We start from the raw sequence: 65,000 nt of genomic DNA on the forward strand, positions 1-65,000 counted from the left end.
TGAGGAAAAACCTTTTCACCCAGAGAGTTGTGAATCTGTGGATTCACCGGATATATCCAAGAGAGTTAGATAGAGCTCTAGGGGCTCGTGGAACCAAGGGATATGGGGAGAAGGCAGGAACAGGGCACTGATTGTGGATGATCAGCCATGACCACATTGAATGGCGGTCCTGGCTCGAAGGGCCGAATGGCCTCCTCCTGCACCTATTGTCTATTTATCAATGTATCCCATCTTGTCCCCCTCCCCTCAACCTCTCCTCTTCTGCCTGCCCTCCTTTCCCTCCCCTCCTCCCTCCTCCCTTCCCGCCCCTCACCCCCCCCTCCTCATTTCCCCTTCACTTCTCCTCCCCAAACACCTCCCTCCCCCATAACCCGCCCTTCCCCTTTTTACTCCCGCTTCCCTGTCCAGGTTGGGACCAGGCCGCGTCTCCATGGAGACGGGCCCCGCCGTTGCCTCCCCTCCCCTCTCCCCCTCCTCCGGTCGCCATGGTTACTCACCCCCTCTCCCCCCTTCCTGCTCCAGCGCTGGCCCGCCCGCGCGCCCAACCACACGTCACTGGCCGGCGCCGCTATTCCGCCCCGTCGCCCCGGACACAAGATCGTTATTCACCCGCACCGACACGTGACACCAGACCCCATTCCCCGCCCCCGACACGTGACACCAGATCCCATCCCCGCCACGTGACACCAGATCGCTGTTCACCCGCCCCGATAAGTGACACCAGACCCCTTTCCCCCGACACGTGACAGCAGACCCCATTCACTAGCCCCGACACGTGACACCAGATCTCCATTCAACCCGCCCCGACACGTGACAGCAGATCGCCAATCAACCCCCCCCCGGTACGTCACACCAAATCTCCATTCAACCCGCCCCCGACAGTTGTCTCCGTCCACACCCCTTTCCCCCCCCGGCACGTGACAACAGGCTCATCCGACCACCCACCCACGGCACGTGACAGCAGATTGACGTAACTCAGGGCGCTCCCATTGTCCTGCCCTCCGCACGTGACAAGGGCCCCCGTTCTCCCAGTCTCATCCCGGCTTTAAAGATTGGCAACTCTTTGAAGCTTTGGTCATGGGGATGAACATAAGTTGCAGAAGTGAAGTTCCAGGAAGTTATCCACAGTGCCATTCAACAAAACAGTTGTGTTTATTTCTAAATCATTCTGTTCAGTAAAAAGGGATAGACAAACAGCCGTGTTTAAACGTGCTAATTCATTACAAATTGTCCTGGGAGCCCTTGACTTGGTCACCAAACCTACGCCTGGACTGACAGTGGGAGCTTCACATGTTTCAGTGTCCCATCTGCAAAGACCACAGCACTCACTGTGTCCAACTCATTGGTGAGGCTGCACTCGAGAATATTATGTTCAAAAGGACACAAAGTGCTGGAATAACTCGGCGGGTCACAAGTGATAGGAGCAGAATTGGGACATTTAGATTTAGAGATACAGCGCAGAAACAGGCCCTTCGGCCCACCGGCTCCGCGCCGCCCAGTGATCCCCGCAAATTAACACTATTCTTACACCCACTAGGGACAACTTTTACATTTTCCCAGCCAATTAACCTACAAACCCGCACGTCTTTGGAGTGTGGGAGGAAACCGAAGATCTCGGAGAAACCCCACGCAGGGCACTGGGAGAACGTACAAACTCCGTACAGATAGATTAGGCGAGTGGGCAAATGCATGGCAGATGCAATATAATGTGGATAAATGTGAGGTTATCCACTTTGGCGGCAAGAACAGGAAAGCAGAGTATTACCTGAATGGTGACCGATTGGGAGAAGGGGAGATGCAACGTGACCTGGGTGTCATGGTGCACCAGTCATTAAAAGCAAGCATGCAGGTGTAGCAGGCAGTGAAGAAAGCGAATGGTATGTTGGCATTCATAGCAAGAGGATTTGAGTTTAGGAGCAGGGAGGTTCTGCTGCAGTTGTACAGGGCATTGGTGAGACCGCACCTGGAGTATTGTGTGCAGTTTTGGTCTCCTAACCTGAGGAAAGACGTTCTTGCCTTAGAGGGAGTACAGAGAAGGTTCAACAGATTAATCCCTGGGATGGCGGGACTTGCATATGAGGAAAGACTGGATAGATTGGGCTTGTACTCGCTGGAATTTAGAAGACTGAGGGGGGATCTTATAGAAACATATAAAATTCTTAAGGGGTTGGAGAGGCTAGATGCGGGAAGATTGTTCCCGATGTTGGGGGAGTCCAGAACCAGGGGTCACAGCTTAAGGATAAGGGGGAAGTCTTTTAGGACCGAGATGAGAAAACATTTCTTCACACAGAGAGTGGTGAGTCTGTGGAATTCTCTGCCACAGAAGGTAGTTGAGGCTAGTTCATTGGCTATATTTAAGAGGGAGTTAGATGTAGCCCTTTTTGCTAAAGGGATCAGGAGGTATGGAGAGAAGGTAGGTACAGGCTACTGAGCTGGATGATCAGCCATGATCATATTGAATGGTGGTGCAGGCTCGAAGCGCCGAATGGCCTACTCCTGCACCTATTTTCTATGTTTCTATGTTTCTAGTACAGCACCCGTAGTCAGGATCAAACCTGAGTCTCCGGCGCTGCATTCGCTGTAAGGCAGCAACTCTACCGCTGCGCCACCATTCGGCCCATTGTCTACTCCGCCATTCAATCATGGCTGATCTCTCTCTCCCTCCTAACCCCATTCTCCTGCCTTCTCCCCATAACCTCTGATATCCAAATTAATCTATCTATTTCTGCCGTAAAAACATCCACAGCCATGTGTGGCAAAGAATTCCACAGACTCACTACCCTCTGGCAAAATGGAAATCCTCCTCATCTCCTTCCCAAAAGAACATTCTTTAATTCTGAGGCTATGACAATAGACAATAGGTGCAGGAGTAGGCCATTCAGCCCTTCGAGCCAGCACCACCATTCAATGCGATCATGGCTGATCACTCTCAATCAGTACCCCGTTCCTGCCTTCTCCCCATACCCCCTCACTCCGCTATCCTTAAGAGCTCTATCCAGCTCTCTCTTGAAAGCATCCAACGAACTGGCCTCCACAACCTTCTAAGGCAGAGAATTCCATACCTTCACCACCCTCTGACTGAAAAAGTTCTTCCTCATCTCCGTTCTAAATGGCCTACCCCTTATTCTTAAACTGTGGCCCCTTGTTCTGGACTCCCCCAACATTGGGAACATGTTTCCTGCCTCTAATGTGTCCAATCCCCTAATTATCTTATATGTTTCAATAAGATCCCCCCTCATCCTTCTAAATTACAGTGTATACAAGCCTAATTGCTCCAGCCTTTCAACATACGACAGTCCCGCCATTCCGGGAATTAACCTAGTGAACCTACGCTGCACGCCCTCAATAGCAACAATATCCTTCCTCAAATTTGGAGACCAAAACTGCACACAGTACTCCAGGTGCGGTCTCACCAGGGCCCGGTACAACTGTAGAAGGACCTCTTTGCTCCTATACTCAACTCCTCTTGTTATGAAGGCCAACATTCCATTGGCTTTCTTCACTGCCTGCTGTACCTGCATGCTTCCTTTCAGTGACTGATGCACTAGGACACCCAGATCTCGTTGAACATCCCCTCTTCCTAACTTAACAACATTCAGATAATAATCTGCCTTTCTATTCTTACTTCCAAAGTGAATAACCTCACACTTATCTACATTAAACTGCATCTGCTATGTATCCGCCCACTCACACAACCTGTCCAAGTCACCCTGCAGCCTTATTGCATCTTCCTCACAATTCACACTACCCCCCACCTTAGTATCATCTGCAAATTTGCTAATGGTACTTTTAATCCCTTCATCTAAGTCATTAATGTATATCGTAAATAGCTGGGGTCCCAGCACCGAACCTTGCGGTACCCCACTGGTCACTGCCTGCCATTCCGAAAGGGACCCACTTATCCCCACTCTTTGCTTTCTGTCTGTCAACCAATTTTCTATCCATGTCAGTACCCTACCCCCAATACCATGTGCTCTAATTTTGCCCACTAATCTCCTATGTGGGACCTTGTCGAAGGCTTTCTGAAAGTCGAGGTACACCACATCCACCGACTCTCCCCTGCCAATTTTCCTAGTTACATCCTAAAAAAATTCCAGTAGATTTGTCAAGCATGATTTCCCCTTCGTAAATCCATGCTGACTCGGAATGATCCTGTTACTGCTATCCAAATGCTCAGCAATTTCGTCTTTTATAATTGACTCCAGCATCTTCCCCACCACTGATGTCAGACTAACTGGTCTATAATTACCCGTTTTCTCTCTCCCTCCTTTCTTAAAAAGTGGGATAGCATTTGCTATCCTCCAATCCACAGGAACTGATCCTGAATCTATAGAACATTGAAAAATGATCTCCAATGCTTCCACTATTTCTAGAGCCACCTCCTTAAGTACCCTGGGATGCAGACCATCAGGCCCTGGGGATTTATCAGCCATCAGTCTACCCAAAACCATTTCCTGCCTAATGTGGATTTCCTTCAGTTCCTAAATCACCCTAGGTTCTCCGGCCCCTAGAACATTTGGGAGATTGTGTGTATCTTCCTCAGTGAAGACAGATCCAAAGTAACGGTTTAACTCGTCTGCCATTTCTTTGTTCCCCATAATAAATTCCCCTGCTTCTGTCTTCAAGGGACCCACATTTGCCTTGACTATTTTTTTCCTCTTCACGTACCTAAAAAAACTTTTTCTATCTGACCTCTAGACCTAGACTCTCCCACTGGTGGAAACATCATCTCCACTCTATCCAAGCCTTTCATTATTTAGTATGTTTTGATGAGGTCCCCCCGCATTCTTCTAAACTCCAGCGAGCACAGGCCCAGTGCAGTCAAACGCTCATCAGGCAGCATCTCTGGAGAACATGGATAGGCGACGTTTCAGACTCAATCTGAAATGTCACCTATTGAGGTTCTCCGGTGATGCTGCCTACTCAATTATTCCAATATTCCTTACACCAAGTCAAGCCTGATGCACCAATTAAGTCATACAGTGTGGAAACGGGCCCAACAGCCCAACTTGCCCATCTCAACCAACATGCCCCGTCTACACTAGTCCTACCTGCCCCACATTTGGCCCACGACCCTCTAAACCTTTCCTATCCATGTTCCTGTCCAAGTATCTTTTCAATTTTAGAAATACAGCGTCAGGGTTCAATCCTGACTACGGGTGCTGTCTGCACAGTTTGTACATTCTCCGTGTGACCACATGGGTTTCCTCCAGGTGCTCTGGTATCCATCCACATTTCAAAGACGTGCAGATTGGTAGGTTAATTGGTTCCGTTACGAATTCTAAAACGTCCCCTGAGTGTGTATGATAGTGTTGATGGTAATGGTCATAGTGTTGATGGTTTGCCACGGACTAGGTGGGCTGAAGGGCCTGTTTCCGAGCTGCACCTCTGAAATGAACTAAACTATACGAAACTAAGTTCATCCAATGGTGCGGATGTCACTGGAGTTCAACAATTCATCTGAACGTCAGCATCTAATTCCCCCAGCACCCCACAGGGATGGTCACCCTTGGTAAACGTGAATTTTCGTGAACAATCTGTGACCCATAGCACTGTGGCCATAGTGCTATATTTAAACTCCACAGCGCTGTGCCCATAGTATACTGCCCAACCTGCTGAATGCCGACAATGTTTTCTGTTTTTTGTTGGCAGTTTATGCTCAGTCACACATTCCAATCACCCAATCAACTGGATAAAGTTAAAAAAAACACAGATCCTGAAAATCCAAATGGAAACACCATTCGTCGTCTGTATTAGACCTGAAATGTAAAGTCTGTTTCACCTTGCCTGACCTGCTGAGTATTTGTGGCAATTTCTGCTTTTATTCCACATTTTAAGTCATGCACGTGGTTTGGGCCGCAGGTGTGGTAACAGGTGACAAAAGTCACTTATTAAATCAGATTCCCGCTGTTTCTGCAATTGTCAAAGTTAATTCTCAAAGTTACAGCTGGTCTGTGGTCGCACCGCGTGGCGTTGCTGCCATCTATTGGAGGGACCAAGAAGTGACGCAGTTAATGCGTTGAAATGAACGGATCGACAGCTCTGATTCCACTTGCTGTTTATTTCTCTCTTCCCACATTTACATTCCCCCTGGTTTTATTTCCGCGCTCACTGGGGTTTTTACGACGTGGAATTTGGGGATTAAATGGAACCAATGTCCTAGGGGGAGTGTTTGCTAGTGCTGTCGGGGAGGATTTAAACTAATGTGGCAGGGGGATGGGAGCAGGAGCAGAGAGCCAGAGGGGTGTAAAATGAGGGTAGAAGCAACAGGTAGAAAGGTGAAAAGTAAAAGTGCCAGGCAGACAAATCCAGGGCAAAAATCAAAAAGGGCCACTTTTCAACATAATTGTACAAGGGGTAAGAGAGTTGTAAAAACAAGCCTGAAGGCTTTGTGTCTCAATGCAAGGAGTATACGTAATAAGGTGGATGAATTAAATGTGGAGATAGTTATTAATGATTATGATATAGTTGGGATTACGGAGACATGGCTCCAGGGTGACCAAGGCTGGGAGCTCAACATCCAGGGATATTCTATATTCAGGCGGGATAGACAGAAAGGAAAAGGAGGTGGGGTAGCGTTACTGGTTAGAGAGGAGATTAAAGCAGTGGAAAGGAAGGACATTAGCTTGGAGGAAGTGGAATCGATATGGGTCGAGCTACGAAACACTAAGGGGCAGAAAACGCTAGTGGGAGTTGTGTACAGGCCACCTAACAGCAGTAGTGAGGTTGGGGATGGTATCAAGCAGGAAATTAGAAATGCGTGCACTAAAGGTGCAGCAGTTATAATGGGTGACTTCACTCTACATATAGATTGGGTGAACCAAACTGGCAGGGGTGCTGAGGAAGAGGATTTCTTGGAATGTTTGAGAGATGGTTTTCTAAACCAACATGTCGAGGAACCAACGAGAGAACAGGCCATTCTAGACTGGGTATTGAGTAATGAGGAAGGGTTAGTTAGCAGTCTTGTTGTGCGAGGCCCCTTGGGCAAAAGTGATCATAATGTGGTAGAGTTCTTCATTAGGATGGAGAGTGACAAAGTCAATACAGAAACAAGTGTTCTGAACTTAAAGAAAGGTAACTTTGAGGGTATGAGGCATGAAGATAGACTGGCGATTGATACTGAAAGGTTTGACGGTGGACATGCAATTGAAGGCATTTAAAGGTCGCATGGATGAACTACAACAAGTGTTCATCCCAGTTTGGCAAAAGAACAAACCAGGAAAGGTAGTGCATCCGTGGCTAACAAGGGAAATCAAGGATAGTATTAAAACAAAAGATGAAGCATACAGATTAGCCAGAAAAAGTAGCATACCAGAGGACTGGGAGAAATTCAGAGTCCAGCAGAGGACAAAGGGCTTAATTAGGAAAGGGAAAATAGATTATGAGGGAAAACTGGCAAGGAACATAAAAACTGACTGCAAAAGCTTTTATAGATATGTCAAGAGAAAAAGACTAGTTAAGACAAATGTAGGTCCCTTGCAGTCGGAAGCAGGTGATTGATCATAGGGAACAAGGAGATGGCAGACCAATTGAACAAATACTTTGGTTCTGTCTTCACTAAGGAAGACATAAACCGTCTGCCGGAAATAGCGGGGGACCGGGGGTCTAATGAGATGGAGGAACTGAGGGAAATCCAGGTTAGTCGGGAAGTGGTGTTAGGTAAATTAAGTGGATTAAAGACAGATAAATCCCCAGGGCCAGATAGCCTGCATCCCAGAGTGCTTAAAGAAGTAGCCTCAGAAATAGTGGGTGCATTAGTGATAATTTTTCAAAACTCTTTAGATTCTGGAGTAGTTCCTGAGGATTGGAGGGTAGCTAATGTAACCCCACTTTTTAAAAAGGGAGGGAGAGAGAAAACGGGGAATTATAGACCAGTTAGCCTAACATCGGTAGTGGGGAAAATGCTAGAGTCAGTTATTAAAGATGTGATAGCATCACATTTGGAAAGTGGTGAAATCATCGGACAAAGTCTGCATGGATTTACCAAAGGCAAATCATGTCTGATGAATCTTATAGAATTTTTCGAGGATGTAACTAGTAGAGTGGATAAGGGAGAACCAGTCGATGTGTTATATCTGGACTTTCAGAAGGCCTTCGACAAGGTCCCACATAGGAGATTGGTGTACAAACTTAAAGCACACGGTATTGAGGGTTCAGTGTTGAGGTGGATAGAAAATTGGTTGGCGGACAGGAAGCAAAGAATAGGAATAAACGGGTCCTTTTCGGAATGCCAGGCAGTGACTAGTGGGGTAACGCGAGGCTCAGTGCTGGGACCCCAGTTATTTACAGTGTAAATTAATGATTTGGACGAGGGAATTGAATGCAACATCTCTAAGTTTGCAGATGACACGAAGCTGGGTGGCAGTGTTAGCTGCGAGGAGGATGCTAGGAGGCTGCAGAGTGACTTGGATAGATTAGGCGAGTGGGCAAATGCATAGCAGATGCAATATAATGTGGATAAATGTGAGGTTATCCACTTTGGCGGCAAGAACAGGAAAGCAGAGTATTACCTGAATGGTGACCGATTGGGAGAAGGGGAAATGCAACGTGACCTGGGTGTCATGGTGCACCAGTCATTGAAAGCAAGCATGCAGGTGCAGCAGGCAGTGAAGAAAGCGAATGGTATGTTGGCATTCATAGCAAGAGGATTTGAGTTTAGGAGCAGGGAGGTTCTGCTGCAGTTGTACAGGGCCTTGGTGAGACCGCACCTGGAGTATTGTGTGCAGTTTTGGTCTCCTAACCTGAGGAAAGACGTTCTTGCCTTAGAGGGAGTACAGAGAAGGTTCACCAGATTGATCCCTGGGATGGCGGGACTTTCATATGAGGAAAGACTGGATAGACTGGGCTTGTACTCGCTGGAATTTAGAAGACTGAGGGGGGATCTTATAGAAACATATAAAATTCTTAAGGGGTTGGAGAGGCTGGATGCCGGAAGATTGTTCCCGATGTTGGGGGAGTCCAGAACCAGGGGTCACAGCTTAAGGATAAGGGGGAAGTCTTTTAGGACCGAGATGAGAAAACATTTCTTCACACAGAGAGTGGTGAGTCTGTGGAATTCTCTGCCACAGAAGGTAGTTGAGGCCAGTTCATTGGCTATATTTAAGAGGGAGTTAGATGTGGCCCTTTTTGCTAAAGGAATCAGGGGGTATGGAGAGAAGGCAGGTACAGGCTACTGAGCTGGATGATCAGCCATGATCATATTGAATGGCAGTGCAGGCTCGAAGGGCCGAATGGCCTACTCCTGCACCTATTTTCTATGTTTCTATGATTTTTCTGCCTGGAGGTCTCTGACTGGTGGTGTGTATCACAGATCGGTGCTGCAACCTTTGCCGTTTATTTTATATTTTCGTGGCTTGGGTGTGAATGTAGGAGGTGTATTTAGTACGTTTGTGGAGAATGGGAAATGTTATGGGTTGCGAGAAAGTCTGTCAAAGTTTGCAACAAGATCTAGGCTGGATCATCGAAACATTATTTTCATGCGGGGATATCAATTCTGGAGAACACAGTTTTCTTCACACAAAGAGTTGTTAAGAGGTATCAGTTTTACCTCGCTTGATGATATCAGATGTTTCTCTCAATGCCATGTTGTAGAAAGAGGTGAGATCAAACGTTTCAATTGGCAACGCGTCATCTACCACCAACATTGGTTTGGCTTCATCACTAAACCTGCAAATATTTAACAGCTGGTTATAAACTGAGCATTTGAGCTGTTCTTTTAATACATATGTTGTTTCAGTCAAAAGCATGTCCTACCTCGTCTTGCGACCAGCTACCTCCTGAAATAAATAAAACACAAATGTCAATAGACTGAGATGGATCGTGATTATCCCGACAGCGGGTGTTTCGCCAAATTGCTAAAAAAAAAACACTGATAATTCCCATTTCCAAACTCTTTGCCTGTGCCACACAGACAAGAAGTGGATATTCTGGTAGAGACATCGAACATGGGGGAAAGCATTAGGAATGTTGACGAAAATAGGCGAGATCATGCAACTTACGAGTAAGACTGGGCAGGTCGTGGGATTTTACCTGGAGAAGATGTCACAGAAAATTGGATGGAATATTTTAGGATCAGCGTCGGATTTAAATGGGTGGGGGATGGAAAAATTATCACTACTTGTGGGGGGAGCAAAAATCAAAGCTGAAATTTAAAATGACCTTTTGATAAATTCCATAAGAAATGCAGTAAAGAGAACGTGGAACTCACAGGACGGCCTGAAGACAATATTGCAGATAAAGGTAAGTTGAAGTGGGATGAATACATGAGGATTCCTGGAATTTGGGGCATTGTTGTCAGATGTGGTGAGTAGTTGGAACAGACGGAACATTGACCCGGTTCTGAATTACTGGTAAATGCGGCGTTTATTTCAGAAATTATAACCCACCATTTTGTGACTGTGCATTTTCACTTCGCCTCACCTTCAGAAATATCACGCCGTCCTTGTGATCTATCTGTTCCTGTAACTGTGAGAGTTCCTCCTGAATGGACTTTAAATTCACTTGAATCTCTTGAAGATTTTTCTCCATTGTTTTTACAATCGTCTTCTCTTCCTCCTGGATCTCTCCCAGTAAGCACTGCTCTTTCTCAGTGAGAATCTGGTGCAGTTCAGCAAACTGGGATGTGATCTGTGACTGAAGTTTGTGTGACTCTTCCTGTCAGATGAAAGTTCAAAATCAATATATTGTGTTCCCTCATGACATGGAATGTGCCATTTGGCTAGTCAATGTCAAGTCCTGCAGTGCAGACCAACATGTCCATGCCGGGCTCTGTACGTATCTACACTAATTCCATTTACATCTATTTAATCCATTGCTATCATTACCTTGGCAATTCAAGAGCTCGGCTTAATAAGTCTGAAATAGTTGGTGAAAGTAATGTACAAGCACATCATTCCCATTTCCCCAGTACAATTCCCTGCAACCTGTTCAATTTCATGTGTCCATTAACCCTCATTGGACAGAACCAGGTCACCAGGACTAGCAGACAGCAGCACCACTTAGAATGACAGACTTCACAGGTTCATACAGCAAGGGGTGTTAGATACCGACCAAGACGCCCCATCTGCGCTATTTCCACCAGTCCGCATTTGGCCCAGATAGTTCTAAAACTTTTCTCTCCAGGAATTTATTCAAAGACGTTTAAACTGTTGTTATGGTACCTGACTCAACTACCTCCTCTGGCAGCTTGTTCCATATACCCACTAACAAAGTTGCTCTTAATGTCCGTATTAACCCTGTTCCCTCTCACCTTAAACCAATGCCCTCGCACTCTCGACCCCCTACTCAGGGTAAAGGACTGAGTATTCACCTGAAAATTTCGTTTCATGATATTATACACCTGCAATAGATCATTATTCAGACTCCTGCACTCCACTTGGTAAAGTCCTTGTCTGCCCAACCTCTCCCAATAGCTCGGGCCCTCGACCACTGAGCTCTATACAGGTGCCCACTTATTACACGCAACACAGGGATTGAATCTACACAAAAATTTTAAATCAATAAGACAAAGCCTCACCTGAACTCCAGAAATGCTCTCTTCCTGGAGCTGTTCCATGTCCTCGATGTCTGATTTCTTTTCTGTGAGAGATTCGAAAGATGATTCCACCTGATCCTGGAGTTGGGTTTCAGATCAGAGAATGAACATGTCAGACAATAAAGAATAGATTACGAAGGGGAAATCATGCTTGACAAATCTACTGGAATTTTTTGAGGATGTAACTAGGAAAATTGACAAGGGAGAGTCAGTGGATGTGGTGTACCTCGACTTTCAGAAAGCCTTCGACAAGGTCCCACATAGGAGATTAGTGGGCAAAATTAGGGCACATGGTATTGGGGGTAGGGTACTGACATGGATAGAAAATTGGTTGACAGACAGAAAGCAAAGAGTGGGGATAAATGGGTCCCTTTCGGAATGGCAGGCAGTGACCAGTGGGGTACCGCAAGGTTCGGTGCTGGGACCCCAGCTATTTACGATATACATTAATGACTTAGACGAAGGGATTAAAAGTACCATTAGCAAATTTGCAGATGATACTAAGTTGGGGGGTAGTGTGAATTGTGAGGAAGATGCAATAAGGCTGCAGGGTGACTTGGACAGGTTGTGTGAGTGGGCGGATACATGGCAGATGCAGTTTAATGTAGATAAGTGTGAGGTTATTCACTTTGGAAGTAAGAATAGAAAGGCAGATTATTATCTGAATGGTGTCAAGTTAGGAGGAGGGGGAGTTCAACGAGATCTGGGTGTCCTAGTGCATCAGTCAATGAAAGGAAGCATGCAGGTTCAGCAGGCAGTGAAGAAAGCCAATGGAATGTTGGCCTTCGTAACAAGAGGAGTTGAGTATAGGAGCAAAGAGGTCCTTCTACAGTTGTACCGGGCCCTGGTGAGACCGCACCTGGAGTACTGTGTGCAGTTTTGGTCTCCAAATTTGAGGAAGGATATTCTTGCTATGGAGGGCGTGCAGCGTAGGTTCACTAGGTTAATTCCCGGAATGGCGGGACTGTCGTATGTTGAAAGGCTGGAGCGATTGGGCTTGTATACACTGGAATTTAGAAGGATGAGGGGGGATCTTATTGAAACATATAAGATAATTAGGGGATTGGACACATTAGAGGCAGATAACATGTTCCCAATGTTGGGGGAGTCCAGAACAAGGGGCCACAGTTTGAGAATAAGGGGTAGGCCATTTAGAACGGAGATGAGGAAGAACTTTTTCAGTCAGAGGGTGGTGAAGGTGTGGAATTCTCTGCCTCAGAAGGCAGTGGAGGCCAGTTCGTTGGATGCTTTCAAGAGAGAGCTGGATAGAGCTCTTAAGGATAGCGGAGTGAGGGGGTATGGGGAGAAGGCAGGAACGGGGTACTGATTGAGAGTGATCAGCCATGATCGCATTGAATGGCGGTGCTGGCTCGAAGGGCTGAATGGCCTACTCCTGCACCTATTGTCTATTGTCTATTGTGATCAAAATCTATTTGCTTTTACCTTGTAGAATTCAACAGCTTCATCTACCGGCATGAAGCTGTGAGACTTGTGTTCCCGCCCAGCTGCACAAATCACACAGATCAGCTTCTTGTCAGTTTCACAAAACAGCTTCAGTTCTTCCTGATGTTTCTCGCAGTGAAGTTTACTTTCAACCTCTGTCCGATTCAGGCTCAGTGTTCGAGCTTTCTCAGCCAGTCTCGCCAAGGCCCGACTCACCCTGAGGGTGCGGTCTGTAAACACCTCTCTACATTCCGGGCAGGAGTTTCTCTCCTCCCTGTCCCAACTCTGTGTGATACAGGAGCGGCAGAAGTTGTGCCCACACTCCAGTGACACCGGATCGGTGAAGAAATCCAGGCAGATGGGACAAACTGCCTCCTCGGTCCAACTCTCGACCTGGTCTTTCGCAGCCATTTTAGCTCCGCCTCTTCCTGCTTCAAAATCCTTTCACTGACGTGGAGCTGCTGACCAACCCCTGCAGTAGCGCGAGTGTCCATTGCCTTCCCGGGCAATGAATGTTATTTGACAATGGACAATAGGTGCAGGAGGAGGCCACTCTGCCCTTCGAGCCAGCACCGCCATACACCGTGATCATGGCTGATCATCCACAACCAGTACCCCGTTCCTGCCTTCTCCCCATAACTCCTGACTCCGCTATCATGAAGAGCTCTATCTAGCTCTCTCTTGAAAGCATCCAGGGAATTTACCTCCATTGCCTTCTGAGGCAGAGAATTCCACACCTTCACAACTCTCTGAGTGAAAAAGTGTTTCCTCATCTCCGTTCTAAGTGGCCTACCCCTTATCCTTAAACTGTGGCCCCTGGTTCTGGACTCCCCCAACATTGGGAACATTTTTCCTGCATCTGACCTGTTCAGTCCTTTTATAATTTTATATGTCTCTATAAGATCCCCTCTCATCCTTCTAAACTCCAATGAATACAAGCCTAGACTTTTCAATCTTTCCTCATATGACAGTCCCGTTATCACAGGGATCAATCTCGTGAACCTACGCTGCACTGCCTCAATTACAAGTCTGTCCTTCCTCAAATTAGGAGTCCAAAACTGTACACAATACTCCAGATGTGGAGTAAGGCCCCATACAACTGCAGAAGAACCTCTTTAAACCTATACTGAAATCCCCTTGTTATGTAGGCCAACATACCATTAGCTTTCTTCATTGCCTGCTGTACCTGCACGCCAACTCTCAGCGACTGGTGTACAAGGACACCCAAGTCTCGCCGCACTCCCCCCTTACCTAACATGACACTATTGAGGTAATAATCTGCCTCCTTGTTTTTGCCGCTAAAGTAGATAATCTCACATTTATCTACATTACACTGCATCTGCCATGCATCTGCCCACTCACTCAAACTATCCAAGTCACCCTGGAACCTCCTAACATCCCCTTCTCAGTTAACACTACCACCCAGCTTTGTGTCATCCGCAAATTTGCTAGTGTTACTTCTAATTCCTTCATCCAAATGATCCATAAATATTGTAAATAGTTGCGGCCCCAGCACCGAGCCTTGCAGCACTCCACTGCCTATCATTCTGTAAAGGACCGGTTTATTCCTACTCTTTGCTTCCTGTCGGCCAACCAATTCTCTATCCATGCCAATAACCTACCTCCAATACCATGTGCTCTAATTTTGCTCACCAACCTCCATATCAAAGGCTTTCTGAAAGTCTAGATACACTACATCAACTGGCTCTCCTTCGTCTATTGACATCTTATCTTCACATCCTCAAAATATTCCAGAAGATTCGTCAAGCAGCATTTCCCCTTCATAAATCCATGCTGACTTGGAACAATCCTTTAGCCGTTATCCAAATGCGCCGTTATTATCTCTTTAATAATTGACTCCAGCATCTTCCCCACCACCGATGTCAGGCCAACTGGTCTATAATCCCCCCCGCTGTTTCTTTCGCTCCTTTCTTGAAAAGTGGGATAACATCAACAACCAGAGATAGCTTTAATGTGAGAGGGCAAGATTCAACAGGAACCCAAGAGGCAACCTTTACGCACAGAGGGTAGATGATATATGGAACACGCTGGCAGGGGAAGCAATTGGGGACGTTGCTACAATATCGTTTAAAGGGCATTTGTGCAGGTACAGGGATGGGAAAGGTTTAGAGCGAAATGGGCCAGACGCGAGCTGCTGGGACGAGTGTAGATGGGGCATATTGGTCGACACGAGCAAGTTGGGCGAAAGACCTGCGTCCGTGCAGTTGGACTCGATTATAAATGGTCGGGGCCCAGTGCTAACGAGGCCTCGGGTGTAACTGAGAAGGCGTTGGGCAGTGGAACCCGCCGCCCGCATCTCCGTTCCCAGCCCGGGATCAGGATGGACGGAGACCTCTCTCCGGTCTTATTTTAATCCACAACAGTACACCCGTCTCTCGTGCGCCAGTCTTCAGATTAATCTATATTTGGAGACGCGACGCATCGCTTGATAAATTGTGTTGTAGGATCCATTAACCTTTGTGCCAGAGTATTTAGGTTTGTCCGCTCACGAGTGACAGTGGGGGGCGGTGAACATTCCGCATCGAAAGCCTCGGATGGAATTTGTCGAATTTTCAACACCAGTGCAGGTCATTTTCCATCATATTCCCCTTGTTGGAGTCACAGAGTCATGGAGTGATGCAGCGTGGAAACAGGCCCTTCGGCCCAACTTCACTCGCCACCTGGCCACCTGGTTGTGCCTCTGTTGAAATCGGTGTCGTCTTGGCTCCTCCCACTGACCACCACAGATGGGAAGATCATTGGCCCCCATTGATCCGGATCCGAAATTGGACCCCTCTGTCAAATCTCCCGACAGCCCCTATCTATGTTCCCCGGAGAAGCAAACACTCTTCTCCGGTCTTATCCTGAACCTGAACCCCGTCATCTAAAAAACCTTTCCAGCAAATATTTCCTGCAACTTCCCGAAGCCTCCCGATTCATTCCTTGTGTTTGGTGAAGGGAAATAGACCAGATTCTCCAGTCGGAGTCCTAACCTGTGCTTCTCCTGCCCAGGGCAGCGTTCACCGAGATTTGTGGAGCTTTGGAGATCCGCTCATCAAACACTCTTCTCCTCAGACGGCCAAACTTTGTGCAGGCGCGTAGTAGGAGCTGGTGGATTTCACCATCGATGTCTGCTTTCGTCTGGGAAGATGGGCGCCGAAGGTCTCCATCATGACGACCATTTTATGGGACAAATGCACCTGCGGCGCCAACAGAGGTGATTCCCCTGCAGTCAACCACAGGGCAAGTGGTTCACGGGTCCCCCTCAACCACCACCTCCCTCTCACTGAAAACCTGCCACTGTTGAAGGTGTAGGGAATGCAGTCGCCAATTTGTAGAAAGGACAACTCAAAAACACAGTGCAAAAGATTAAGGGGTGGTACCGGTAGAGTTGCTGCCTCACAGCGCCAGAGATCTGGGTTCCATCAGGACTACGGGTGCTGTCTGTACAGAGTTTGTACGTTCTCCCCGTGAGCTGTGTGTTCTGTGGTTTCCTCTCACACTCCAAAGAGGTATAGATTTGTAGGTCAATTGGCTTGGTATAAGTGCAAATTGTCCCTGGTGTGTGTAGGGTAGTGTTAATGTGCGGGGATCGCTGGTCGGTGCGGACTCGGTGGGCCGAGGGGCCTGTTTCCGCGCTCTATCTCCAATCTAAACTAAAGCAAACAGAACTGCTGTCTCCCCATTCAGTAGATTTCAAAAGAATTCAAAAGCAAGCTGCACAGTTCAAGTAATTTTGAGTTTATTTCAATTACAGTATTAGAAGCAACAATGCACATCATTCAAATAAACACGATCTTTCAATTAGCTTGTCGTGTGTGTCAATGGTTGTGTACATTTTCCAAATCACTGAAGTAACATGAACTGTATCTATTACATTGAACTAGTCACTGAACGGAGTTAATAATACCGTAACGACTTTTGATCAGAAGGGTCCAATGCCATTACATTTTTAAAATATTTTCACAAAAGTAATTTCTGTTCCGTTGCCGGATGCGGTGAACTCGTTAAAATGAACGGATCGACAGCTCTGATTCCACTTGCTGTTTATTTCTCTCTTCCCACATTTACATTCCCCCTGGTTTTATTTCCGCGCTCACTGGGTTTTTTACGACCCGGAATTTGGGGATTAAATGGGAGCCGTTCAGCGCCGACCTGTTGTCCACCGGGTTTCTGCCCCACAGCCCCTGAGCCCCGCTCCCGACGCCGGTCCCGGGACCCGACCCTTTTACACACCCGGAGAGGAACCGGAGCAGATCCTCAGCCAGTTTCCACCCCAATAAGGCTCGAAGAAAGGATAAAGTTTCTCCGTGAATTTATTCCCAGTGAAGGTGTGGAGATGGGACTTGGTGTCCGCGTCGTAAAATGAAACTGTCCCGGACTCGTAACTGAGATAAACTCCCACCCTCCCGGGGATGGGACGGGCGGGGAGACGGGATGGAGGGGAGGTGAATGCATCAAACTCGTCACCCCGCCACCTGATGCTCCAGACTCCAGTCTCCGGGGTCAGTGTGACCGGTCCCTTCCTCTCCACAGACTCTGCGGCGACTCCCAGACTCCAGCCCCGACTCCCCGCCACCTCCACCTCCCAGTAATGTCTCCCCGATGTGAATCCCTCCGATCCCAGCACACACGCACTGTCTGTAAACCTCTTCCCGGTGTCAGGGAGACTCCTCCGGGTCCGGGTCCGTCTCACCCTCTTCCGATCCTCAGACACCTCGAGCCCCGGACCCGCTGTTTCCACATCCAGGGTGACGGAGACTGGGGGGAGAAACAGAGAATCAGAGAGTCCCCGGGGGTCGGGGGGAGACTCGGGCAGCGCGGCCCCGGGACCGGGGGAGAGGCCGCTCGGCCTCAGGCACAGGCGGGCGGACAACTGAAACCCTGCCCGGGGTTTCACCCCGACCACAGCGGGTGGACAACAGACATCTCTCCCGGAGTTTTTATCCGGGGATGGAGAGGGGAATTTCGTGAGGTGGGGGAGGGTGGACGGGGAGGACGAGTGCGGAGAGTGAGGAGGATTGTGAGATTGCGGTGGGGATGGAGGAATGGAGTGGGTTATTCAGATGTGGAGGCAGATCGGAGCAGGTTGATATTGAGGTTAGCAGTAATTTGAGGTTGTTAAAGAGGAGGTAGAGGTGAGTGGTGGGGTCGTCATGATCACAGTGAAAGGGGGCAGACACGAGGGGCCAGATGGCCTGCTCCTGTGTTTTATGAGTGGAGGGTGAGACAGAGGGAAGGGTGGGTTTGTTAGTCAATTGGAATGGGTGCAAAAGGTTTGACAACAACTTCATCAGGTCTGAAGGGCTGGGTTATCAGGTGAAGTTGGACCATCATCAGGTCGTAATGTCATCCGTGAAAGTATTAGAATTTGGCCAGTCGGCCCTTCAATTCTACTCCACCATTCAATCATGGCTGATCTATCTCTCCCTCCTAACCCCATTCTCCTGTATTCTCCCCATAACCTCTGACATCTAGACTAATCAAGAATCCAGCTATTGCTGCCTTAAAAATATCCACCGACTTGGCCTCCACAGCCTTCTGTGGCAATGAATTCCACAAATTCACCACCCTCTGATTAAAAGCATTTCCCGTCATCTCCTTCCTAACGGAACATCCTTTAATTCTGAGGCTCTGACCTTTCGTCCCTTCCTGCCCAAACCACCCCATCCCCAGGCACATTCCCCTGCAACCGCAGGAGATGCAACACTTGTCCCTTCACCTCCCCCCCTCAACTCCATCCAATTTATCCCAAAGAGGAGGAAAGATTCCAAGGGGAGTAAGAGACACCCGTGGCTGACAAGGGAAGTCAAGGACAGCATAAAAATAAAAGAGCAGAAGTACAACAAAGCAAAGAAGAGTGGGAAGCCAGAGGATTGGGACTCTTAAAGAGCAACAGAAGATGACTAAGAAGGCAATACGTGGAGAAAAGATGAGGTACGAGGGTAAACTAGCCAATAATATAAAGGAGGATAGTAAAAGCTTTTTTAGGTATGTAAAGAGGAAAAAAATAGTCAAGGCAAATGTGGGTCCCTTGAAGACAGAAGCGGGAGAATTTATTATGGGAAACAAGGAAATGGCAGACAATTTGAACCGGTACTTTGGATCTGTCTTCACTAAGGAAGGTACAAGCAATCTCCCAGATGTTCTAGTGGGCAGAGATCCAAGGGTGATGGAGGAACTGAAGGAAATCCACATTAGGCAGGAAATGGTGTTGGGTAGACTGATGGGACTAAAGGCTGATAAATCCCCAGGGCCTGATGGTCTGCATCCCAGAGAACTTAAGGAGGTGGCGCTAGAAATTGTGGACGCATTGGTGATCATTTTCCAATGTGCGAGAGATTCAGGATCAGTTCCTGTGGATTGGAGGGTAGCTAATGTTGTCCCACTTTTTAAGAAAGGAGGGAGAGAGAAAATGGGAAATTATAGACCAGTTAGTCTTACATCAGTGGTGGGGAAGATGCTGGAGTCAATTATAAAAGACGAAATTGCGGAGCATTTGGATGGTAGTAACAGGATTATTCCGAGTCAGCATGGATTTACAAAGGGGAATCATGCTTGACTAATCTTCTGGAATTCTTTGAGGATGTAACCAGGAAAATTGACAGGGGAGAGCTGGTGGATGTGGTTTACCTTGACTTTCAGAAAGCCTTTGACAAGGTTCCACATAGGAGATTAGTGGGCAAAATTAGAGCACATGGTATTGGAGGTAGGGTACTGACGTGGATAGAAAATTGGTTGACAGGCAGAAAGCAAAGAGTGGGGATAAATGCATCCCTTTCAGAATGGCAGGAGGTAACTTGTGGAGTACCGCAAGGCTCGGTGCTGGGACCGCAGCTATTTACAATATACATTAATGACTTGGATGAAGGGATTAAAAGTACCATTAGCAAATTTGCAGATGATACAAAGCTGGGTGGTAGTGTGAACTGTGAGGAAGATGCTATGAGGTTGCAGGGTGACTTGGACAGGTTGTGTGAAATGGCAGATGCATGGCAGATGCAGTTTAATGTGGATAAGTGTGAGGTTACCCACTTTGGTTGTAAGAATAGGAAGGCAGAGTATTATCTGAATGGAGTCAAGTTAGGAACAGGGGACGTACAACGAGATCTGGGTGTCCAAGTGCATCAGTCACTGAAAGGAAGCATGCAGGTACAGCAGGCAGTGAAGAAAGCCAATGGAATGTTGGCCTTCATAACAAGAGGAGTTGAGTATAGGAGCAAAGAGGTCCTTCTGCAGTTGTACAGGGCCCTAGTGAGACCGCACCTGGAATACTGTGTGCAGCTTTGGTCTCCAAATTTGAGGAAGGATATTCTTGCTATTGAGGGCAAGCAGCGTAGGTTTACTAGGTTAATTCCCGGAATGGCGGGACTTTCATATGTTGAAAGACTGGAGCGACTAGGCATGTATACACTGGAATTTAGAAGGATGAGAGGAGATCTTATCGAAACGTATAAGATTATTAGGGGGTTGAAAACGGGGAATTATAGACCAGTTAGTCTGACATCAGTGGTGGGGAAGATGCTGGAGTCAATTATAAAAGACGAAATTGCTGAGCATTTGGATAGCAGTAACGGGATCATTCCGAGTCAGCATGGATTTACGAAGGGGAAATCATGCTTGATAAATCTACTGGAATTTTTTGAGGATGTAACTAGGAAAATTGACAAGGGAGAGTCAGTGGATGTGGTGTACCTCGACTTTCAGAAAGCCTTCGACAAGGTCCCACATAGGAGATTAGTGGGCAAAATTAGGGCACATGGTATTGGGGGTAGGGTACTGACATGGATAGAAAATTGGTTGACAGACAGAAAGCAAAGAGTGGGGATAAATGGGTCCCTTTCGGAATGGCAGGCAGTGACCAGTGGGGTACCGCAAGGTTCGGTGCTGGGACCCCAGCTATTTACGATATACATTAATGACTTCGACGAAGGGATTAAAAGTACCATTAGCAAATTTGCAGATGATACTAAGTTGGGGGGTAGTGTGAATTGTGAGGAAGATGCAATAAGGCTGCAGGGTGACTTGGACAGGTTGTGTGAGTGGGCGGATACATGGCAGATGCAGTTTAATGTAGATAAGTGTGAGGTTATTCACTTTGGAAGTAAGAATAGAAAGGCAGATTATTATCTGAATGGTGTCAAGTTAGGAGGAGGGGGAGTTCAACGAGATCTGGGTGTCCTAGTGCATCAGTCAATGAAAGGAAGCATGCAGGTACAGCAGGCAGTGAAGAAAGCCAATGGAATGTTGGCCTTCGTAACAAGAGGAGTTGAGTATAGGAGCAAAGAGGTCCTTCTACAGTTGTACCGGGCCCTGGTGAGACCGCACCTGGAGTACTGTGTGCAGTTTTGGTCTCCAAATTTGAGGAAGGATATTCTTGCTATGGAGGGCGTGCAGCGTAGGTTCACTAGGTTAATTCCCGGAATGGCGGGACTGTCGTATGTTGAAAGGCTGGAGCGATTGGGCTTGTATACACTGGAATTTAGAAGGATGAGGGGGGATCTTATTGAAACATATAAGATAATTAGGGGATTGGACACATTAGAGGCAGATAACATGTTCCCAATGTTAGGGGAGTCCAGAACAAGGGGCCACAGTTTGAGAATAAGGGGTAGGCCATTTAGAACGGAGATGAGGAAGAACTTTTTCAGTCAGAGGGTGGTGAAGGTGTGGAATTCTCTGCCTCAGAAGGCAGTGGAGGCCAGTTCGTTGGATGCTTTCAAGAGAGAGCTGGATAGAGCTCTTAAGGATAGCGGAGTGAGGGGGTATGGGGAGAAGGCAGGAACGGGGTACTGATTGAGTGATCAGCCATGATCGCATTGAATGGCGGTGCTGGCTCGAAGGGCTGAATGGCCTACTCCTGCACCTATTGTCTATTGTCTATTGACACGTTAGAGGCAGGAAACATGTTCCCAATGTTGGGGGAGTCCAGAACACAGTTTAAGAATAAGCCATTTAGAACTGAGATGAGGAAAAACTTTTTCAGTCAGAGAGTTGTGAATCTGTGGAATTCTCTGCCTCAGAAGGCAGTGGAGGCCAATTCTCTGAATGTATTCAAGAGAGAGCTGGATAGAGCTGTTAAGGATAGCGGAGTCAGGGGGTATGGGGAGAAGGCAGGAACGGGGTACTGATTGAGAATGATCAGCCATGATCACATTGAATGGTGGCTCGAAGGGCCGAATGGCCTCCTCCTGCACCTATTGTCTATTGTCTATAGATAGTTCCTCTGTCCCTCTCTTCCCCTCCCCCTTCCCAGTTCTCCCTCTGTCTTCCTGTCTCCACCTACATCCTTCCTTTGTCCTTCCCGAAACGTCACCCTTTCCTTCTCTCCTGAGATGCTGCCTGACCTACAGAGTTACTCCAGCATTTTTGTAAATAAATATCTATTCCTAGACTCACTCACTAATGGAAACATCCTCTCCACGTCCATTCTGTCCAAACCTTTCACTATTCTGTATTTTTCAATGAGATCCCCCCTCATTCCTCTGAGCAACAGCGAGTACAGACAGGCCCAATGCCGACAAACGCTCATCATAGATTAATCTACTCATTCCTGAAAGAGACTATTCAGACTGGGACATTTTTTCTTGGGAGCCTGTCAGAGTGACATTATAGATGTGTATAAGATGCACAGACAAGGTGATTAGTCACAATACTTTACCCAAGGTCAGAGAGTCTAAACCTCGAGTGCATCAGTTTAAGGTGAGAGTGGAAACAATAAAAAGGACCTGAGGAGCAGGTTTTTCAGTCAGTGGGTAGTGTAGATGTGGAACGATCTGACAGAGGAAGTGGGCGAGGCAGGTACAATTACAACAGTTCACAGAGAATTGGGTAGATACGTGGATAAAAAAGACTTGGAAGGATACGAGCCAGCCTCAGGCAAGTGGGGCTAGCTTGGTTGGGCAACTTGGTTGACATGGTCGAGTCGAGTCAAAGGGCCTGTTGCTGTGCTACAAAGCTCTCTGACTCGGTGACACTTCCCAGCAGATGAGCAGGTGGGAGATCAAATTTCTCTTCAGTTCAAAATAACATTAATCTTTGCATCATATCATTACTTAAAGATAGACCAATCAAAGGTAGACACAAAATGCTGGAGTAACTCAGCAGAACAGGGAGCAGCTCTGGAGAGAAGGAATGGGTGACGTTTCGGGTCCAGACCTGAAACATCACCTATTCCTTCTCGACAGAGATGCTGCCTGTCCCGCTGAGTCACTCCAGCATTTTGTGTCTACTTTCCATTTAAACCTGCAACTGCAGTTCTTTCGTACACATCTTACTTCAAGATGTCAGAAACAAGAACAATGGAAAAGGTATAAGCTTTACCTTGCTTGAAGTCATCAGATGTTTCTTTAAATGTTGTGTTGAATGAAACAGGGCAATGAAACTTGTCAATCGGCAAGGCCTCCTCTACCACCGACAGTGGTTTGGCTTCATCACGAACCCTGCGAATATTTAACAGCTGGTTACCAACTGAGCATTAGAAATGTTTTGAGTTGTTCCACCAAAATGTACAATATTTCCATCAAGAGCATGTCCTACCTTCGCTTGCGACCAGCTTCCTCCTGAAAGAAATAAAACACAAATCTCAATTGACTGAGATAGACCGTCCTCATCCCGACAGCGGGAATTTCTTCACATTTCTACAACCCTCCGATAATTCCCATTTCCCAACTCTTATCGCCGCTGTCATGCAGATAGAAAGTGGACATTACCGTCGAGACGTAGAACGATGGGGAAAAGCACAAGGAATGTTCATGAGAATGATGCCATGACTGAGAGGATGGAGCTCAATGCAAAGACTAGGCAGGTCGTGGGATTTTATCTGAAGAATGATGAGATAGGATTTAAGTTTATCGGTGGATTTAAATGGGTGAGGATGAAATAATAGCTCTAATCGATGGGAGAGCAAAAATCAAAGCTGAAATGTAACGTCGACTTCAACAAATACCGAAAGGAATGCAATCATAGAAACATAGAAAATAGGTGCAGGAGAAGGCCATTCGGCCCTTCGAGCCTGCACAGCCATTCAATATGATCATGGCTGATCATCCAGCTCAGTAACCTGTACCTGCCTTCTCTCCATACCCCTGACCCCTTTAGCCACAAGGGCACATCTAACTCCCTCTTAAATATAGCCAATGAACTGGCCTCAACTACTTTCTGTGGCAGAGAATTCCACAGACTCACCACTCTCTGTGTGAAGAAATGTTTTCTCATCTCGGTCCTAAAAGACTTCCCCCTTATCCTTAAGCTGTGACCCCTGGTTCTGGACTTCCCGAACATCGGGAACAATCTTCCCGCATCTAGCCTCTCCAACACCTTTAGAATTTTATATGTTTCAATAAGATCCCCCCTCAGTCTTCTAAATTCCAGCGAGTATAAGCCTAGTCTATCCAGTCTTTCTTAATATGAATGTCCTGCCATCCCAGGGATCAATCTGGTGAACCTTCTCTGTACCCCCTCTAATGCTAGAATGTCTTTCCTCAGATTACGAGACCAAAACTGCACACAATACTCCAGGTGCAGTCTCACCAAGGCCCTGTACAACTGCAGCAGAACCTCCCTGCTCCTATATACTCAAATCCTCTTGCTATGAATGCTAACATACCATTCACTTTCTTCACTGTCTGCTGCACCTGCACGCTTGCTTTCAATGACTGGTGCACCATGACACCCAGGTCACGTTGCATCTCCCCTTTTCCTAATTGGCCACCATTCAGGTAATACTCTGCTTTCCTGTTCTTGCCGCCAAAGTGGATAACCTCACATTTATGAGAACATGGACCTCACTTGCATTGGAGGGAATGAAGACAACAGCAGAGATACATTTAAGGGCGAGCGGGATAAACACGTGAGCACTCCTGGAATTAGGGGTATTGTTACCGGGTGTGGTGAGTAGATGGGAAGGATGTTGAGTGGAGCAGAAATCATGACTGGATAGGATGGGCCGAATGGACTGGCCTATGATGTAGAATGTGATGTCATTCTATGGTGAACAAAGGTGGGTAAAACAAACAGAGCAAATTCCCCCAAGGTGACCGCCCACTGCTGATGAGAACCAGATATAGATGATCAATCTGCTGTGTGCGCCACGTTCTAGATTTCAATGTTAATCCCCACAATGTGGTCATGGCTAATCTAGCCCAGGAACGAACTCCTCCGCTTTGTCCCATTTCCTTTCATTTCAGTTCCCTGAATTTTCAAAAATGTTTCTTCCTCTGGTATAAATACGTCTAACAGGTTAAACCTCTCAGAGTCTGTGGGTTGGCACTCTGTTCATTCGTGGCCCTTGGGATCAGATATAGGATCATCCGTCGTAGTTCTGAACCCCACAGAATACAAACACCTCTCTACATTCTGGCCAGGCAGTCCTGAGATCCCATAGATTATGCGGGAGGCCAATTAGTTTGGGAACAACAGCTGGAACAGATGAAACATTTACCCAGTTCAGAATTACTGGTATATGCAGCATGTATTTCTGAAATATCCCCCTCCATTTTGTGACTGCACTTTCACTTCGCCAGACTGTGGTGTAACCCCTCACCTTCAGAAACACCACACTGTCCTTTTGATCCATCTGCTGCTGCAACTTAGAGAGTTCCTCCTGAATAGATTTTAAATTCTCTTCGATCTCTCCAAGATTTTTCTTCATTCTATTCAGAATCCTCTTCTCTTCCTCCCGGATATCTGCCTGTACGCGCTGCTCTTTCTCAGTGAGAATCTGGTGCAGTTCAGCAAACTGGGATGCGATCTTGGACTGAAGGTTGTGTGACTGTTCCTGTCAAATGAAAGGTGAAAATCAATATGTAATGTCACTGATTGTGTTTCCCTCAGAGGTTGACAGTGACATTTGTCCTGTGCATTTTTTTACTTGCTTTGGCAATTCAATAGTTTGTCTAAATGCTTCTGAAATCTCGTGAGGGTGATCTGATAACCCATCAATCCTCTACCCCTAATGCAATTCCCAGCTGCCTATTCCTTTTCAAGTGCCCATTAATTCCCATTTATCCATCCACCACCCCCTAGTAGGGTGCCGCAAGGCTCATTGCTGGGACCGCAGTTATTTACAATATATATTAACGATTTAGACAAGGGAATTAAATGTAACATCTCCAAGTTTGCGGATGACACAAAACTGGGCGGCAGTGTGAGCTGCGAGGAGGATGCTGTGAGGCTGCAGGGTGAGTTGGACAGGTTGGGTGAGGGGGCAGATGCATGGCAGATGCAGTAAAATGGGAATAAATGTGACATTATCCACTTTGGTGGCAAGAACAAAAAGACAGATTATTATCTGAATGGTGTCAGATTAGGAAAAGGGGAGGTGCAATGATACCTGGGTGTCCTTGTACACCAGTCAATGAAAGTAAGCATGCACGTACAGCAGGCAGTGAAGAAAACTAATGGCATCTTGGCCTTCATTGTGAGAGGATTGGAGTTTAGGAGCAAGGAGGTCCGACTGCAGTTGTGCAGGGTCCTGTTGAGACCACACCTGGAAAATTGTGTGCTGTTTTGATCTCCTAATTTAAGGAAAGACATTCTTGCTATTGTGGGAGTGCAGTGTAGGTTCATCAGGTTAATTACCTGGATGGTGGGACTGACATATGATGAAAGAATGTATCACAAATGCTGGAGTAACTCAGCAGGTCAGGCAGCATCTAGGAGAGAGGGAATGGGTGACATTTTTGGTCGAGACCCTGTTCAGACTGATTCTGAAAGGGTCGACTGGGCTCGTATTCACTGGAATTTAGAAAGATGAGATAGGATCTTATGGAAACATGTAAAATTCTTTAGGGATTGGAGAGGCTACATGCAGGAAAAATGTTCCCGATGTTGGGGGAGTCCAGAACCAAGGGTTATAGTTTAAGAATAAAGGGTAGGCCATTATCATATTGTAGCATACCAGAGGACTGGGAGTCCAGCAGAAGAGGACAAAGGGCTTAATTAGGAAAGGGAAAATAGATTATGAGGGAAAACTGGCAAGGAACATAAAAACAGACTGCAAAAGCTTTTATAGATATGTCAAGAGAAAAAGATTAGTTAAGGCAAATGTAGGTCCCTTGCAGTCGGAAACAGGTGAATTGATCATAGGGAACAAGGAGATGGCAGACCAATTGAACAAATACTTTGGTTCTGTCTTCACTAAGGAAGACATAAACCGTCTGTCGGAAATAGCGGGGGACCGGGGGTCTAATGAGATGGAGGAACTGAGGGAAATCCAGGTTAGTCGGGAAGTGGTGTTAGGTACATTAAATGGATTAAAGTCAGATAAATCCCCAGGGCCAGATAGGCTGCATCCCAGAGTGCTTAAGGAAGTAGCCTCAGAAATAGTGGATGCATTAGTGATAATTTTTCAAAACTCTTTAGATTCTGGAGTAGTTCCTGAGGACTGGAGGGTAGCTAATGTAACCCCACTTTTTAAAAAGGGAGAGAGAAAACGGGGAATTATAGACCAGTTAGCCTAACATCGGTAGTGGGGAAAATGCTAGAGTCAGTTATTAAAGATGTGATAGCATTACATTTGGAAAGTGGTGAAATCATCGGACAAAGTCAGCATGGATTTACCAAAGGCAAATCATGTCTGACGAATCTTATAGAATTTTTCGAGGATGTAACTAGTAGAGTGGATAAGGGAGAACCAGTCGATGTGTTATATCTGGACTTTCAGAAGGCCTTCGACAAGGTCCCACATAGGAGATTGGTGTACAAACTTAAAGCACACGGTATTGAGGGTTCAGTGTTGAGGTGGATAGAAAATTGGTTGGCGGACAGGAAGCAAAGAGTAGGAATAAACGGGTCCTTTTCGGAATGGCAGGCAGTGACTAGTGGGGTACCGCAAGGCTCAGTGCTAGGACCCCAGTTATTTACAGTGTATATTAATGATTTGGACGAGGGAATTGAATGCAACATCTCTAAGTTTGCGGATGACACGAAGCTGGGTGGCAGTGTTAGCTGCGAGGAGGATGCTAGGAGGCTGCAGAGTGACTTGGATAGATTAGGCGAGTGGGCAAATGCATGGCAGATGCAATATAATGTGGATAAATGTGAGGTTATCCACTTTGGCCGCTAGAACAGGAAAGCAGAGTATTACCTGAATGGTGACCGATTGGGAGAAGGGGAGATGCAACGTGACCTGGGTGTCATGGTGCACCAGTCATTGAAAGCAAGCATGCAGGTGCAGCAGGCAGTGAAGAAAGCGAATGGTATGTTGGCATTCATAGCAAGAGGATTTGAGTTTAGGAGCAGGGAGGTCCTGCTGCAGTTGTACAGGGCCTTGGTGAGACCGCACCTGGAGTATTGTGTGCAGTTTTGGTCACCTAACCTGAGGAAAGACGTTCTTGCCTTAGAGGGAGTACAGAGAAGGTTCACCAAATTGATCCCTGGGATGGCGGGACTTACATATGAGGAAAGACTGGATAGACGGCTTGTACTCGCTGGAATTTAGAAGACTGAGGGGGGATCTTATAGAAACATATAAAATTCTTAAGGGGTTGGAGAGGCTAGATGCGGGAAGATTGTTCCCGATGTTGGGGGAGTCCAGAACCAGGGGTCACAGCTTAAGGATAAGGGGGAAATCTTTTAGGACCGAGATGAGAAAACATTTCTTCACACAGAGAGTGGTGAGTCTGTGGAATTCTCCGCCACAGAAGGTAGTTGAGGCCAGTTCATTGGCTATATTTAAGAGGGAGTTAGATGTGGCCCTTTTTGCTAAAGGGATCAGGGGGTATGGAGAGAAGGCAGGTACAGGCTACTGAGCTGAATGATCAGCCATGATCGTATTGAATGGCGGTGCAGGCTCGAAGGGCCGAATTGCCTATTCCTGCACCTATTTTCTCTGTTTCTATGAATGACGGTGCAGGCTCGAAGGGCCGAACGGCCTACTCCTGCGCCTATTTTTTATGCAGCACCCGAGGTCAGGATCGAACCCGCTCACCAGAACTAGGAGACAGCAGCACTACTTGGTTCACTGCGCTGCCCTGTTATTACACGCGTCACAGGGATCAAACCTGCGCAAGATCAGGAAATCGAAACTTAAAAGCCTCACCAGAACTCCAGAAATCTTCTCTTTCTGTTGCTGCTCCATTTGCTGCATCTCTGATTTATCTTTTGTGAGAGACTGGATGGAAGCTTTAACCTGACCCTGCGATTGTGTTTGAAAATCGGAGAATAAAAGCGTTAGACAATAAAGACGGAATTAAACAATGATGCGATCAAAATCGGTTTGCTTTTACCTTGTAGTTTTCAACAGCTTCTTTAACCGGCATGAAGCTGTGAGACTTGTGTTCCCGCCCAGCTGCACAAACCACACAGATCAGCTTCTTGTCAGTTTCACAAAACAGCTTCAGTTCTTCCTGATGTTCCTCGCAGTGAAGTTTACTTTCCTTCTCTGTCCGATTCAGGCTCAGTGTTCGAGCTTTCTCAGCCAGTCTCGCCAAGGCCCGACTCACCCCGAGGGTGCGGTCTGTAAACACCTCTCTACATTCCGGGCAGGAGTTTCTCTCCTCCCTGTCCCAACTCTGTGTGATACAGGAGCGGCAGAAGTTGTGCCCACACTCCAGTGACACCGGATCGGTGAAGAAATCCAGGCAGATGGGACAAACTACCTCCTCGGACCAACTCTCGACCTGTTCTTTCGAAGCCATTTTTTAACTCTGCCACTTCCTGGTTCAAAACGCATGTCCACTGCGCACGCCGCCGTCTAGAGGAATTAATGTAAATCTGACGCAAATGTTCAACGTGAAGATGCAGAAACAAGGAACTGCAGATGCAGGGTTACAAAAAAAAGTACAAAGTGCTGGAGTAAGTCTGAGGGTCAAGCAGCACATCTGGAGAACATGGACAGCTGATGTTTCGGGTCGGGACCCTGCTTCAGACTGATTGTTGGGGGTGGGAGATGGAATAACGAAGGGAGGAATGGGGCAGGACAAAGCCTGGCTGGCAATAGGTTGACACAGTTGAGGGGGGAGAGGGAGTTGATAGTCAGACGGTTGGACAAAGGCCAGAGATGAAAAGACAGAAGGTGTGTGACAAAATGATTGAGGACTTGCGAATTGTGTCCTGATCTTCAAACAGTCTTCTCCTCAGACGGCCAAATGTTGTGCAGGTGCACTGAAGGCGCTGGTGAGTTTCACCATCAATGTCTGCCTTCCCTTGGGAAGAGGAGCGCCGGCCAGAGCACCCGAGGGTCACCATCGTTACGACCATTTTAAAGGAAGGAGACAAATCCACCCGCGGAAACTATGGAGGGTTCCCCCGCTCTCTACCACAGGGAGGGGTCAGTTACACATTAAACTGTTCTGAATATAGACGGAAGCGGAGAGTAGCGCTTGGGACTGTGTAAAGCAGGATAAAATGCTGGAAACAACTGCAGAGTGGATTCACGAAGATGGTGCCAGGATTTGAGGGTCAGAGCGAAAGGGAGAGGTTGGGCAGGGAAGGATTTATTAATTGGAGCGCAGGAGGCTGAAGTGCTTAAGATCAAGCGGCGAATAGACCGGGTGAATGCACAGTCTGTTACCCGGAGCAGTGGAATCGAGAACTAGAGGACACAGGTTTGTGGTGAGAGGTGCAAGATTTAATGGGAACCTGAGGAACATTTTCACACAGAAGGTCGTGGGTGTCTGGAACAAGCTGCCAGAGGGGGTAAGTGAGGCTGGACAACAACGTGCGGCGGGTTTAGGACCCGGGGGGGGGCGGAGCTGTGGAGCCGCCGCCGCGACTGCTGCTGCTGAACCTGCGGCCAATGAAAGGGGCGGGGCACGGCTGGGGGGAGGCGGAGCTCAGCCCCGTCAATCACAGCCCTGACCACAAAGTGGATGTCATTTGCAATCAGCTGCGGGTAAATTTCATTCCCTTAAACTCAACACATCAGTGTTTCTCATCGTGAATTGTTCATTACATTAGGCTGCACAATAACATTACTTCTACAGCAAACACTGTTATTTTATTTAACAGTCTCATGTGCAAACTTGAATTCAACTCAATGATTCAATTATACTCTATTGTCACATGTTATGTGACCTCCCCCACTCATACGCCGCTTCATCTGGGGGTCGAGGATGGACCGGGTGCGACGGGCCATAATGCACAAGTTGGCAGACAATGGGGGTAAAAGCTTGCCCAACGTCGCATTCACCCTGATGGACGCCTTCGTGTGTGGCTGCATCAGGCGGAGCGTAGAGCCAAGGCATGTGGGCACCAAGTATCACTGCCTGCTGACGTTCTACCTGTCCCCAGTGTTGCGAAGGATGGGCCTGGCGCAGATGCCACGCACTGTGACAGTCAGCTGGACCATTGACGCAACATGTGATTCGTGGTAAGGTTCTTCCAGACCAACACGTTTGACCACAAGTCCATCGGACAGTGGTCAGCACGGAACGTCCTGCAGGCACTGCAGGGAAATGACTCCATGGATCCTGTGGCGTGGTTCCTAGAGCAGACTGCCAAAATTGTCTGGCAAAATGTCTCATCACCAGAACTCACCAACAAGCACCAAGATCTGGCTTGGCTGGCGGTGAGGGGAGCCCTCCCACTCAGATCCTTCCTGCACCGTCAGAACCTCACTACCAGCGCACACTGCCCTCGGGACGGCTGCTACGGAGAGGAGACGGTCGCACACCTCTTCACAGAGTGTGGATTTTCCAAGAGAGTCTGGAGAGGTTTGCAGGGGTCCCTGTCACGATTTATTCCGAGCAGCTCCGTCACAGAGGACTCTGTGATCTACGGACTGTTCCCAGGGACGCATTCAGAGACTGACATCGAGTGCTGTTGGAAGGTCATCAACTGGGTGAAAGACGCTCTTTGGTCTGCCCGAGCTTTGTTGACCTCCCAGCGGAGCGAGCTGTCCGTCTGGTAATGTTGCCGACTGGCCCACTGCAGACTGCAGGAGTACGTGCTGAGGGACGCATTGAAGCTTGGTGCAGCCAACACCAAGGCTCTGTGGGGGAGGGCCACAGACTAGGGTCCTTCTGCTGCTGGACACGGGGGGGAGGGGGGGCAGGGTGTGGTGAAGACGCCCCTCCAAATAAGGGAAGGGATTCCACGCCATTGAGCCACATGAGTGGCAAGGGTAGGGGGTAATTTTGTGTAAGTGGTGTATTGAATATCTGCATTGAATGTGTGTATAGCCTCTGAGAATGTCGGATGGAGTTTTGGAAGGAACATCTTTTGTATATACTTATTTCTTGAATAAAATATTTTTTGATAATAAAAAAATAAATAAAAGGGAAGGGCAATTGTTTCACTCTTTATATTTTCACAAAAGTATTTCTGTTCCGTTGACGGACGCAGTTAACTCGTTGAAATGAACGGATCGACAGCTCTGATTTCACTTGCTGTTTATTTCTCTCTTCCCACATTTACATTCCCCCTGGTTTTATTTCCGCGCTCACTGGGGTTTTTTACCACGTGGAATTTGGGGATTAAACGGGAGCCGTTCAGCGCCGACCTGTTGTCCACCGGGTTTCTGCCCCACAGCCCGAGCCCCGTTCCTGACGACGGTCCCGGGACCCGACCCTTTTACACACCCGGAACGGAACCGGAGCAGATTCTCAGCCAGTTTCCATCCCAAAAGGCCCGAAGAAAGGATAACGTTTCTCCGTGAATTTATTCCCAGTGAAGGTGTGGAGATGGGACTTGGTGTCCGCGTCGTAAAATGAAACTGTCCCGGACTCTGAATGGACAGCAAATTGGCTCCATGGAAGGAAGCTGAGGGTGATGGTGAAAGGTTGCTTCTCAGACTGGAGGCCTGTGACCAGTGGTGTGCCTCAGGGCTCAGGGTGACATTACTGTTTGTCATCTACATCAATGATTCGTATGAGAACATACAGGGCACGATTAGCTAGTTAGCTGATGATACAAAAGTGGGTGGTTTTGCAGATTGTGAAGATGGTTGTGAAAGATTGCGGCAGGATCTGGATCGATTGGCCAGGTGGGCGGAGGAATGGTTGATGGTATTTAATACAGAGAAGTGTGAGGTATTGCATTTTGGAACGTCTAACAAGGGCAGGACCTGCACACTGAATGGTAGGCTTCTGGAGAGTGTTGGAGAGCAGTGGGAACTGGGAGTGCAGGTGCATAGTTCCTTGAAGGTCAAGTCCCAGGTAGATAAGTTCAAGTAGGTTTTGGCACATTGGCCTTCATCAATCAGAGTATAGAAGTTGTGAGGTCATGTTGCAGTTGTATAAGACGTTGGTGAGACCGCATTTAGAATATTGTGTTCAGTTCTGGGCACCATGTTCTAGGAAAGAAATTGTCAAGCTTGAAAGGATTCAGAGAAGATTTACGAGGATGTTGCCAGGACTCGAGGGTGTGAGCAAAAGGGAGAGGTTAAGTCGGCTTGGTCTCTATTCCTTGAAGCACAGGAGGATGAGGGGTGATCTTATAGAGGTGTACAAAATCATGAGAGGAATAGATCGGGAAGATGCACAGTCTCTTGCCCAGAGTAGGAGAATCGAGGACCAGAGGGCATAGGTTCAAGTTGAAGGGGAAAAGATTTAATAGGAATCTGAGGCGTAACCTTTTCACACAAAAGGATGGCGGGTGTATGGACAAGCTGCCAGATGTGGTAGTTGAGGCTGGGACTATCCCAATATTTAAGAAACAGTTAGACAGGTACATGGATAGGACAGGTTTCGAGGGATATGGACCAAGCGCAGGCAGGTGAGACTAGTGTAGCTGGGACAGGTTGGCCGGTGTGGACAAGTTGGGCCGAAGGGCCAGTTTCCACACTGTGTCACTCTATGACTCCATGACTCGTAACTGAGACAAACTGCCACCCTCCCGGGGATGGGACGGGCGGGGAGACGGGATGGAGGGTAGGCGAGTGCATCAGACCCGTTACCCAGCCCCCGCTAGATACTCCAGACTCCAGTCTCCGGGGTCGGTGCGACCTGTCTCTTCCTCTCCACATACTCTGCGCGACTCCCAGACTCCAGCCCCGACTCCCCGCCACCTCCACCTCCCAGTAATGTCTCCCTGATGTGAATCCCTCTGATCCCAGCACACACGCACTGCCTGTAAACCTCTTCCCGGTGTCAGGGAGACTCCTCCGGGTCTCGGTCCATCTCACCCTCTTCCGATCCTGAGACACCTCGAGCCCCGGACCTGCTGTTCCCACATCCAGGGTGACGGAGACTGGGGGGAGAAGCAGAGAATCGGAGAGTCCCCGGGGATCGGGGGGAGACTCGGGCAGCGCGGCCCCGGGACCGGGGGAGATCATGTCTCCCGGAGTCTTTATCCGGGACGGGGAGGGGAATTTCGGGAGGTTTCGGGAGGGGGGAGGGAGAGGGCGGGGAGGACGAGTGCAGAGAGTGAATCTTATAACCCATCAATCCTCTTCCCCCAATACAATTCCCTGCTGCCTTTTCCTTCTCACGTGCCCTTTAATTCCCATTCATCCGCCTACCACCCACTTTCACAGGGATAAATTACAGTCGCCGATTGACCATAGAACCAGTGTGTATTGTGGACGTGGAAGGAATCCGACGCGGTCACAGGGAGAAGGCGTGAACCACACGGGCAGCGCCCGAGGTCAGGATGGAACCCGCTCACCAGAACTAGGAGACAGCAGCACTACTTGTGTCACTGCGCTGCCCTGTTGCTTCTGCTTTGTTGCTGCTCCATTTGCTCTGATTTTTGTTTTAGGTGAGATTTCGAAGGAAGATTTCTCCTGCTCCTGGGAACGGCAGCCAGCATCATCAGAGTCCCGCGCCACCCTGTGTGGGATAGTGCTAATGTACAGGTATCGCTGGTCAGCACGGACACAGTGGGCCAAAGGGCCTGTTTCCGCGCTGTATCTCTTAAAGTAAACCAAAGAACGTTTTTTAGCCAAAGAACAGTGGGAATGTGTGACCCACTCCCTCAGGTTGAACAGAATAGAGTGAATATATTTTAGTTTAAAGATACAGCACGGAAACAGTCCCTTCAATCCACCGCGTCCACGCCGACCATCGATCACCCATTCACACTAGTTCTATGGTACCTCACTTTCTCATCCACTGGTTAGCACTCAACAAAAGCTTCTCACTGCACCACGCCTGACAACTGAACTCAATCAACTAAATTCAAAACTACCGATACACCGGGGGGGACATACAGCGCAGAAACAGGCCCTTCGGCCCGCCGGGTCCGCGCCAACCAGTGATCCCTGTTCACTAGCAATAGGCTAATCACTAGGGACAATTTACAATTTTTACCGAAGCCAATAATCCTACGAACCCACACGTCTTTGGGATATGGGAGGAAACCGGAGCACCCGGAGGAAACCCACGCAGTCACAGGGAGAATGTGCAAACTCCACACGGACAGTACCCGAGGTCAGGATGGAAACCCTGGTATCTGGCGCAGTGGGGCAGCGGCTCTACCATCTAGGCCACTGTGCCACCCGAGGGAAAAAGCAAAAAAGGGGGTTATGCCGATAGTTTTAAACTGAGGAGGAAGCTTGCCTGGAGCATGAAGACCAGAAATGCATGATTGGGCCGAATGGTCTGTTTGTGTGTAGGAAGGAACTGCAAATGGTGGTTTAAACCAAACATAGACACGAATTGCTGGAGTAACTCAGCGGGACAGGTGGCATGTCCGGATGGAAGGAATGGGTGATGTTTTGGGTCGAGACCCCTCTTTAGATGTCTGTTTTGTGTCAAGTCAAGTCAATTTTATTTGTATAGCCCATTTAAAAACAACCCACGTTGACCAAAGTGCTGTACATCAGTTCAGGTACGCAGAAACGAACATACAGTGGCACACAAACATAACAGCGCATACATAAACAGTTCACAGCACCCCCTAAGAGGGCCTCAAACGCTGGGTAGTAGAAACAGGTTTTGAGCCTGGACTTAAAGGAGTCGATGGTGGGGGCAGTTCTGATGGGGAGAGGGATGCTGTTCCACAGTCTCGGATTGTGTCCAATTGTGTCTTTGCATCCAATGAATAATTCAAACAAAATCCACAAAAATATTTAAAAGAACATTAAAATTGTCATTGAAATGGCTGCAATATTAGAAACAGAATCTGCAGTTTATATTAATAAACTAATTTAAAATATACATTCCTGCTGTAATGTAATAGTTGCATTCCTAGCAAACTTGTGTTAATAGAAAAATCACACGATTAAAAACTGGAAGGGGCGATTTGGGACCACAATTTGGGGCTGGCACGAACAGTTACAATGCCCCTGCAGAATTTGCAGAATAAAAGTCTCGCTTTTTCGCACAGTCTTCTTTCTTGTAGAATGTTGTGTGTCATTCATGTATAAATGTCGTTAAACTGGCAAGATTTTTATTTTTATTTTCCAGTTCCATACATTCCACAATGATACACATTCTCGTTCACCCTCCGTAGTTAACAAATACTGCATATCCCAAAATAAATCATACCACAGGTATTGGAAGCACTACAAGGATGGGTAATGACTTACTGGACATTTGATCATATCCAAAACTTAACTACACACAAAAACAAAAACAACTAAAACCAACATTTGGGGTATACCTCTATAATATTTCATCACTACTGGAGCGGTATGAAATCAAGGAAAATGAGATAGGACACGGAAGTAGGATACAAAGATCCGCTTTAAACAATGATGGCCGTACGGGCATAATGTACAACATCCATTTTTCCCACCTTTTCAAAAATATTCCCTGTTGCAATCTTAAAGCAAAAGTTATCCTTTCCATTATAAAAAATATCATATACAATGTTAATCCAGTCATCCACATTAGGTTTTCCAGGTTTCAACCACTTCCTAGTAATAGCTTTCCTGCTGGCAGCACTTAAGATCTGGAAAAGATACTTATCTTTAATAGAAGCATTTTGTACTGGTAAAGCACCAAAATATAAAAACTCAAATTTAAATGGAATATCCATATTAAAAACTTTATGTAAAACTTTATGAATCTCCTGCCAAAATGGGATCATTGATACACAAGACCAAAATATGTGAAAATGGTTTGCCTCAAGGCACCCACATTGTCGCCAGCATGAAGAAGAATTTGTGTAATGCCTTTTTTGAACTGGTGTAATAAAAAACCTAATAAGGGTTTTCCAGCAAAACACCCGCCAAACATTTGAACTTGAAGTTTTCCATTGTATCTCACATAAGCTCTCCCAGGTTTCTTCCTTTAGAACCAGATTACCTTCCCTTTCCCATTTCTGTTTTACATACAGTGAGTTGCCTTTTCTCTGCTGTAAACCCTTGTATAATTTTGAGATGGTTTTCTGTTTTGAGCCTCCATGGTAAGCATCAATAAATACATTTAACAAAATATTATCCCATTTTACTTCTGCACATTCCTTTTGTATTTGATCTATATAATGGCGAATTTGAAGGTATCTATAGAAATCATCATTATTCAAACCAAATTGCCTCTTCAGATTCTCAAAGCTGTTCAAAATGTGCAATATGATGTCAAACCTTGAGAACTCCATCTTTTAAAACTAGTGTCCTGTCTTTTTGGTACAAAATCTGGATCAAACGTGCACCATCTCAAAACCTTCACAGCATCCCTCAGATGATTTTGGGTAACGACCTTATTCCATACCTTAAGTGATAATCGAATCCATGAGTTTCCCAAATTAATTAACTTATTTGTTAACTCCTTATCTCCGATTGCAGCCTGAATCGGAAATTCCTCTGTTATAGCAATCTCAATCTCCTTCCATCTAGCACAATAGTCGGGGTTGCACCAATAAATTAATGTTCTCAGCTGAGCAGCTGCATAATAGTCTTTCAAGCAGGGGAGTGCAACCCCACCTTTATTTTTGGTCAGTTGTAACCCCTGGTATCTGATTCTTGGTCTTTGTCCCTGCCAAATATACCTCGAGATTTGTTTATCCCATTCTTGAAATTGTTGGTCTGATATATCTAGTGGAAGTGATTGAAAGAGATACAACAGCCTCGGTAACATAACCATTTTGACCGATTCAATACGAGATCCAAAATTAAGATAAGGTATTAGGTCCCACCTCCTAATGCCTTCCCTGATCTTATTGTTCAATGGGAGGTAGTTAAGCAAGTGCAGTTTAGTCAGATCTATTGGAATGTTTATTCCCAGATATCTCATGGATTCAGCATCCCACCTCAAATTAAACTTTTCCCTTACTTTTACTGAGGGGCTATATTTGAAACTAAGAATTTGTGTTTTTATAACATTTAACTTATAGCCAGAGAAGGATCCATATCGTTCCAAAACATAAAATAACTGTAACAAAGACTGTTCAGGGTCTGACAAATACACTAATACGTCATCGGCAAATAAAGAAATCTTTTGTTCCCCTCCTTTCATCACTATTCCTTTGATATTATTATTCTGGATAATCCACTGACTCAAAGGTTCGATAAAACCCGCAAATAAAAGGGGGCTGATTGGACATCCCTGTCTTGTTCCTCTTTCTAGCAAAAATGGTTTTGAAACTACTCCGTTAATTTTAATTCTTGCACTTGGGCTATCATAAAGAGCCTGTATTGTTTTAATAAAAGTATTGTGAAATCCAAAGCTATCTAAAGCTCTAAGCAAAAAAGACCAATTTACACAATCAAAAGCTTTTTCAGCATCTAACCCAACTAGGACTGCTTCTAAGTTAAATTTTTTTATGTGGTCAATTATGTGCAATGTCCTTCTAATGTTGTCTTGGGTTTGTCTCCCTCGAACAAACCCTGTCTGATCCAGGCTAATAATTTGTGGTAGCAAACACTCTAATCGTTTGGCTAGTATGTGAGTAAAAAATTTGTAATCCTGGTTGAGTACGCTCACTGGTCTAAAATTACTGCGTACAGATTTATCTTTTCCCTCTTTCGGAATCAATGAGATTACTGCCTCCTTCCAGGAGGGGGGTATTACGTTCTCTTTGAGAACCCAATTGAAAGTGCGTTGTAACGTAGGGACCAATGAGTCCACCATTACCCGGTACCATTCTGAAGGGAACCCGTCTGGGCCCGGGGCCTTATTTGGTTTAAGATGTACTATAGCAGACCTAACTTCTTTCTCTGTTATTTCAGCTACAAGGGACTTACTCTGTTCACTGGTCAATTTTGGCAAATGAATCTCATTAAAGAAATCCTCCATTTTCTCCCCACTGATTTGAGGTTGTAAATATAATCTTTTGAAATATATATCAAAACAATTTTGTATTTCCTTCAATTTATAGTGTGTAAAATTAGTTACAGGGTGTTTTATTTTATGAATTGTATTCTCTGCCTGTTGTTTTTTTAGTTTATAGGCTAATAATTTACTGGCTTTTCCTCCCCCATCATAATATTTCTGTTTTACAAAAATCAACTTTTTTTCTATAACTTTTGTATAAATATCATTTATTTCATTCTTCTTCTTCACAAGTAGTTCTCGGATTTTTTGATCATTTGTATCCTTATGGTTTTGTTCCAGTTGTTCTAGCTTTCTTTATGTGAGCACTGTATCCTATTATCTTGCCCCGAAGCACCGCTTTACATGCATCCCACAGTATCAGAGGTGAAACTTCGTCATTGTCATTTAGTTCCAGATACTCTGTAATATCGTTCTTAATCTGTTCTTTCATATGAGTCAGTACATATGTATTTAATCTCCATAAAGTGTCTATTTGATACCGATCAAGAAGTAGTTTTAAATACACAGGACTATGATCTGAAAGGTCCATGCTCCCCACCTCGCAGCTTACAACCCTATGAAGGTCTTTTCCAAAGGTAAGAAAATAATCAATCCGAGAATATGCCAAATGTGGATTAGAAAAATATGTGTAGTCTCGTTTTGACAAATTTAGTTCTCTCCATACATCAATTAATCCAATATCCTTCATTGCCAAATTAATTTTTTTATTTATCAATTTCGGCTGAGCTATATGAACTTTTGAAGAGTCCAGTTTAGGATTTAATCTAACATTAAGATCCCCCCACAGATTAATACTCCCTGGGTTTCAGATATTATCAAATCAAACACTTGTTTAAAAAATTTCCAATCCGAGTTGGGAGGAGCGTAAATATTAAACAGAGTAACCAATGAGCCGCCTAAATTACCTCTCATGAAGATATATCTCCCCTCTGGATCTCTCTTTTCAAAGGTGGGATCAAAACTTATATTGCTAGAGATTAATATTGCCACCCCCCTCCTATGACCAGCACTATATGATGAGGAGTACTGATGTTTAAAGCCCAGTCGTTTTAGTTTAGCATGCTCTGTTTCAGACAGGTGTGTTTCTTGTAGAAAGGCCACCTCGACTCTATCTCTCTTTATTTTGGTTAATATCTTGCTTCTCTTAATAGGATTGATAAGGCCATTCACATTATAAGTTACTATTTTAACTGCTTGCATTTAGTGTCCAATAAGTAGAAGAAATGAAAGTATATAAACCATACCAGCTCCAGTATCCATGCACGAAACAGCCCCCAAAAAACAACTACAAAACAAAAACACAATAATAACACTAAAGTAAATAAACGGACTTCCAACTGTGGGGTCCTGATTTTGACCCTATTAAAGCCCTGATGGTGAGAGGGCTTTGAGGTGTTGCCTCTCCCCCTGACAGATGGGAGAGGGCCGTCTTCTAACGGTGGCTCTTCCGTTCCAAAGCTGTCCATCTATCCGGCTACCCGGTTAGAAGAGTCCACCCGACATATACGTAATATCCGTGTTCATAGCCTATACCATGCTCGTTTAATGTAACGAGTAAAAACAAGGCCTTAAAGTCTGTCCTCCGAAGGGAGACGGGTCCTGAAACTCCCCAACATCAAAACTCGACTCACCCGCTTCCTTTGGTCACCTCTGCCATTCAAACCTTTCGGTTCAGTCATTATCCCGAGTCCTGGAGTCTAAAAGCCTGTAACTTTTCCTTGAAATCCACTTTCCTGACCGTTCTCTCCCGGTTCCCCGGTCTCCCGGCACTACGCCAAGTGAGATGCTGGATCCGCTCCAAAAGGGACTCCGGGTGTTTGATGACCGACACCGGGAGTCCCCTCTTCGCCATATCCTCCGTCGCCTCCTCCGCCGATCCATATACCACTGTTCCCTCCTGGTAGAAAACTCTTAACTTGGCCGGAAATGGAGTTTGAAATCTGATTTTCTTCTCCTTCAGGATTCTTTTCGCTTCAGTGTATTCCCTCCGTTTTTTTAACACATCTGGCGCATAATCGTGATCCAGGTTAACTCTCTTCTCGAGATATTGAAATCCTCTATTCTGCCAGGCCAGTCTAAGCAGCTCCTCTTTCATCCTGTAATTTGACAACTTGGCCACCATGGACTTGGTCGGGCATCCCCGGGCGGCTTCGACATCAGAGCTCGGTGCGCTCTCTCTACCCGTAATTTAAAGGCGGCCGGGAGCCCCAGTCCTTCCCGCAACAAACTTTCCACAAAATCCACCATTGACGGGGAGTTCTCCTCTGCTCCCTCTTTAACTCCATGAATTCGGATATTTTCACGTCTGGAGCGGCTCTCTATATCCGTCAATTTGGCATCTAGGTATATTTGGAGTTGCAGCAGCTCCGTCACCACGTCCTCTGCCACCTGTAGCCTGTTTTCAGCCGCGTCAATCCTCTCTTCCGCCTCCCCGATTCTGGTGTTCGTCTTAGTAATTTCTTCCCGAATTCCGTTCAGCTGCTCACTATTGTCCTTTCTAAACTCTCTCAACTCTTTCAATATGAGGCTGAGGTCCGCTCTCTCTCGTTCCTTATCTGGGTGCATTTGCTTATCATCGTCCTCCCTTGCACTGCTAGCTGAGGAGGCTCGGCTCTTCCCCCTCACCATTGAAAAACTCCATCTGCGTCGACTTTTTACTCTTTCCTCTAGGCATAATCCTGACCCACAATATTTACGAAACTGCAACAAAAGTTTTGGAAATATTCGAGTTGTAGTGGGTAAATATTAACTCAAAATGTCGGGAGCTCTTACCCTAATCTGCCATCTCGTGGCTCGTTCAACCGGAAGTCCGATCACGGAGACGTTTCACAAAGATGTTGCCAGGACTTGAGGGCCTGAGCAATAGGGAGAGGTTGAACAGGCTCGGACTTTATTCCTTGGAGCGCAGGAGGATGAGGTGCCACCTTATGATGATGTATACGATCCTGAGGAGAATAGCTAGGGTAGAGGCACAGAGTCCTTTACTCAGATTCGGGGAATCAAGAACCAGAGGACATAGATTTAAGGTGAGACTGGGGAAAGATTTCACAGGAACGTGAGGGGTCACTTTTTTTTATACAAAGGGTGGTAGGTACATGGAATGAGCTGTCTTCCTATTGAGGGAGTGCAGCGCATGTTCACGAGGTTAATTCCCGGGATGGCGGGACTGTCATATGATGAAAGAATGGAGCTGCAGGGCTGGTATTCACTGGGATTGAGAAGGATGAGCGGGGATCTTCATATCATATCATATCATATCATATATATACAGCGCGGAAACAGGCCTTTTCGGCCCACCAAGTCCGCGCCGCCCAGCGATCCCCGTACATTAACACTATCCTACACCCACGAGGGACAATTTTTTACATTTACCCAGTCAAATTAACCTACATACCCATACGTCTTTGGAGTGTGGGAGGAAACCGAAGATCTCGGAGAAAACCCACGCAGGTCACGGGGAGAACGTACAAACTCCTTACAGTACAGCACCCGTAGTCAGGATCGAACCTGAGTCTCCGGAGCTGCTTTCGCTGTAAAGCAGCAACTCTACCGCTGCGCTACCGTGCATTATAGAAACACATAAAATTATGAAGGGATTGGACACGCTGGATGCAGGAAACATGTTCCCGGTGTTGGGGCAGTCCAGAACCAGGGGTCACACACAGTTTAAGAATAAGGGGTCGGCCATTTAGAACTGAGATCAGGAAAAACCTTTTTCACCCAGAGTTGTGAATCTGTGGATTCACCAGATATGTTCAAGAGAGAGTTAGATAGAGCTTTAGGGGCCAGCGGAACCAAGGGATATGGGGAGAAGGCAGGAACAGGGCACTGATTGTGGATGATCAGCCATGACCACATTGAATGGCGGTCCTGGCTCGAAGGGCCGAATGGCCTCCTCCTGCAGCTATTGTCTATTTATCAATGTATCCCATCTTGTCCCCCTCCCCTCAACCTCTCCTCTTCTGCCTGCCCTCCTTTCCCACCCCTCCTCCCTCCTCCCCTCCCACCCCTCACCCCCCCTCCTCATTTTCCCCTTCACTTCTCCTCCCCAAACACCCCCCTCCCCCATAACCCGCCCTTCCCCTTTTTCCTCCCTCTTCCCTCTCCAGGTTGGGACCAGGCCGCGTCTCCATGGAGACGGGCCCCGCTGTTGCCCCCCTCTCCCTCTCCTCCGGTCGCCATGGTTACTCACCCCCGCTTCCTGCTCCAGCGCCGGCCCGCCCGCGCGCCCAACCACAAGTCACTGGCCGGCGCCGATATTCCGCCCCGTCGCCCCCGACACGTGACACAAGATCGCAATTCACCCGCCCAGACACGTGACACCAGACCCCATTCCACTCCCCCGACACGTGACACCAGATCCCATTCCCCGCCCCCGACACGTCACACCAGACCCCATTCACCCGCCCCAATAAGTGACACCAGACCCCATTTCACCTGCCCCCGACACGTGACACCAGACCCCATTCCCTGCCCCCGACACGTGATACCAGACCCCATTCCCCTGCCCCCGACACGTGATACCAGACCCCATTCGCCCGCCCCCGACACGTGATACCAGATATCCATTCTCCCGCCCCTGAAACGTGACACTAGATCCCATTCAACCCGCCCCCGACACGTGAGACCAGATTTCCATTCTCCCGCCCCCGACACGTGACACCAGATCTCCAATCTCCCGCCCCTGACACGTGACACTAGATCCCATTCAACCCGCCCCCGACACGTGACAGCTGTCTCCGTCCACACCCCTTTCCCCCACGGCACGTGACAGCAGAGTGACATAACTCAGGGCGCTCCCGCCCTCCGCACGTGACAAGGGTCCCCGCTCCCCCAGTCTCATCCCGGCTTCAAAGATTGGCAACTCTTTGAAGCTTTGGTCATGGGGATGAACATAAGTTACAGAAGTGAAGTTCCAGGAAGTTATCCACAGTGCCATTCAACAAAACAGTTGTGTTTATTTCTAAATCATTCTGTTCAGTGAAAAGGGATAGAAAAACAGCCGTGTTTAAACGTGTTCATTCATTAAAAAATCTCCTGGAAGCCCTTGACTTGGTCACCCAACCTACGCCTGGACTGACAGTGGGAGCTTCACATGTTTCAGTGTCCCATCTGCAAAGACCACAGCACTCACTTTGTCGAACTCACTGGTGAGGCTGCACTCGAAAATATTATGTTCAAAAGGACACAAAGTGCTGGAATAACTCAGCGAGTTCACAAGCGATAGGAACAGAATTAGAACATTCGGCCCATCGTGTACTCCGCCATTCAATCATGGCTGATCTATCTCTCCCTCCTAACCCCATTCTCCTGCATTCTCCCTATAACCTCTGATACCCGAAATAATCGAGAATCTAACTGTTTCTGCCTTAGAAATATCCACTGATGGCCTCCACAGCCTTCTGTGGCAAAGAATTCCACAGACTTACTACCCTCGACAAAACAAAAATCCACCTCATCTCCTTCCTAAAAGAACATTCTTTAATTCTGAGGCTATGACCTCTAGACCTAGACATTCCCACTGGTGGAAACATCATCTCCACTATATCCAAGCCTTTCATTATTTAGTACGTTTTGAGAGGTCCCCCTGCATTCTTCTGAACTCCAGCGAGCACAAACCCAGTGCAGTCAAACGCTCATCAGGCAGCATGTCTGGAGAACATGGATAGGCGACGTTTCCGACACAATCCAAAATGTCACCTATTGAAGTTCTCTGGTGATGCTGCCTATTCAATTATTCAAATATTCCTTACACCAAGTCAAGCCTGATGCACCAATTAAGTCATACAGTGTGGAAAAGGGCCCAACGGTCCAACTTGCCCATATCAACCAACAGGCCCCGTCTATACTAGTCCTACCTGCCCCACATTTGGCCCACGACCCTCTAAACTTTTCCTATCGATATTCCTGTCCAAGTGTCTTTTAAACTTTAGATATACAGAGTCAGGGTTCAATTCTGACTACGGGTGCTGTCTGCACAGAGTTTGTACGTTCTCCAGGTGACCGCATGGGTTTCCTCCAGGTGATCTGGTTTCAATCCACATTTCAAAGACGTGCAGATTGGTAGGTTAACTGGCTCCGTTAAGAATTTTAAAACGTCCCCATTGTGTACGATAGTGTTGATGGTAATGGTCATAGTGTTGATGGTTCGGCACGGACTAGGTGGGCTGAAGGGCCTGTTCCTTAGCTGCACCTCTGAAATCAACTAAACTAAACTAAGTCCACCCAATGGAGCGGATGTCACTGGAGTTTAACAATTCATCTGAACGTCAGCATCTCATTCCCCCAGCACCCCACAGGGATGGTCACCCTTGGTAAATGTGAATTTTCCTGAGCAGTCTGTGACCCATAGCGCTGTGGACATAGTGTTATATTTAAACCCCATAGTGCTGTGCCCATAGTATACTGCCCAACCTGCTGAATGGCGACAATGTTTTCTGTTTTTTGTTGGCAGTTTATGCTCAGTCTCACATTCCAATCACCCAATCAACTGGATAAAGTTTAAAAAAACACATCCTGAAAATCCAAATGGAAACATCATTCATCGTCCGAATTAGACCTGAAATGTAAAGTCTGTTTCACCTTGAAGATGCTGCCTGACCTGCTGAGTACTTGGGGCAATTTCTGCTTTTATTCCCCATTTTAAGCCATGCATGTGGTTTGGGCCGCAGGTGTGGTAACAGATGACACCTCGAGCCCCGGAACCGCTGTTTCCACATCCAGGGTGACGGAGACTGGGGGGGAGAAGCAGAGAATCAGAGAGTCCCCGGGGGTCGGGGGGAGACTCGGGCAGCGCGGCCCCGGGACCGGGGGAGAGGCCCAGGAGCGGTTGGAGAGGTTGGAGCAGCGTCCGGGCTGTAGGTTTAAAAACCGAGCGCGGGGCTTTGTTTTCACAGAGGCCCAGTAGCGGTTGGAGCAGCGTGTGGGCGGGGCCCAGGAGCGGTTGGAGCAGCGTGTGGGCGGGGCCCAGGAGCGGTTGGAGCAGCGTGTGGGCGGGGCCCAGGAGCGGTTGGAGCAGCGTGTGGGCGGGGCCCAGGAGCGGTTGGTGCAGCGTGTGGGCGGGGCCCAGGAGCGGTTGGTGCAGCGTGTGGGCGGGGCCCAGGAGCGGTTGGTGCAGCGTGTGGGCGGAGCCCAGGAGCGGTTGGTGCAGCGTGTGGTCGGGGCCCAGGAGCGGTTGGTGCGGCGTGTGGGCGGGGCCCAGGAGCGGTTGGTGCAGCGTGTGGGCGGGGCCCAGGAGCGGTTGGTGCAGCGTTGGTTTAAAAACGTTCCCTCACACTTCAAAAGAAGTGGTCTGGAGGAAGCCGTTGATTGGTGGAAGCGGACTAGAGGAAGCAGCTGATTGAGCGTAACCCCGGGGTTGTATTTCTGCTTTTTGTTCGTACTTTTAGTTAAGGGTTCAGTGAGTTAAGGGTTCAGTGAGTTAAAGGTTCAGTGAGTTAAGGGTTCAGTGAGTTAAGGGTTCAGTGAGTTAAGGGTTCAGTGAGTTAAGGGTTCAGTGAGTTAAGGGTTCAATGAGTTAAGGGTTCGGTGAGTTAAGGGTTCGGTGAGTTAAGGGTTCGGTGAGTTAAGGGTTCAGTGAGTTAAGGGTTCAGTGAGTTAAGGGTTCAGTGAGTTAAGGGTTCAGTGCTTTTTAGTAAAGGTACAGTTTAAAGGAATAAGAGGGAGTTGATTTAATTTGGGGGTAAGACATGTCAGGTGAGATCGGCCCCGTGGAATGCTCATCCTGCAACATGTGGGAGATCAGGGATATTGTCGGTGTCCCTGATGACTACGTGTGCAGGAAGTGTGTCCAGCTGCAGCTCCTGGCAGACCGCATTGAACGGTTGGAGCTGCGGTTGGACTCATACTGGAGCATCCACGATGCTGAGAAGGTCATGAATAGCACGTACAGTGAGTTGGCCACACCGCAGGTAAAAGATAAGCGGACGGAAAGGAAACGGGTGGCCACTAGCCAGCGTAGCAGTAGGCAGGTAGTACAGGAGTCCCCTGTGGTCATCTCCCTCCTAAACAGATATGCCATTTTGGATACTGTTGGGGGAGATGGCTCATCAGGGGAAGGCAGCAGCAGCCAAGTTCATGGCACCGTGGGTGGCTCTGCGGCAAAAGAGGGGAGGAAAAAGAGTGGAAGGGCTATGGTAATAGGGGATTCAATTGTAAGGGGAATAGATAGGCGTTTCTGCGGCCGCAAACGAGACTCCAGGATGGTATGTTGCCTCCATGGTGCAAGGGTCAGGGATGTCTCTGAGCGGCTGCAGAACATTCTGGAGGGGGAGCGTGAACAGCCAGTTGTCGTGGTGCACATTGGCACCAACAATATAGGTAAAAAACGGGATGAGGTCCTACAAGGTGAATTTAGGGAGCTAGGAGATAAACTTAAAAGTAGGACCTCAAAGGTAATAATCTCTGGATTACTACCAGTGCCACGTGCTAGTCAGAGTACAAATAGGAGGATATTTCAGATGAATACGTGGCTTGAAAAATGGTGCAAGGGGGAGGGATTCAAATTTCTAGGACATTGGAACCAGTTCTGCGAGAGGTGGGACCAGTACAAACAGGACGGTCTGCACATGAGCTGGAATGGAACCAATGTCCTTGGGGGAGTGTTTGCTAGTGCTGTCGGGGAGGATTTAACCTAATGTGGCAGGGGGATGGGAGCATGAGCAGAGAGACAGAGGGGTGTAAAATGAGGGTAGAAGCAATAGGTAGCAAGGTGAAAGGTAAAAGTGGCAGGCAGACAAATCCAGGGCAAAAATCATAAAGGGACACTTTTCATCATAATTGTACAAGGGGTAAGAGTGTTGTAAAAACAAGCCTGAAGGCTTTGTGTCTCAATGCAAGGAGTATACGTAATAAGGTAGATGAATTAAATGTGGAGATAGTTATTAATGATTATGATATAGTTGGGATTACGGAGACATGGCTCCAGGGTGACCAAGGCTGGGAGCTCAACATCCAGGGATATTCTATATTCAGGCGGGATAGACAGAAAGGAAAAGGAGGTGGGGTAGCGTTGCTGGTTAGAGAGGAGATTAATGCAGTGGAAAGGAAGGACATTAGCTCGGAGGATGTGGAATCGATATGGGTAGAGCTGCGAAACACTAAGGGGCAGAAAACGCTAGTGGGAGCTGTGTACAGGCCACCTAACAGCAGTAGTGGTGACATTCAAGAGAGAGCTAGATAGAGCTCTTAAGGATAGCGGTGTCAGGGGGTATGGGGAGAAAGCAGGAACGGGGTACTGATTGAGAATGATCAGCCATGATCACATTGAATGGCGGTGCTGGCTCGAGGGGGTGAATGGCCTACTCCTGCACCTATTGTCTATTGTCTTTAGTGAGGTTGGGGATGGCATCAAACAGGAAATTAGAAATGCGTGCAGTAACAATGGGTGACTTCAATCTACATATAGATTGGGTGAACCAAATGGCAGGGGTGCTGAGGAAGAGGATGTTTGCGAGATGGTTTTCTAAACCAACATGTCGAGGAACCAACGAGAGAGCAGGCCATTCTAGACTGGGTATTGAGTAATGAGGAAGGGTTAGTTAGCAGTCTTGTTGTGCGAGGCCCCTTGGGCAAAAGTGACCATAATATGGTGGAGTTCTTCATTAGGATGGAGAGTGACAAAGTCAATTTAGAAACAAGTGTTCTGAACTTAAAGAAAGGTAACTTTGAGGGTATGAGACGTGAATTGTCCAAGATAGACTGGCAATTTATACTTAAAGGGTTGACGGTGGACATGCAATGGAAGACATTTAAAGATTGCATGGATGAAGTACAACAATTGTTCATCCCAGTTTGGCAAAAGAACAAACCAGGAAAGGTAGTGCATCCGTGGCTAACAAGGGAAATCAAGGATAGTATTAAAACAAAAGATGAAGCATATAAATTAGCCAGAGAAAGTAGCATACCAGAGGACTGGAGAAATTCCAGCAGAGGAGGACAAAGGGCTTAATTAGGAAAGGGAAAATTGATTATGAGAGAAAACTGGCAGGGAACATAAAAACTGACTGCAAAAGCTTTTATAGATATGTGAAGAGAAAAAGACTAGTTAAGACAAATGTAGGTCCTTTGCAGTCGGAAACAGGTGAATTGATCATAGGGAACAAGGTGATGGCAGACCAATTGAACAACTACTTTGGTTCTGTCTTCACTAGGGAAGACATAAACAATCTGCCGAAAATAGCAGGGGACCGGGGGTCTAACGAGATGGAGGAACTGGGGGTAATCCAGGTTAGTCGGGAAGTGGTGTTAGGTGAATTAAATGGATTAAAGGCCGGTAAATCCCCAGGGCCAGATAGGCTGCATCCCAGAGTGCTTAAGGAAGTAGCCTCAGAAATAGTGGATGCATTAGTGATAATTTTTCAAAACTCTTTAGATTCTGGAGTAGTTCCTGAGGATTGGAGGGTAGCTAATGTAACCCCACTTTTTAAAAAAGGGAGGGAGAGAGAAAACGGGGAATTATAGGCCAGTTAGCCTAACATTGGTAGTGGGGAAAATGCTAGAGTCAGTTATTAAAGATGTGATAGCATCACATTTGGAAAGTGGTGAAATCATAGGACAAAGTCAGCATGGATTTATGAAAGGCAAATCATGCCTGACGAATCTTATAGAATTTTTCGAGGATGTAACTAGTAGAGTGGATAAGGGAGAACCAGTCGATGTGTTATATCTGGACTTTCAGAAGTCCTTCGACAAGGTCCCACATAGGAGATTGGGGTACAAACTTAAAGCACACGGTATTGGGGGTACAGTGTTGAGGTGGATAGAGAATTGGTTGGTGGACAGGAAGCAAAGAGTAGGAGTAAACGGGTCATATCATCATATCATATCATATCATAGATATACAGCCGGAAACAGGCCTTTTCGGCCCACCAAGTCCGTGCCGCCCTGCGATCCCCGCACATTAACACTATCCTACACCCACTAGGGACAATTTTTACATTTACCCAGCCAATTAACCTACATACCTTTTCGGAATGGCAGGCAGTGACTAGTGGGGTACCGCAAGGCTCAGTGCTGGGACCCCAGTTATTTACAATATATATTAATAATTTGGACGAGGGAATTGAATGCAACATCTCTAAGTTTGCGGATGACACGAAGCTGGGTGGCAGTGTTAGCTGCGAGGAGGATGCTAGGAGGCTGCAGAGCGACTTGGATAGATTAGGAGAGTGGGCAAATGCATGGCAGATGCAATATAATGTGGATAACTGTGAGGTTATCCACTTTGGCGGCAAGAAGAGGAAAGCAGAGTATTACCTGAATGGTGGCCAATTAGGAAAAGGGGAGATGCAACGTGACCTAGGTGTCATGGTGCACCAGCCATTGAAAGCAAGCATGCAGGTGCAGCGGGCAGTGAAGAAAGCGAATGGTATGTTAGCATTCATAGCAAGAGGATTTGAGTATAGGAGCAGGGAGGTTCTGCTGCAGTTGTACAGGGCCTTGGTGAGACCGCACCTGGAGTATTGTGTACAGTTTTGGTCTCCTAATCTGAGGAAAGACATTCTAGCCTTAGAGGGATTACAGAGAAGGTTCACCAGATTGATCCTTGGGATGGCAGGACTTTCATATGAAGAAAGACTGGATAGACTAGGCTTATACACGCTGGAATTTAGAAGACTGAGGGGGGATCTTATTGAAACATATAAAATTCTTAAGGGGTTGGAGAGGCTAGACGCGGGAAGTTTGTTCCCGATGTTGGGGAAGTCCAGAACCAGGGGTCACAGCTTAAGGATAAGGGGGAAGTCTTTTAGGACCGAGATGAGAAAACATTTCTTCACACAGAGAGTGGTGAGTCTGTGGAATTCTCTGCCACAGAAGGTAGTTGAGGCCAGTTCATTGGCTATATTTAAGAGGGAGTTAGATGTGGCCCTTGTGGCTAAAGGGATCAGGGGGTATGGAGAGAAGGCAGGTACAGGTTACCGAGCTGGATGATCAGCCATGATCATATTGAATGGCGGTGCAGGCTCGAAGGGCCGAAAGGCCTACTCCAGCACCTATTTTCTATGTTTCTAAAATGATTGAGGATTTGCGAATTGTGTGCTGATCTTCAAACAGTCTTCTCTTCAGACGGCCAAAGGTTGTGCAGGTGAACTGAAGGCGCTGGTGAGTATCACCATCAATATCTGCCTTCCTCTGGGAAGATGAGCGCCGGCCAGAGCACCCGAGGGTCACCATCGTTACGACCATTTTAAAGGAAGGAGACATATCCACCCGCGGAAACTGTGGAGGGTTCCCCCGCTCTCTACCACAGGGAGGGGTCAGTTACACATTAAACTGTCCTGAATATAGACGGAAGTGGAGAGTAGCGCTAGGGACAGTGTAAGGCAGGATAAAATGCTGGAAACAACTGCAGAGTGGATTCACGAAGATGGTGCCAGGATTTGAGGGTCAGAGCGAAAGGGAGAGGTTGGGCAGGGAAGGGTTTATTAATTGGAGCGCAGGAGGCTGAAGTGCATAAGATCAAGAGGTGAATAGACAGGGTGAATGCACAGTCTGTTACCCGGAGCAGTGGAATCGAGAACTAGAGGACACAGGTTTGTGGTGAGAGGTGCAAGATTTAATCGGAACCTGAGGAACAACATTTTCGCACAGAAGTTCGTGGGTGTCTGGAACAAGCTGCCAGAGGGGGTAAGTGAGGCTGGACAACAACGTGGAGTGGAGTTGAAGCCCCGTTTCCTGAAGAAAGAGGATACCTCCGAATCACCCCTCCTCCTCTTGCTCCTCCTCCCCCTCACCCCTCCTCTTCCTCTCATCCTCTCCCTCTCCCCGCACCTCCTCCTCCCACTTCTTCCTCTCCACCTCCACTTCTCCCTCATCCCTCCCCTCACCCCTCCTCTCCCTCGCCTCTTCCTCTTCTCCTCACCCCTCCATTTCCCTTTCCTCCTCTCCCTCACCCCTCCATTTCTCTCTCCTCCTCCACTCCGGGCCTCCATGGCCGCCTCTCTCCGCAGCCGCCGCCCCTCCTTGTGGAGCCGCTGCCGGGCGGGGTCGGGGCCGCCACTGCAGGCCCGACGGAGAGGGAGGGGGATGAGGGGGAGAGGGTGGAGGAGGGGGATGAGGAGCCGCTGCAACAGCGGGTCTCGGGTTGCCGCCGCCAGCAGCGCCATGGGGTCTTGCTTCCATAATACCGGTTGCCATCAAAGCTGAAGTGAACAGTAATCAGTCGGTATGTGTAGGAAGGAACTGCAGATGCTGGTTTAACCCGAAGACAGACACAAAGTGCTGGAGTAACTCAGCGGGACAAACAGCATCTCTGGAGAGAAGGAATGGGTGACGTTTCGTGTCAAGACCCATCTTCAAACGGTCAGAATCGACCCGTGCGTTGGAAGGAACTGCAGATGCTGGTTTAAACCGAAGATTGAGTCTGAAGAAGGGTCTCGGCCCGAAACGTCACCCATTACTTCTCTCCAGAGATGCTGCCGGTCCCGCTGAGTTACTCCAGCCTTTTGTGTCTATCTTCAGCAAGCAGTCGGTGACAAGCTTTGAGTTTAAAGTCTGAAGATGTTAGAGGGGATGATTGAGGTTTCAGTGAGGAGAGAATCAGGCTGGCAGACGTTATCCTGATTTAGCAGTAAATAACTCACTTAGACCAGAGATTTCAGGAGTAAATGTTCATTGTACCAAAGTACAACTAGTATAGGATTGTCAGTTTGTGCTAAAATTCCGTCCATCCAACAGTTCAGCAACCGTGGATCCGGCCACTCTGGCCACTCTACGGAGCCTGGGACTGCTACGTCGGCTGGTACTGGCGGCCGACAAAGTTGCGGAGTCCCAGCCCCAGCCGCTGTCGGAGGAGATGGAGGCGGTGCGACAGGAGGCAGAAGTGCGGCACTCGGGGAGGGCTAACAGCGAAGCTAAAGGCGAACCCCTGCAGAATGCCGCTTCCATCTATTCTGCTCGCTCACGTCCGCCCCTTGGAGAATAAACTGGACTATCTGAAGCTGGGTTTAATAACCAAACGGGAGATGAGAGACTGCTGCGCCCTGATCTTGACAGAGACGTGGTTAAACTCCTCCGTTCCCGACGTCGCTATCAGCGTGGAGGGCGAACAACATTCCGGTCGGACAGGAGCTGCGCTCTCAGTGGTAAATCCCGGGGCGGTGGTGTGTGCATTTACACTAATAACAGCTGGTGTAATAATGCCACAGTGGTCTCAAGTCATTGCTCTCCAGACATTGAGTTTTTGACAATAAAATGTAGACCCTTCTATCTGCCCAGAGAATTTACTATCATAACCATCACAGCCGTGTACATCCCCCCAGTGCAAACACTAAGGAGGCCCTGAATGTCCTTTATCGCTCCATCAGTGACCTGCAAACTACACATCCCGACGGTGTTTTCATTGTTGCTGGGGACTTTAACCAGGCCAACATGAAGACAGTTCTCCCTCATTACTACCAGCATGTGGACTTTGCAACCAGGGGAGTGAACACACTGGGCCTAGCCTATACAAACATCAAGAAGGCATTCAAGGCAGTCCCCCGCCCCCACCTTGGCTCCTCAGACCATCTCTCAGTGATGCTAATTCCTGCATACAGGCCCCTGCTCACCAGAGAAAACCCCACTGTGAAGCAGGTTAGGGTCTGGCCAGAGGGTGCTATGTCAGCATTACAGGACTGCTTTGAGTGCACTGACTGGGACATGTTCAAGAAGGCTGCGACTGACAAACACACCAGCCTGGAGGAGTACGCTGCGTGTGTGTCTGCGTACATGGACAAGTGCATAGAGGATGTCTGTGTCACCGAGATCATCACTATACGGGCCAACCAGAAGCCCTGGATGACCAGCGAGGCACGTGCAATGCTGAGAGCACGAAATGCGGCATTTAAATCCGGCGACATGGTGGCACTCAGATCAGCAAGAGCCAGCCTGAACCGAGTCATCAGGCGAGCAAAGCGTGCCCATGGTCAGGAAATCCAGAGTTTCTTTCATGACCCCATGAACACCAGGCCCATGTGGCAGGGAATCCAAATCATCACAGGCTATAAGACTGCTCCACCGCCCTGTGAAGGCAGCACAAACTTTCTCAATGAACTCAATAAATATTTTGGACGGTTCGAGGCGCTCAACAACACACCTGCAAGGAAAGCTATTCCTCACCATGATGACAAGGCACTCAGTCTCGACACAGCAGATGTCCGGAGGACCCTAAGAAGAGTCAGCGCACGGAAGGGTGCAGGCCCTGATAACATACCAGGCCGGGTGCTCAGGGAATGTGCTGATCAGCTGGCACATGTCCTCACTCACATCTTCAACACCTCGCTGAATCACGCTATTGTCCCATCGTGCTTCAAGATTGCTACCATCATACCAGTGCCAAACAAAATCCACAATCACTCGTCTCATCGATTACCGCCCTGTAGCACTCACTCCCATAATGATGAAGTGCTTCGAGAGGCTGGTCAAGGACCATATCATCTCCAGACTTCCCCCCCCTCCACACTTGACCCGTTCCAGTTTGCTTACCGGACAAACCGCTCCACAGAGGACTCCATATCCTCTGCACTCCACCTGAGCCTGGCACATCTGGAGGAGAAGAACACATATGTGCGAATATAATATAATGTGCGAATGCTGTTCTTGGGCTTCAGTTCAGCATTCAACACGATCATCCCTCAGCACTTGGTTAACAAATTGGGTCCACTGGGCCTTAGCACCCCCTTGTGTAACTGGCTACTTGACTTCCTCACTGACAGACCCCAGTCTGTGCGGGTTGGAAACAACATCTCCAACATCATCTCTCTGAGCACCGGGTCCCCTCAGGGCTGGGTCCTGAGTCCACTGCTGTTTACCCTGATGACCCACGACTGTTGTGCCAGGTTCAGTACAAACAACACCATGAAGTTCGCGGATGACACAACAGTGCTGGGCCTTATCCGGGACGACAATGAACTGGCTTACAGGGAGGAGGTGAAACAACTGGTGGACTGGTGCAACATGAGTAATCTGGTCCTGAATGTCACAAAAACAAAGGAGATCGTCGTTGACTTCAGGAGAAAACGTTGCAGGCACACACCATTCCACATCAGTGACACTGCGGTGGAGGTAGTCAGTAACACTACGTTCCTGGGGGTGCAGATCACAGACAGACTGACCTGGTCCCTAAACACTGCAGCTCTAGTCAAGAGAGACCAGCAGCGTTTGCACTTTCTGCGCCGGATGAAAAGAGCACACCTCCCCCATCCCATCCTCACCACTTTCCACAGAGGCACCATAGAGAGCATACTGACCAACTGCATCTCTGTCTGGTCTGGGGACTGCAAAGCCTCAGACTGGAAGTCCGTGCAGAGAGTGGTGAGGACGGCTGAGAAAATCATCGGGACTTGACTTCCTTCCATCCAGGACATTGCACACAAACGCTGCTTATCCAAGGCCAACAACATTATTAAAGACCCCACCCATCTCCATCACGGACTGTTCACCCTGCTGCCCTCTGGTCAAAGGTACTGCAGCATACGGAGCAGAAGAGCCAGGTTCTGCAATAGCTTCTTCCCCCTGAGCCATCAGACTCTTGAATCCACAATGATCCGCCACCATTAGTTTATGAGCGAGTCACTTATTTATTTATTTTTCTTTAATCAATTTTTATTATTTGGTGTTACATTGAAGCCATTTGCATTGGAATTTCGTTCAAACATGCACTCGTCAGTATAGTTTTGAATGACTATAAAGTTATATTCATTCATTCATTCATTCATTCATCACAGATCTTCATTACACGATAATCAGAAACAAAGATAATCAGAAACAAAGACCAGAAACAAGAGGTAGTTTAAAAGCATTAAATTCTCCAAGTAAGCTTTAGTAAGTTTTTGAGATACAGGTTTCAAAGATATTTTTTTGTCACGTGTACCAACTAAGGTACAGTGATATGCGAATTACCATAAAGCCATACGAAAATAAAAGCAACAAGACACAGAATTACAAAAAAGTATTTCTGTTCCGTTGACGGACGCAGTTAACGTGTTGAAATGAACGGATCGACAGCTCTGATTCCACTTGCTGTTTATTTCTCTCTTCCCACATTTACATTCCCCCTGGTTTTATTTCCACGCTCACTGGGGTTTTACGACGCGGAATTTGGGGATTAAACGGGAGCCGTTCAGCGCCGACCTGTTGTCCACCGGGTTTCTGCCCCACAGCCCCTGAGCCCCGCTCCTGACGCCGGTCCCGGGACCCGACCCTTTTACACACCCGGAGCGGAACCGGAGCAGATTCTCAGCCAGTTTCCATCCCAAGGCCCGAAGAAAGGATAAAGTTTCTCCGTGAATTTATTCCCAGTGAAGGTGTGGAGATGGGACTTGGTGTCCGCGTCGTAAAATGAAACTGTCCCGGACTCGTAACTGAGATAAACTCCCACCCTCCCGGGGATGGGACGGGCGGGGAGACGGGATGGAGGGGAGGTGAGTGCATCAAACCCGTCACCCACCCGCCAGATGCTCCAGACTCCAGTCTCCGGGGTCACGGTGACCGGTCCCTTCCTCTCCACAGACTCTGCGGCGACTCCCAGACTCCACCATTGACTCCCCGCCACCTCCACCTCCCAGTAATGTCTCCCCGATGTGAATCCCTCCGATCCCAGCACACACGCACTGCCTGTAAACCTCTTCCCGGTGTCAGGGAGACTCCCCCGGGTCCCAGTCCGTCTCACCCTCTTCCGATCCTCAGACACCTCGAGCTCCGGACCCGCTGTTTCCACATCCAGGGTGACGGAGACTGGGGGGAGAAGCAGAGAATCAGAGAGTCCCCGGGGGTCGGGGGGAGACTCGGGCAGCGCGGCCCCGGGACCGGGGGAGAGGTCGCTCGGCCTCAGGCACAGGCGGGCGGACAACTGAAACCCTGCCCGGGGTTTCACCCCGACCACATCGGGTGGACAACAGACATCTCCCCCGGATTTTTTATCCGGGGATGGAGAGGGGAATTTCGTGAGGTGGGGGAGGGTGGACGGGGAGTACGAGTGCGGAGAGTGAGGAGGATTGCGAGATTGCGGTGGGGATGGGGGAATGAAGCGGGTTATTCAGATATGGAGGCAGATCGGAGCAGGAGGATATTGAGGTGAGCGGGAATTTGAGGTTGTTAAAGAGGAGGTAAAGGTGTGGGGTGGGGTTGTCATGATCATAATGAATGGGGGCAGACGGGAGGGGCCAGATGACCTGCCCCTGTTTCTTTGAGTGGAGGGTGAGAGAGAGGGAGGGGTGGCTTGGACCATGGAAGGAAGCAGAGGTTGAATGATCGGGTGTTGGACAGAATGTGTGGAGACTTGTGGTTGTGGGGTTGTTGAAAGAGAGCAGATGCACGGGTGGATTTGATGGGTGTGTACATCTAACACACTGATCTCATTGTGAACCAATATATGAACTTCACTGAGGGACTTGACAATGTTCCGCATGTAAGGCTGGTCCAGAAAGTGAGGGCAGGTGGGATCCAAGGCCAGCTGGTGAAATGGATCCACAATTGGCTTGGTGGTTGGAGGTAGAAGGTAGCGGTAGAAGGATGATTTTTCTGCTTGGAGGTCTGTGGCTGGTGGTGTGCAGCAGAGAGCTGCAACTTTTGCTGTTTATGTTATATGATCATGGCCTGGATGTGAATGTGGGAGGTGTGATTAGTAAGTTTGTGGAGGGCGCAAAAATTGTGGATAGAGGGGAATGTTGTCAAAGTCTGCAGCAGGATGCAGAGTAATTATCTAAACCTTATTCGCATGCAGAGAAATCAAATCACAAGAGTGCAGGTTGATATTGAGAGCAAACAATTTTAAAGTATATCTGAGATTTAGGTTTTACCAGATCAAGTGGACCCGTTGGGCCCAAACCTCTCCTGTATTGCTGCAGCACCCACTCCTCCCCCCCTCCCCCTCCCTCCCCTCCACCCCATCCCCCTCAACCCCCCATATCCTCTCTCCTCCCCCTTCCCTCCCTCCCTCCCCCCAACCTCCCTTGGAGATAGATTTAAATGTTAATACGTGAATAACTAAAAAACATAACACCCATTTCAATTAAACTTCTTCCATTAGCACAAAAGGGATGACGGTGAGTAACGTGTGTCTAAAATTGTTGCACTATCGTGTTGTACCTTTTTGGCTGTAGTTCAGGAATGTCTCCTTATCTCTGTCCTACACGGTGCGGCCCACATTCTGAGAGAGTGCCCGCTCTCCAGACCCCTCTGACAGGGGAACCATCCTCCCTGCATCCAGCCCACTGAGCCCTTTAAGGACTCTGTGTTTCACTGAGATCTCCTCTAATACACCCAAACGCTCGAGTACACAGGCCTAGACTACCCAATCTCACCCCGCACGGCAAAATCATTGCCCCAAGGACAATTATTGTCAATCTATGCCGCATTCAACTCTGTGTAAGGTTTATCATGCTGTAGGTATGAAAAAAACTAAAGATCACAAGAAAATAGCTGGAGGAGTAGGCTCCACTCCTCAGGCCGACTCCGCCATTCAATGTGATCATGACTGATCTAAGATGGTTTAAGTTGTGAAGGGAAAGTCTAAAATGTTCTTGAACGGCAACGTTTTCAGGCACTGGGTGGCAGAGAGATAGCTGCCATCGGAGGTGTAGAGGCGAATACAATTTCTCTCGGCAATGTTTGCATCTGTGTTACTAAAAGGCATTATAAACAAGAAGAGAGGAAACTGGACAGGTTTTACCTCGCTTAATGACAGATGTTTCTCTCCACAGCGTGTTCATCAAAAAGTGGCGATGGAATTTTTCAATCGACAAGGTACCGTCTGTCATTGTGAGTGCTCTATCTTCATCACTAAGCCTGCAAAAATTTAGCAGCTGGTTATAAGCTGAGCCTCAACAATTTCATTGAGCTGTTACACACAAACATGCAGTGTTTCAGTCAAGAGCATGTCCTACCTCCTCTTCCTCCCAGTTTCCTCCTGCAAGAAATAAAACACAAATCTGAGCAGACTGAGATGGGACATCCACATCCCGACAGCAGGAGTTTCACACAAATCACAACAAGCCCCAGAAATGTTCCACTGCCCAGCATTTATTGTCATCGTCACAGAGACAAATATTGGATATTGCCCAAGAGATCCTACAAGTGTATTAATAGCAAAATAATAACTAGTGGTATAATAGGTTCCTTTAAGAGCAAAAGGATAATTAGGATAGGATAGGATAGGTCCCCTTAAGTGCTGGCGACCTCAAGGCATGTTAAGGTGAGTAAATCACAGGGCTTGAAGAAGTGTATCCGAGAGCAAGCCTTCAACAGATCGGTTTAACGCCGCGTAATTCTTTCCCACTAAAGAGGAACATTGGACAAACTTTCCACGTGATCTTTTGATTTCCTGGAGATGTTCCATCTTTTCGGGGAAATTTCCAACATTCGCTAACTCAGTGACAGGATCACAGTAACTCATCCCAAGGAGACCGCAGGAAGTGCAGAGATCCCGCAGATTATGCGGGAGGCCATTTAGTTTGGGAACAACAGCAGCACAGCTCTGGAACAGACGGAGCATTTACTCAGTTCTGAATAACTGGCAAATCCAGCATTTATTTCAGAAATATCCCCCACCATTTTGTGCCTGTGCACTTTCACTTTGACAAACTGGAGTGTCACCCCTCACCTTCAGAAACACCACACTGTCCTTTTGATCCATCTGTTGCTGCAACTTTAAGAGATCCTCCTCAATGGAATTTAAATTCTCTTCAATCTCTTCAAGTTTTTTCTCCATTGTATTTAGAATCTTCTTCTCTTCCTCCCGGATATCTGCCAGTACGCGCTGCTCTTTCCCAGTGAGAATCTGGTGCAGTTCATCAAACTGGGATGTGATCTTGGACTGAAGGTTGTGTGACTGTTCCTGTGAAATGAAAGGGGAAGATCAATATTTCATGTCACTGATTGTGTTTCCTCACTACCTTGACCGTGACATTTGTCCAGTGCATTTTTTATTTGCTTTGGCAATTGGCAATTCAATTATTTGTCTAAATGCCTACAATAATTTGTCTAAATTATTTGTCTACAATTATTTGTCTAAATGCCTCAATAGTTTGTCTAAATGCATCAGAAATGTCGAGAGGGAAATCTTATAACCCATTAATCCTCTACCCCCCAATACAAGTCTCTGCTGCGTATTCCTTTTCATGTGCCCTTTAATACCTATTTATCCATCCACCATCCACTTTCCTCGGGATAATTTTACAGTCGCCGATTGACCATTGAATCAGTGTGTATTGGGGACGTGGAAGGAATTCAACACGGTCACAGGGAGAAGGCGTGAACCACACGGGCAGCGTCCGAGGTCAGGATCGAACCCACTCACCAGAACTAGGAGACAGCAGCACTACTTGTGTCACTGTGCTGCCCTGTTATTACACGCGTCACAGGGATCAAACCTGCACAAGATCAAGAAATCAAAACTTAAAAGCCTCACCAGAACTCCAGAAATCTTTTCTTTCTGTTGCTGCTCCATTTGCTGGATCCCTGATTTCTTTTTCGTGAGAGATTTGATGGAAGATTTCACCTGATCCTGGAAATGTGTTTGGGAATCAGAAAATTAAATTGTTGAACAGTAAAAATGGAACTAAAATGATGCGATCAAAACCGGTTTGCGTTTACCTTGAAGTTTTCAACAGCTTCTTTAACCGGCATGAAGCTGTGAGACTTGTGTTCCCGCCCAGCTGCACAAACCAGGCAGATCAGCTTCTTGTCAGTTTCACAAAACAGCTTGAGTTCTTCCTGATGTTTCTCGCAGTGAAGTTTACTTTCCTTCTCTGTCCGATTCAGGCTCAGTGTTCGAAATTTCTCAGCCAGTCTCGCCAAGGCCCGACTCATCCTGAGGGTGCGGTCTGTAAACTCCTCTCTACATTCCGGGCAGGAGTTTCGCCCCTCCCTGTCCCAACTCTGTGTGATACAGGAGCGGCAGAAGTTGTGCCCACACTCCAGTGACACCGGATCGGTGAAGAAATCCAGGCAGATGGGACAAACTACCTCCTCGGTTAAACTCTCGACCTGGTCTTTCGAAGCCATTTTGAATCTGCCACTTCCTGGTTCAAAACGCATTCCCTTTCGTGGAGCTGCTGATCAAAGATACGAGAGGAACAAGATAGACACACTCGACCCTTAAACCGTAACAGGTCATGGCGTGATTTAGTAGCAGAAACTTGCAGAAACATTTAAATAGAAAAATAACTAAAATCTGTGAATTGATAGATGATATATATTCTGCATTTTAATGCCCCCGGTCGCCATGGTTATTCACCCCCTCTCCCCATTCCGGCGACGGACTCCCATCACGGCTGCGCGCCCAGTTTTACGTCACTAGGCGGCGCCGCTATTCTGCCCGTTCGCCCCCGACACGTGACACCAGATCCCATTCACCCGCCCCCCGACACGTGACAACAAATCCCCATGCAATCCGCCCGAGACGTGACACCAGATCCTATTCAAGGCGCCGACACGTGACACTAGATCTCCATTCATCCGACACAGTCTGAGGAAGGGTCTCGACCCGAAACGTCACCCATTCCTTCTCTCCCGAGATGCAGCCAGACCTGCTGAGTTACTCCGGCATTTTGTGAATACACCCGACACATGACAGCCGAGTGACGTAACTCAGGGCGCTCATTGTCCCGCCCTCCGCACGTGACAAGGCCCCCCGCCCCCCCAGCCTCATCCCGGCTTGAAAGATTGGCAACTCTTTGAAGCTTTGGTCATGGGGATGAACATAAGTTGCAGAAGTGAAGTTCCAGGAAGTTATCCACAGTGCCATTCAACAAAACAGTTGTGTTTATTTCTAAATCATTCTGTTCTGTGAAAAGGGATAGAAAAACAGCCGTGTTTAAACGTGTTCATTCATTAAAAAATCCCCTGGGAGCCCTTGACTTGGTCACCCAACCTACGCCTGGACTGACAGTGGGAGCATCACATGTTTCAGTGTCCCATCTGCAAAGACCACAGCACTCACTTTGTCGAACTCACTGGTGAGGCTGCACTCGAGAATATTATGTTCAAAAGGACACAAAGTGCCTGAGTAACTCAGCGTGTGATAGGAGCAGAATTAGGACATTCCGCCCATTCGCTGTAAGGCAGCAACTCTACCGCTGCGCCACCATTCGGCCCATTGTCCACTCCGCCATTCAATCACGGCTGATCTATCTCTCCCTCCTCACCCCATTCTCCTGCCTTCTCCCCATAACCTCTGATACCCGAAATAATCAAGAATCTAACTATTTCTGCCTTAAAAATATCCATTGATGGCCTCCACATCCTTCTGTGGCAAAGAATTCCACAGACTCAATAACCAACGACAAAAAAAAATTCCTTCACATCTCCTTCCTAAAAGAACATTCTTTAATTCTGAGGCTGTGACCTCTAGACCTAGACTCTCCCACTGGTGCAAACATCATCTCCACTATATCCAAGCCTTTCATTATTCAGCATGTTTTGATGAGGTCCCCCCGCATTCTTCTAAACTCCAGCGAGCACAGGCCCACTGCAGTCAAACGCTCATCAGGCAGCATCTCTGGAGAACATGGATAGGCGACGTTTCGGACTCAATCCGAAATGTCACCTATTGAGGTTCTCTGGTGATGCTGCCTATTCAATTATTCAAATATTCATTACACCAAGTCAAGCCTGATGCACCAATTAAGTCATACAGTGTGGAAACGGGCCCAACAGCCCAACTCAACCAACATGCCCTGTCTACACTAGTCCTACCTGCCCCACATTTGGCCCACGACCCTCTAAACCTTTCCTATCCATGTTCCTGTCCAAGTGTCTTTTAAACTTTAGGGCGTCAGGGTTCAATCCTGACTACGGGTGCTGTCTGCACAGAGTTTGTACGTTCTCAGTGTAACCACATGGGTTTCCTCCAGGTGATCTGGTTTCCACCCACATTTCAAGACGTGCAGATTTGTAGGTTAATTGGCTCCGTTAAGAATTTTAAAACGTCCCCATTGTGTATGATAGTGTTGATGGTAATGGTCATAGTGTTGATGGTCGGCACGGACTCGGTGGGCCGAAGGACCTGTTTCCGATCTGCACCTCTAAAATAAACTAAACTATACGAAACTAAGTCCATCCAATGGAGCGGATGTCACTGGAGTTTAACAATTCACCTGAACGTCAGCATCTCAATCCCCCAGCACCCAACAGGGATGGTCACCCTTGGTAAACGTAAATTTCCTGAGCAGTCTGCGACCCATAGCACTGTGGACATAGTGCTATATTTAAACCCCACAGCGCTGTGCCCAAGCTGCTGAATGCGGACATTTTCTGTTTTTTGTTGGCAGTATATGCTCAGTCTCACATTCCAATCACCCAATCAACTGGATAAAGTTTAAAAAAACACAGATCCTGAAAATCCGAATGGAAACACCATTCGTCGTCCTCGCAACATGGACCCACTACAGTTCGCATACCATCCGAACAGGTCCACGGATGATGCGGTCTCCCAGGTTCTGCACACCGCTCTCTCTCATCTGGACAGCCAGGGGGGCTATGTGAGGATGCTGTTCATTTACTTTAGTTCAGCTTTTAACACAATAGTCCCCAGCAGTCTGGCTGAGAAGCTGCTGGAACTGGGGCTAAGCACCCCTCTGTGTGCCTGGGTCCTGGACTTTCTCACCGCGAGGCCCCAAGTGGTCAGGATGGGGGAACACACATCTAGCTCCCTCACTCTGAACATAGGATCCCCCCAGGGTTGCGTCCTTAGCCCCCTACTGTACTCCCTGTACACACATGATTGTGGGGCCAGGTTCAGCTCAAACTCCATCATCAAGTTTGCTGATGACACTGTGGTGGTGGGCCGGATTTCCGACAACGATGAGAAGGCCTACTGGGAGGAGGTGGCTGATCTGGCACTCTGGTGTCAGGACAATAGCCTCCTCTTGAATGTCATTAAAACTAAGGAGCTGATTGTGGACTTTAGAAGGGCTAAACATCCAAGGACGTACACGCCACTGGAGATAAATGGGTCTACTGTGGATAGGGTGAGCAGTTTTAAATACTTGGGAGTCCACATTACAGAGGATCTGACATGGGCAATGCACATTGCCGCACTGGTGGGTAAGGCAAAGCAGCGCCTTTACCACCTTAGACAGCTGAGGAAATTCAGAGTGTCTTTGGGGATCCTTCATTGCTTCTACTCTGGGGCTGTAGAGAGCATCCTGTCCGGCAACATTACAGACTGGTTTGGGAACAGCTCTGCCCAGGACAGGATGGCCCTGCAGAGAGTAGTGCGTTCGGCAGAACGCACCATGGGAACTACACTCGTCCCCCTGCAGGACCTATACATCAGGAAGTGCAGATCCAGAGCAAGCAAGATCATGAGGGACCCCTGCCACCCCAGTAATGGACTATTCCAGATGCTACGGTCAGGCAAACGCCTCTGCTGTCACGCTGTGAAAAAGGAGAGGTTGAGACGGAGTTTCTTCCCACAGGGAATGTTAACTTTTATAACTCCAGGGACTACATTTTGTCTTCTCTGTATTAACTTATTAACTTTATTTATATGCTGTAACTGTAATTCTTTTTTGTGCACAATCCGCACGCATTGCCACTTTCATTTCACTCCACATCGTGTGTGTGTATGTGACAAATAAACTTGACTTGACTTGTATTAGACCTGAAATGTAAAGTCTGTTTCACCTTGCAGATGCTGCCTGACCTGCTGAGCATTTGGGGCAATTCATGCTTTTATTCCACATTTTAAGCCATGCATGTGGGTTTGGGCCGCAGGTGTGGTAACAGGTGACAGAAGTCACTTATTAAATCAGATTCCCGCTGTTTCTGCAAATTCTCAAAGATATAGCTGATCTGTGGACGCACCGCGTCGCGTTGCTGCCATCTAGTGGCGGGACCAAGAAGTGACGCGGTTAACGCGTTGAAATGAACGGATTGACAGCTCAGATTCCACTTGCTGTTTATTTCTCTCTTCCCACATTTACATTCCCCCTGGTTTT

At 47.6% G+C, this 65,000-nt stretch overlaps 3 protein-coding genes across 3 annotated transcripts; all 3 read right to left on the reverse strand.

Annotated features, from left to right (window-relative positions):
* Positions 1-9,547: 9,547 nt before the first annotated feature.
* On the reverse strand, positions 9,548-16,149 carry LOC144591194 (E3 ubiquitin-protein ligase TRIM17-like; the record flags this gene model as incomplete). The annotated part of the gene is made up of 6 exons (XM_078395483.1): positions 16,062-16,149; positions 12,977-13,131; positions 11,516-11,611; positions 10,501-10,653; positions 9,754-9,776; positions 9,548-9,660 (listed from the first exon to the last, which is right to left on the reverse strand). Coding segments are annotated over exons 1-6 (628 nt in total), but the record flags the coding sequence as incomplete, so codon positions are not given.
* Positions 16,150-16,953: 804 nt separating this feature from the next.
* Positions 16,954-29,632, reverse strand: LOC144591197 (zinc-binding protein A33-like). The gene is made up of 6 exons (XM_078395485.1): positions 29,206-29,632; positions 29,019-29,114; positions 25,521-25,754; positions 23,516-23,538; positions 23,300-23,418; positions 16,954-17,737 (listed from the first exon to the last, which is right to left on the reverse strand). Exons 1-6 carry the CDS (start codon positions 29,614-29,616, stop codon positions 17,205-17,207), a joined length of 1,416 nt encoding a protein of 471 aa, XP_078251611.1. The 5' UTR covers positions 29,617-29,632; the 3' UTR covers positions 16,954-17,204.
* A 26,044-nt stretch (positions 29,633-55,676) lies between these two features.
* LOC144591195 (zinc-binding protein A33-like) lies at positions 55,677-61,344 on the reverse strand. The gene is made up of 6 exons (XM_078395484.1): positions 60,652-61,344; positions 60,467-60,562; positions 59,660-59,893; positions 58,944-58,966; positions 58,730-58,845; positions 55,677-56,793 (listed from the first exon to the last, which is right to left on the reverse strand). The coding sequence occupies exons 1-6, from the start codon at positions 61,093-61,095 to the stop codon at positions 56,264-56,266; spliced, it is 1,443 nt and encodes a 480-aa protein (XP_078251610.1). The 5' UTR covers positions 61,096-61,344; the 3' UTR covers positions 55,677-56,263.
* Positions 61,345-65,000: the final 3,656 nt, after the last annotated feature.

Source organism: Rhinoraja longicauda, unplaced genomic scaffold, assembly GCF_053455715.1.
Source record: "Rhinoraja longicauda isolate Sanriku21f unplaced genomic scaffold, sRhiLon1.1 Scf000668, whole genome shotgun sequence".
Taxonomy (NCBI): Eukaryota; Metazoa; Chordata; class Chondrichthyes; order Rajiformes; family Arhynchobatidae; genus Rhinoraja; species Rhinoraja longicauda.

What these genes read in the sequence shown, in the direction of transcription:
- LOC144591197 (XM_078395485.1), bottom strand. Translation starts at nt 29,616, where the DNA reads ATGGCTTCGAAAGAACAGGTCGAGAGTTGGTCCGAGGAGGTAGTTTGT. An exon ending in ACAGTGTGGTGTTTCTGAAG is followed by an intron (nt 23,539 to 25,520) that starts GTGAGGGGTTAC and finishes TATTTCTTTCAG; the next exon opens with GAGGAAGCTGGTCGCAAGCG. An exon ending in GAAGCTGGTCGCAAGCGAAG is followed by an intron (nt 23,419 to 23,515) that starts GTAGGACATGCT and finishes AAATATTCGCAG; the next exon opens with GGTTCGTGATGAAGCCAAAC.
- LOC144591195 (XM_078395484.1), bottom strand. Translation starts at nt 61,095, where the DNA reads ATGCGTTTTGAACCAGGAAGTGGCAGATTCAAAATGGCTTCGAAAGAC. An exon ending in AAGCTGTTGAAAACTTCAAG is followed by an intron (nt 60,563 to 60,651) that starts GTAAACGCAAAC and finishes ACACATTTCCAG; the next exon opens with GATCAGGTGAAATCTTCCAT. An exon ending in ACAGTGTGGTGTTTCTGAAG is followed by an intron (nt 58,967 to 59,659) that starts GTGAGGGGTGAC and finishes TATTTCTTGCAG; the next exon opens with GAGGAAACTGGGAGGAAGAG.